The 72,089-nt window shown below is 35.2% G+C and overlaps 2 protein-coding genes across 2 annotated transcripts in view; both read left to right on the forward strand.

Moving 5' to 3' along the window:
* Positions 1 to 1,410: 1,410 nt before the first annotated feature.
* Positions 1,411 to 56,197, forward strand: LOC131163606 (nuclear pore complex protein NUP107). Its single transcript, XM_058120207.1, has 24 exons — positions 1,411 to 1,786; positions 2,509 to 2,873; positions 8,030 to 8,099; positions 11,380 to 11,493; positions 13,448 to 13,481; positions 13,622 to 13,747; positions 25,311 to 25,469; positions 26,387 to 26,479; positions 26,568 to 26,735; positions 27,153 to 27,251; positions 36,964 to 37,202; positions 37,288 to 37,345; positions 44,235 to 44,323; positions 44,921 to 45,052; positions 47,599 to 47,721; positions 49,809 to 49,907; positions 50,149 to 50,337; positions 51,016 to 51,190; positions 51,310 to 51,466; positions 51,663 to 51,865; positions 53,073 to 53,214; positions 54,717 to 54,877; positions 55,074 to 55,190; positions 55,982 to 56,197. The coding sequence occupies exons 1-24, from the start codon at positions 1,707 to 1,709 to the stop codon at positions 56,048 to 56,050; spliced, it is 3,261 nt and encodes a 1,086-aa protein (XP_057976190.1). The 5' UTR covers positions 1,411 to 1,706; the 3' UTR covers positions 56,051 to 56,197.
* A 10,720-nt stretch (positions 56,198 to 66,917) lies between these two features.
* Positions 66,918 to 72,089, forward strand: part of LOC131163608 (disease resistance protein RGA2-like) — a 14,024-nt gene continuing 8,852 nt past the window's right edge. The window contains exons 1-2 of the mRNA XM_058120212.1: positions 66,918 to 67,053; positions 71,629 to 72,089. The exon at positions 71,629 to 72,089 is cut by the window's right edge and continues 2,156 nt beyond it. Of these exons, the coding sequence (XP_057976195.1) occupies positions 71,699 to 72,089 (391 nt within the window). The 5' untranslated portion in view covers positions 66,918 to 67,053; positions 71,629 to 71,698. The remainder of the gene's footprint in view (positions 67,054 to 71,628) is intronic.

Consider the following 72,089-nt stretch of genomic DNA (forward strand, 5'->3'; position numbering starts at 1 on the left):
AACTAGCCAGCCTTTTGTTTACCAACATTCATCCACGAAGCACTTTCATTAACATTCAATCAGATAGCAGCGGAAATTATAATCAATTCATGAAAGCCGTGGCAACCAAGCAGTAAATATTGAAGCAAACGTAATTCATTAACAAATCCTCCGTTGACATGTTGTACTTAGCGAGGGAGGCAAGTAGGCTAAGCACGTTGACAATTGCTAGTGAGTTTTACAATGATTGATGAACACTCACCCTCCCCCTAAAGAGCTTTCTAGGCCATTCTCACTCTAGCACTAGGAAACATCAAAGTGACCGAGGAGTCATACTGCCTTATTTGGCTTACAATGAAAGAAATACTAGAAAATAACCCTACACTAGTATTTACATGATGGAAACCCATCCCAAACACACGAGATAAGCGGTCATAGGCAAGCATAATGCCCTGAACAAGCTTAGCCCGTGACACCATGGCTAGTATATATAAAGCAAAAGCTAAATTGAAATCTTTGTAGAGACTCAATTTTACATATTGGTTAAGTTTGAGTTTGAGTATTATGTAAGTCAAGTATTAAATATTAGAATAAGTATCATCTAGATATACTTAATCATTAGTTATGGTAAATATTATAATTAATAACATTGAGTGCATACACTACATTGGTGTATGCTGTGCTGTATAAACATACAAACACAATAAGGTCTACAATTCTAAAAGAATGATAAAATAAATGAAAATTGCACATAATGCAAAGTACAGATAAGATAAATTTTACTATGACCATCAAGTATGTTGTTATGACTTAAAAATATATCAACTTTTGATTCGTATGTATATAAATTTCTCTTTAAATGTACATAGAGATAATTAGACGAAAGATTGAATAAATTCGAGTCTCACATTCACCAGTCATGAATTTAATCAATACATTTATAACATGACTCAATTTCCAAATAAAAACTATTAAGAGATAATTAACTCTTCCCAACTTAATACGGCTCTCATTGTATTATCAAAATCGTAACCATTGATGTGATACTAACAATGTTTGATTTAACAAGACTTAACAATACACATCAAAATAGTGTCACAAACCAATTGGTAGGATCTTATTAGGTGAATTAGGTGATATTGATGTACGGGTTTATGTCTAGCCAATAGGATTTTGTTGGGTAATATAACATAAGACATGAGCCATTGTATAGTACACTTATATTTAATTTGATTACCTAAAACAATATTGTACATTGCATCATTCATTAAGACTCTGCTAGTTGGATCAGTGTCATAGTGGGTCGTGTTATATATCACTATGTGTATTTGTATTTAATTTAGTTGCCTAATAAAAATGAAACAATATTCAATTTGAGGATTAGTTGTGTAGTCTAGGTTTAACGAGAGAGAGAGAGAGAGAGTGTTGTGTCTGTTTGTGAGAGAGTGAGAGAGGACAGGGGAACACAGCCTTTTATGAGACTGCCTTTTGGTCACACAGTTTTGGACCCAATCGGACGGCCGAAATCTAAACCCCTAAACCAGTCATTGGCTTTAAACCTTGGCCAGCAGTTCCCGCGCTTGATCGTTAGGGTTTAAGCCTCTCGACGTGGACGTTGAAATGGAGACTTCGCCCAGCTACTTCGACCCTGAGGATCTCACCGTCAGAGAACAGTATCGTCGATACGGGTTCTGATCTATCTTCGCATTCACTTTTATCCTCTCGACATGGACGTTGAAATGGAGACTTCGCCCAGCTACTTCGACCCTGAGGATCTCACCGTCAGAGAACAGTATCGTCGATACGGGTTCTGATCTATCTTCGCATTCACTTTTATTACTTTTCGTCCTTCAATTTTGGTTCAGCCTTCACAATGTCTGGTGCTTGCGCTCAGAATTGCAAACTTGTCAGTTTCATGGGACAATTAAGATCAATACGTTACTTGTTCGTTGGAGAATATCGATAATTGGGTTATTTGTTGCATATATTTTGCTACTGTTCGAATTCTTTGAATTGCAATATGTGTGTGTGTGTGTACATATTTATACGTTTATATATGAAGTAGTAATAAAAATTGTAAAAGTAGTTGTATTACTCTCAGCACAGCCCTCTTGTATTTATGGAGTAGGAGGTCTTCATACCTTTGGTTTGGTGTTCTGTCGATTGCTTTTCAAGAGGAGTTTCTCTGGATCTGGGTTCTGGTTTTTCCTTATTTATTCATTGTTTTTCTTTTATTTTTTTGCTTACTGGAGGACACCTGAGCTGCCTTGTTTGTACCGTTCTTATATTTCTTTTTCTAAGATAATTCTTTGTTTACCCAAAAATAGTTGTCCGAAGTTAGGGGGAATCTATTTAAATCTGGATACAGGAAACATTTCTTATTTACGCTTGGTTTGTATATAGGAAAGTTTATCTTACAAATACTTCCAGTTGCTATTGGTGGCAGTCCGGGATAATTTTTTCTTCTGTTACTTAAATGTTGCTACTTTGTTCCGCGCATGCTGACACTTAAACATGTGAAATGTGCAGGAAAAGGCATTCAGCTTCAAGCATATCCCCTCAGCAGGAAGGTTCAATATTTTCAAAGTTGAGTGATGGGCAGAATATCCAAAAGCGACTTAATGCTGCACTTTTTTTTGAAGACATTAAACAAGAGGTGGAGAGTTTGGATGCTGATCACTCAGAAGGGACACCGGCAAAGATGCATTCTGCTTCTAAAAGGAGATCATCTATTGACAGTCATGGAGTCTTAGATGCTGATGTTGGTTTTGATTCAATTCGTCGAGCTGGAAGTTATTCACTAAAATCTTGCAAGCTTGAGGATGATGCAATGGGAGATGGCGGAGAGACAACGTTTGGTTTATTTGCATCTTTACTTGATTCTGCCCTCCAAGGTGCTTGAAGTAATCTTCCCTTTACTGTTGCATGCTTTTGAGAATTTTAAATAATTTAACTCTTGCATTTTAAATGGTTTTATTGTTTCATAACTACATGTCTTTTTGAGCTGTATACATCATTTGGCTAAGTCATTAGCAGAGAGAATATGACACTCATGCATTTGATAAGTGTTGTTTGTGTAGCATTAACTTGTATAACCACTATCATTTTCACTGTGAACAAACCAGGAGGTATTTTATCAAAACCAATCATGTTTCATTGACGAATTATCTTATTTGTTTTTCACTTAACTTTGATTTCTGATGGTATGGATGGAGGCGTCTAATATTGTTGGAACTATTGCACAGATGTTGCGGATTCTCTGTAGTACTTTGATCATCTTCACTTAGGTATCAACATATGGTGTCTGAAACCTTTTCATAGCCTTGTCTACAGCTAGCTTTTTTCTGTGCAATCTCTGCAGTTATGATTGCGCCTTTTTTTTTTGGCAGGCAGAATTTCTTAGTCTTTCCATTTATGGTTTTTTAGATGTTGAATGTGATTGTAATCCTATATATGGTATAATTTTTTTGTTTCCACATGTCATGGTAATTTATTGATCTCTTTATCCTTGCATAGTATGTATGCTCTCTTTGATATTCTTGATATGTTTGTGTTTTTCATTCACTAATAATTTTGGATGAATCCTATTATTATAAAAAATATTGGGTGAGAAGATTAAAAAACTTAGTGTTGAGGGGATTCCATTCAGTGTACAATAACTACAATGACATCAAAGCCTTAAGGCCTAGTGGGGTGGGCGACATGAATTCTTTTCTGTAAATTTACATGGCCTTGGGCAGTATCCTTTGGCTGAAAAATCCTTACTATCTCATTTCATGTTATTTTAGATGTACCCTTAACTAGTTCATTTGCCCTCACAGTCACATATGCATTATATGGCCTATGTTATAGGTGCCCAAACCATCTCAGCCACCTTTCCTTTCTTATCTTCTATTTGTGCTATGCCCAACTTACCATGGATGTGTCCATTTCTCTATCTTTTAATGTCATGCTACTTATCCTCTTTAGAAGTCTTTTTTTGACAACATTTATTTTGTGGATATGTTGTATTAGTTGTCGAACATTCTGATATAACGTAGCTGGTCTTAAAGCCGTCATGTAGAACTTTCATTTTAATTTTAAGGGTGTTCTACGATTGCTCAACACTCTTGAAGCACTTCTTCATTTTACCAACTTTAATTCTATGCATTACATTTACACCTTCCACAATTTTTCCTTCACCTTGCATAATAGATCGAAGGTTTTGAAATCTACTAGTGCTATTAGTTTCTTTAAGTTTATTCTTCTCTCCTATATTCCTCCTACAATGACAGAAATTAAATTTCATATAGTCCATATTTTATTTGGACTAATCTTAAAACCTCTATATGCTAAAGTTTCTCTTCATAATTTTCACTTATATTTCACTCCACACTTAGTTTCATCAATCAAGACGATATTATCTAAAAAAAAAAATTCCATGTGCTGCAGAACCTCATTTTGAGTACTCCTAATAAGTTCATCCATCATTGATGTAAAAAGATAAGGACTCAAAGCAGACCCTAAAATGTACACCTATTATGATTGGAAAATCCCCTCTCCACTTGCAGTCCGTACACTAGTAATTACTCTACATAGTTTAATGGCATTGGTGTACCAGCATACTACTCTTTTTCCTGGAACCCACCATAGAATTTCCCTACCCTGTTGTTTCAGTGAATGAAAACCATGTGCAAGTCCATCTTCATTTCCCAAAACTTTTTCATTGATATAATTATATAAAGCTTTTATAGTTGGTCTCACAGGCATAAAACCAAATTAAATTTTTGAAACACTTGTCTCTAATTGTGATATTTTTTCTATCATTCTTTCCCAAAGTTTCATTGCATGATTCATAAGTTTAATTCCCCGAGTTATTACAATTTTGAATTTCTCCTTTATTTTTATAAAGGTATTGAAGTGTTTCTCCTATATATTCTAGCATTTTTTTTTTAATTATGTTAAATAAATTAGTTTAACCAAAAAATTTTGTTATCACCTACGCATTGACGAACTTCGATTGGCTTTTCCATATTTCATTTTTTATGCAATCTGAAGTTCATTAATTCAAATTTTGCAAATAGATCTCAAAATTTCAACCTTTTCCTCATTTGTCAATTTTAAGTTTAGGCCTTCCTCTTAGTTTTCATCAAATAGCATATTAAAGCATCTTCCCCATCTTTCTTTTATGTCTTCTTCTTTAATCAAGAAACTATCATCTTCATTTATCATACATTTCATATTATTTAAGTTCTTGCTCTTTCCTTCTCTAGCTCTAGCTAGTTTAGATATGTCTCTTTCCCCTTCTTTTGGATCTAGTCTAGTATATATTATTACATGCTCTATGTTTAGCTTCATTGGCAGCCTTTATTTTTGCCTCTTTATATTTTTCCAAGTTTTCTGTGTTATTTTTGCTATGTCTTGAACCACATTCTTCTTGTCTTTAGGACTTTTGAACATCTTGATCCCACACCCAACTATTTTTACTAGCTGAAAAAAATCTTCCTCTACATTCACCTCAAGCCTCCTCTAAATTTACCTAAAAACCTATGTTGCTATCTCCTTTTAAATAGAACTAGTTATCCCACTCCAAATAGTGTCTATGTCTATAGTTTTCCTATTTTATATTAATCTTTGATTATTTTATCTTTAAATTTGATCATATTTTCTCCCTTTAGGTTCCACCACCTAATTATCCTACATTGATTTATGTTAACATTTCGCTTCCATTTTTTTTATATGTATATCTTACACTAAAACTCTATGTTTTGTAGTTAAACTTTCGCCTTGGATAGCTTTACGATCATGTATGATTAATGATCTGCTCTTTTTATTAAGAAAAAATCTGTTGATTTTTTATTTTGTCGATTTCTGAAAGTTATTAAGTGTCCTTTCTCTTTTTAAAGCATGTATTCATTGTAGTAAGTTCATATGACATGGCGAAGCCAAAAGATACCTTCTCTAGACTCCTTTTTATCTCCATATCCATGTCCTCCGTGTATCCTATCGTAGCCTTTATTGTCCTTCTTGATGTGTCCATTCAGATATGCTCCCATGAAATAATCTCTCAGCCCTTGATATCCTTTTTTTATTATTGTCCATATCTTGCCAAAATTGTCTTTTAATGTTTTTTGCCAAGCTTATTTGAGGACCATAAGCACTAATGACATTTATTATTTTTTGTCCTAAGGCCATCTTGGATTTTATGATTCTTACTCTTTTAAAATCTAGAACACTATCTTTTATGTCTTGGTCTTCAATGATTCCTACCCCTTTTTTATGCTTTTCTAGTTTACCAAAGTTTAAATCCTGATTTTTCAATTTGTATAGCTTTTTCCCCCATCCACTTCGTTTCTTAAAGTTTATGTTAATTTTTCTTCTAGTCATTGTGTCAACAATCTGTAAGCTTTTATCAGTAAGGTCCCATGTTTCAAGTTGCTAATCTAACCTAGTCTATTAAACCAACTTCTTTACTCGACCATGTCCAGAATTTTGCGGAACCTCATGATGCAGGACAACATCAAGGAATTGCTACAAGGGAGAAATTAAAAGAGAAATAGAGGAGAGGAGAGATGAGTAGAGCGGGGGAGAAATAGAGAAGATGGAAGGTGAAGAAAAGAAGAAAGAAGAGATGAGCAGAAAGAGGTTCAAATGGGGGGAACCTCATGCTCACTTTTTAATTCAAATTTATCAAAACACTAAATCTTGCATGGATTTGACACCCTATTTATAAGAAAGCCTAAATTACATGAAATTGCACATAAACCCTTGAAGATATGTAAAACTACAATCAAACCCGAAAATACACTTGTCCCTATGACAAGCAACTAAACTCATAATGAACTACTAAATAACTAATGGATTTAGGGCCCAACGAATCAACGATCCCTTACCCTATTCTTTGAAATTGGTCTCCAAATTGGGTCAAAATGATCCATCCAAATACCCGTTTCCCATCCTATATCACCTCGCCTATTTGACACATGCTGGCATGGCACGTTGTCTTGAGGTGACAACCTAGCCCTCCATTGCCCATTTTTTCACTGCACCCAGGTGGTGTAAATGCAGCACATTGCTCTTAGGGGATTTCCAAGTTTAATTGGTAAGTACTCATATCGTAGAAAGCTAACAAATTTTATGCTGGCTTCAGCTACCTAACACAACCATCCTCCTTTACCCGGGCTTGGGACCAGCTGTTTGTGGAAAGAATTAGGACATTAAGGGCATCACCGGTTCACAGGTGGAGTTGGGAGTGCTTTTACAGTGAACGGTAAATTTCATAAGCCTTTTTTGAGTCAACTTCCCTTTGCTTGAGTTTGCCTCAGTAAACGGATTCATTTTTCAAGTCCCATAGGTTGATTTCTATTCTTCAAATCTGTTCTCAGTTTCTATATCTTGTTTACAAGCATATTGGCACAAATCTAATTATTGTTCCGGCAAGTCGCCTGGTGAAAATTTTCTAGATTCTGATATCACAGATTTTATATTTTAAATGTGCAGTTCTTGAGATAGTTCTAGAGAGGAAATTTTTGTATTTATTGATTCATTTTGTTCGTAGTTTCACTAGTGGGCTAGTTTTGTGGATTAACTGTCTGTTGTAGGGATTTTGGTTATGAAATAATGGACTGCACATTTCTTCTGGAAAATTTTATAGGGAATTAACTAGGCATCTGGTTCAAGGAATCTCATGCCTGGGAATTCTATACCTGGGATGTTGTTCCCACGTGAATCCAAGATTACCAAAAATAAAATGAATAGGCAGGTCACACATATTCCTGATTTTGCTGGTGTTAGACACTTCACCTAAAAGCTTCGTGTATATCAAGATTTAACAGCGGGAACATAGGATTAATAATGGGTGTTGACTATGTGGGCTTCCTAGAATGAACCCAATATAGACCTCTGGTATTCCCAAATCACATTCTTTGAATCCTCAAGATTCTCTGAACCAAAAACTGCTTACGTTATTTTTTTTGGCAGTTTGCAAATTCATTTCATTGTTAAGGATTTATTACCTTCTTGGTTACGATCTGCATTGTCAATCTTAATGTTGGCTATTTGTATATTGCAGGGTTGATGCCCATTCCCGATCTGATACTACGATTTGAGGAATCTTGCCGTAATGTGTCGGAATCAATTAGGTGTGTGTAATAATTGAAGATATTTGTTCAGTGCCATTTGTAATTTAGAAACGGATGCTGCTATGGTATTTGATATGTTTTAAAATTTATCTGTTTTTCAACCTCCTCTTTGTTTTATATTGGTATTGCTTGTTACAATGGAAACTTATGAGCATGCATGCATGCATAAACTAATTAATTTTTTATCTGATGTTTGCCCGACTCTTTAGCTGGACTAAATTAAATGATCTAAGAGCGATCAATTCTCTGAAGCTCTAGCTGGACTATATTTCTTGGTGCTTCTTTTTTGACTGGTAAGATTTGACCCTGGATCTCCCTCACCTGATCCTAACCCTTCAACATTGAAGCAGGCCGTACAGACTTTTTTTTGGTGCATTAGGATTGATCAATATTGTCTTGGTGAGCTAGGATACTTTCAAATACAGGAAGAAAGTTGTTTCATTCTTTTTAGTCACTTATTTTCCCATTGTTTTAAATGACCAAGGAAGCAAAAATTTCTCATTATTAGGTGTACAAAATGTTGATTTTATACTAATGCATGAAATACACCTCTACAAAGAATACTAGGAATAAGTGCTGCTGTTAATATCAGGAACTCCATGTATCATATACTCCTGTAGAAATATTGTTGGCTAAAGGAAGACCATCTATCAGAGTTTCTCTATTTTTAATCCCTCAAATATATTGTCTGGGTTGAGCCTTCATAGGATTTTAGCCATTAGTAGGAGAGAGCTGCTGTTGTGATGAGAACAGTGAGGTTCCTTTGGCAAAATGTGTGTTATTTTCATTGGACTCCTGGCATAACCCACATATTAGGAATGAGGGCCTTATAGGGTCTTTTAACCTGAAACAAACCATGTGCATTAATCCTGTTGAGAGTCATGGTCCATTAAGTCTGAATCATAATGGGAACAATTGCCTTCCAAATGGCTCAAGGAAAATGATTGGGGAAAGGAGTTTTTAGGTGAAGGAAGAAAGATTTAGTAGAAAAAGAACTTGAAGATTCTTCCATCCAAACTCTCTCATCACCCCTATTGAAGGGAACAAAATGATCCAGAACATTAAGCAAGGTAGTGAGGTCGCCAACATCTCTTACATTGAGATTCCTGAAAAATGGATATCTCAAGAAAGAGAATCCCCTCAGAAGAAAAAATAGAGTTGATAGGTTCACTGTGAAAAAAAGTAAGCCTAAAAAACATGGCACCATCGTCTCCAGCAAGACTTTGCCTACCTAGAAATCCTCTCAAAAACTGAATCGTGTGGGAAACAAACTTGCATGGGCTCGCACTAGAAACAATGTCACTTTCTCTAATATCCCACCCATTTCAATAAAACCTCATGCTTCTAATCTTTTTGTGCCATATTGAATTAACATCTGAAGGGAATCTCCACTACCATTTTCCAATTCAAGAGAGGTTCTTAGATACCACATTGCCAAGCCCCAGTACCCCTTCAGATTTAGGTCCTTTAACCTATTGCCATCTTTTTGTTTTCTTGTAAAGAAAAAAATGAGAGCTTTCATAGATACAGTCACTCCGCTTCAAATTTGCAGAGAGCAATAAATTGCTGTTGTTTCCAGCTGGAATTGTGGGCAAACTGTGAATGATCATTATGTAATTCATGTTTTGGACACTCTATGGATCGCTTAACTTTCTGTACCACAGGGTGGCATCCCTTTGATGCGCAGCTAATGGAAGTTTCTCTTTACCGATAAAAATGAAAAAGAAACCTCCACCCAGCTAACAAGATGGTCAATGTTATTCTTGTAAAGCCAGACCAAAGAAAATCATGCATCAACCTCTGTAGAACCCTAGCATACACTCATGGGAACTCAAAAGAGATATAAGAAATAAATGGGCATGTTGGAGAGGGAAGGGCTAGCTAATGAGTGTAATGCTTCCCTCAACTCCCCCTAGAGATTAGCACTCCCTCTTCCCTCCCTCCAACCTCCTGCCTTCCCTCTCTGTCACAGGTTCCGAAGAAGCCATGGCGGTAGGATTGCCTCCAAGAGGGAGATCTAGATGGGAAAAAGTGGCCTATCTAGAGAAACACAGCCCGCCAAAGCAGTAAACCCCTCTAACTCACTACCTTTGCAGAAAACTTATTGAATCTTGATTTCCTATTGCACCCTCCTAAAATTTTAAAATTTGGCTGAAATTTTGGCGAATTTCTGAAATTTTGGCTAATTTCTGAAATTTAAGATCATGCTTGTAACTTCTTTGAGAAGGAACTTGGGTGAGAGAGAAACAATAGGTCTTGTTTAGTTGTTTGAGGTGCATGATTCTTTTCATCATCCTTCCAAACATGATCATAGGATTTGGACTTTGGATGTTTGAGTATAAATCTTTCATTAATCATCTTACCTGGGAATATAATACTACTCATTTGCCTTTGAAAAATCTTATTTGGAAAGCTAAGGCTCTTTCAACAGTCGGGGCCTTCATTAGGTGTGTTGTTCTCAGTGTATCAATACAAATGACATGCTTAAGGCGAGAAAACTAGCTGTATTCAAATGCTAAGTGCCTGTGTTTTTTTTTTCCCAAAGTGGTGAGTGGAATGTATGTTTACTTTTGCAATGTCCCTTTTCTTAGTTCATTTGAAATAGGCTTTTTGGTTGTTTTGGGGAGCATTGAGTGTGCTTTTCTTTGGAAAGTTTTTCTTTTTCCTTTTTACCCCTGTAGAAATTTGAGGGATTTGGTGGTAGGGGAACTTCCTTGTATACATGCTACTTTTGCTAACTGTTGTGTATTTGATTGGAAACTTTAGAACCTTTAATTGGAGGGGTGATGTCTTCCGATTTCATTTGGTGTATTCTTTTTTTGACATCGCCCTGGTGCTCTGGTTGTGGATTGTTAAGAGGAGCTGGCTTGTTGATATGTAACGAGATTAAAGGTCATTTATTTATTTTAAGAGAACTCTTTTTCTTTCATTTCTTGAAGGGGGATACCTTGTCCTTCCAGTATTATACTCTTTTCTCTGTTTAAATACATTTTCTTCTTTTATAGTTTAGGCTTCATTTAAGCTAAACCATTATGTTTGCAGTCTTTATGCAAATAAAATTGCGATTTTCTAATGTAATGGTTTTTTTTTTTTTAATAATTGTATTTGAATATGAAGTAGGAATGTGGTGACAGATATATTATTTAGCTTGTATGATGGCTAATTCCAATAACAAATCTTGAATATTAGAATCTATACTCGTGCACTTCTTTTTTTTTGATAACCAGCAACATTGATGCCTGTGGCCATTTCACTGTTTCCTATGCATTTGTTTCTGAAGGTATGGGTCCAGCGGGAGACATCGGATTGCCGAGGACAAGCTGATGAGGCAAAAAGCTCGATTGCTGCTTGACGAAGCTGCTTCATGGTCCCTTCTGTGGTATCTTTATGGAAAAGGAAAGGCTCCTGGACCTATGTTTTTAACTCAGAAATGATATTCTGCAATGTATAATGGGATTTTGAGTGATGTTGTTATTTCATTACAAATTTTGCATATCATACTTATTGAATTTTTGTTGACTTGATCACGATGTACATACTTGAAAAACAAGTGACTCGAATTCTAACATGCCTAACATTTTTTCTACAATATTGTTAGGAAGACATTGGTGATATATATTTGAAAAGTAAAAATATTACATTTTGGAAATCATGAACATTATTACTTCTTGGTTGAATACAGAAAGCTCATATATTATTGGACTCGCATTGACAATGGCCCCTTTGATTCTCACCCATTCGTGCAATGTTTAATCATTCCAATACAACGAAATCTCTGGGAGTTCAATATTTTGTCGATGTGCACTTTCTTAACTAAAACAATAGTTTATTCATGATGAGATATGAGGAATTCAGTTGATATTAGCCATAAATCTAGATTGCAGGAAGAGGCTACCATGTTCAATTGAATGATAAGCAAAGTTAAAAGACAAAAGTTTGCTATTGCATTTTTATGTTTCAATGATATCTCTCTGCTATAGTCTCGAATGGTGAAACTGCATGCCTCTCTTCTATTGTGTTTTTTTCATGTCCCATATTTTTCAGACATAATTTCTATGGATTATTTAGAGGATGAGGAAATTGGCTTTAAACTTGTCAATGTTCTTGCCACTCAACGCTCTAAAAAAGTAGTTGTTGTTGTTGTTTTTTTTTTTTTTTTTAAATTTATTTTTAATTTTTTTTCCAGCCTTGCAACTCAAAGTAAGTTAGCATAAAGTCTGTTGGGTTTATTTATGTTAGGGGACTGGTGCATTCAATAGTTTGTTTGAAAATTGAGCTATACAGATTCTTCAAATAAATACAACACAACAACAAAACCAAGCCTTAGTCCCACTAGGTGGGGTCGGCTATATGAATCATTTTCCGTCAATTTATGCAATCATGGACCATTTCTTTTGAGATTCAAGGATATTAAATCCTTACTATCTCTTCCCAAGTTATTTTAGGTCTACCCCTACCCCTTCTACTGCCCCCCACAGTAACTAAGTCACTCTTCCTCACAGGTGCACTATGTGACCTGTGTTACAAGTGTCCATACCATCTGAGTCGTTCCTCCCTTATCTTTTATAGGAGCTACACCTAACTTACCACAAACATGTTCATTCCTTAATTTATCTTTTAATGTTACCCCTATCCCTGCTACTGCCCCCCACAGTAATTAAGTCACTTTTCTTCACAGGTGCACTATGTGGCCTACGTTGCAAGTGTCCATACCATCTTAGTCGTCCCCTCCCTTATCTTATCTTATCTTTTATGGGAGCTACACTTAACTTATCACGAATATGTTCATTCCTTAATTTATCTCTTAATGTTATACCACTCATCCATCTTAGCATTCTCATCTCGGTTTACTTTTTGGATATTATGTTTCTTCGTTGCCCAACATTCCGAACCATATAGCACAGCTGGTCTTATAGCTGTCCTATAAAATTTCCCTTTCAATTTTAAGGGTATTCTATGATCACAGAGCACACTTGAGATTCTTCAAATAAGTGATTGCAAAATTTGGGATGTACACAGCTAATGGTGAATTCAAATGTTTGGAAGCTGCATGGTTGGCGAGTGGACCCCAGGCAAATTACCTGGATTGGGGGCTGCTGGTAAGATGCATTACTGTGCAGCTGCTTCCTGCTCGTCCAAGCCTCCATACATTTTGAATGAAACTTATTTTCTGGGAATTTTTTTTTTCTCTTATAAATTTCAGTTTCAAGGATATCATTTTCCTGTTGTTTTTCTCCTAATCAGATTGAAGACAGGAAGATACAAGATAAATTTTTGTTGAACTTTGTGGTTAGTTACTATTCAGTTTGAGTTTTGAATTATATATGAAGTAGTTTTGTTCTTTTTACAGGGAATGAAGAACTCCCTGAAGATTTGGTCATGGTAACTTATTATTATTTTTTAAAATTAACTCAGAATGTTTCTGTTTATTATTGTGGAGAATATCTTATCTTTGATTTTTATTAATTCTATTTTATCTTTATTTTGAATTTCACTATTGGTTATGCCCATTCTTTTTGAAGTCACCCACAACTTCACATTTGGAGGCTTGCCAGTTTGTTGCGAATGACCATACAGCACAATTATGCCTTCGGATTGTTCAGTGGCTAGAAGGATTGGCCTCCAATGCCCTTGATTTAGATAAGAAGGTGATGAGTTCTGTTGCTTTCTCTGGTTTTGGATGTGTTGGTCAGACAACAAAAGCTAAAGTTACTGCTTTTTAGTAATATTTTGTGCTATTGAGTATTTATGAGAAACTCTTTGCAAACACTTGAAAATGCAGCTCATATTTGAAAAATTCAATATTCCTTTGGAACCCCAGGGACACAGCATGACTGATTTTCACATTTATATGATTTTTTATAGTTTGAAAAAAAAAAAAATCTAGGTATAGTCACTAAGGAGAGATGGGCAAAATTTAAATACTGATCAAGTAATTACAGTTAGATGATCAAAATCATGGAATTTTAAGTTGCAATTAAGGTTGTTATACACTAACCACACCCCCCCCCTCCCCCCCCAGTGCGCGGAAAAAAAAGAACGTACATGATGGAATCTATCATTACTGAAGTTTTTAATAAAGTTTGGCTTCAGTATTCTTATTTTTTGCATTGATTTTAAAGAAACTAGCTGCTTATTTTTGGAAAGTGGTACCATGGTTTATGTTGGTCTGAATCTGTAGTAGGACAGAAGATATGTTCAGAATCTAGGTTGTCTTTGGATAGGCAAGACTACGGTAGAATACGTAACTATTTTGGGCATTTTAATGGGAAAATAGCAAGGATTGTGGTCATTTGCCGATTTGCCCAAAACTAAGCAGTTTTGATGTTAAATAATTCATTGAAGAATGGGAGATTGGAAGGGTGGTGTTGTCCATAGAGTAAGCACATGGTAAGTGAAGTCGAAGAGCGTATGTGTTGTGTTGTGTGATTGAGATGCCTATTAGATCAAAGGGAAAAAATTATCCAACTTCTATGATACTAGGCCTGCTTTATCTATTGTTTAGAATTATTGGTAATAAAAATATGAGTTTACTGAAACAAGCAAGTTGGAATGAATGTGTAAAAAATTAGAAGAATGAGATTGGAATTGAATGCATTTTTGAGATGTTAAAGTTACCACCACTAGACAATTGTATTAGGAAAAGTTGATCTTGTTTGGTCAATCAGTGCATGCAAAAAGAATAATTTCAAAGATGATAACCCATTTTTGCTGTTTAAGTAGTTTTTATTCAAAGTGAACAATTTGGAATCTGATAAAAAACTCATTCCTCATAAGTCTTGGCTGATTTAATCAGCATCCCTCTTGCTTTCTGTTTATGATTTGGGATCTAACTTGGCTCTGGTAGTTTTGCTGCCATGAGAAGTTTAGATATGAGAACATTATATGAAAGTTAATTATCAAACTCCATTTAATCCACATCCATCCACCCTGTAAAACAGTAATCATTATTCAATTTTAAACAAATTCATATTATCCTTGACCTAATCTCATGTTAATTGTTATGGGTTTGGAGTTCACCTATATAAAACATATACTTAAAACTCTATTCACCTCATTTACTGTTTAATTTCTTATGTATTAAAATTTTCATGTGTAACATACGTGCATCTTGAAGAGTTGCTTGTCCTGGCATATTCTCCTGAAGCGATGCACCTCTCCTTTTCCTCTTTTGAGGTTCCCTTCCTTTCTTACTGTCCCTGCCACATTGATGACTGACAGTCACCATGATGGAGCATGATATTGGGCACATAGTCCAGATTGAAGGGATAAAATGGGGATAGGAGTATTTATGGTTTTGTTTGAGAAGGATGCTGTGAGGAGTTGCTAATGTTGAAGTCTGTGCCGGGGGTATAATGGATTTTGCAGTGCTTGAATTTGATTTGAGCTCAAATGAGAAGTTTCATTTGCAAGAGAAAATGTGGGTGGTTTGAATAAATGAACTTGATCAGACCAATGCTATAGTAGATTTCTTGAAGTGGAGCTGAGGTTGAATGTGGGGATTATTCAATCCTAGTACTTAAAGAGTCTTCAGAAGAGATAACTGCAGAATTCTTGTGGAAGTTTTACTGGGTCTTGTAGGGTTGAAGGATTCAAACATTTCTGAGGCTAGGTGTGAGAAAAATTGAAAGAATTACAAGGTTAAGTGGCAACGGAATGAGGCTGTGAAAGTGGGGAATGCTTTGGAATCACTTAAAAGTGGGTGGCCATGTGCAAATTTTGTCTGATGTGAGGTTTTCCATTACAGAGTTAGTTGAGATGGTGCAGTGGAAGGCTATGGTTTATAGATGATGGTGCAGTAAGGTTGGAGGACCGACTGTGGGCTGGAATGGGCCTGAGCTTATTTAAATTTATTGGAGTGCAAATTGTGTCTGATCTGAGGTTTTTTAGTACAGAGGTAGTTGAGATGGTGCAGTGGAAGGCTATGGCTTTTAGATGGTGGTGCAGTAAGGTTGGAGAACTGACTCTGGGCTGGAATGGGCCTGAGCTTATTTGAAATTTTTTGGGTTCAGGTCATTTATTAAGTTAGGATCAGAGAAGTCTACCTCTGTTCTGGTTCGACACAAATTAAGGAAAGGGAATGCTCAATTAATTAATTCTAGTAGTCGGGCCATACATAATGAGGTCTGGTTTTTACTTACATATCCTCAGAGAAATCCAGGAAAGTAACTTTGATTGCCGGCCAGCTTATGGGTGTCGAGAATGTTGCCTAGCTTGCAACTATGGTGGCCCATTCCTCCATTGAACAGAGACAGGGAGATGCAAGTAAGAATGGGAAAAACTGATGACGTCATCAAGGGGCTGGAGAGTTTAGCAGTCAACTGCTTAAGAAATTTCTTCTTCAGTAATGATGAGGAAGACTGTTGATGCTGGTATGCTAAAGGTTGAGGCAAGAAGCTGCTGGTGGAGTGTGTGTGTGTTGGGGGATGGGAGTTTCATTATGAGAGCCATGGGCAGAGATTGGCTGATCTTTATTCAGCAAAAAATGGTGATCATCATGAGAGCCATGGGCAATGCTTGGCTGTTCTTTGTACCTTGAGAGATGGTGATCACCATGACAGTCGTGGGTAGAGATAATTTATTCAGGTCATTCCCTCGGCTGCAACAACTGAGACAGCCAAGAAGATAGATAAACAGAAGCTACGGAAGTCGGAAACAGTGCGGAAGCTCAGATTGATCAGAGGGGATGGATTGATGCTCAATTAGGCACTCATAGATCTTTAGGAGGCTTTGATAGTCAGCTGCTTGAATGAGGGCCATGCAATTAGTTTTTGAGCTGCTTAATATTTTTGAAGGGCAAGACTTTATCCAGACTTGTGCATGAAAAAATGTCAAAGAGAAACAACAATGGGAATTTTACCCTTGTGGATGAAGTGGTTTGTGGGGTGAGGGTCGTGACTGTATCATATGTGGTTGCAGCTCAGACTCTTCAAATAATGACTCCATGTGTCAATGGACCCTGACAGTTGATTTGGAAGGGGTTCTATCTTTTGAGGAAGAGAACTCTTCAAAACCAGGTACTGATCAGGCTAAGAAAGAGCAAGAGCGCACTTTCAAAGGGGGATGGAATCTGATAATTTCCTGAGTAATCTAATGATTAGGGCAGTGAAGCTCAAACTGTGCTGGATGACTTGAGTCTTTGTTTGACAGATCTTACTGGGCAAGAAATTACGTTGGATTGTAAGAAATCTAAAATGAGAAATGGTCAAAGAGAATTAGATAACTTTAAGCTATTTATACAAATATTCGTTACTGGACGTATGTGAAGTACACACTATTTTATTTGAAAAAAATATCCTTATCCTTATTTTTGAAATTTGTTTTTACTAAAATATCCTTACATGGTTTGCCTCAAGTATAATACTATTTTTGACAGACACAGTAGACACTCCATTGGGTGGTAATCCAAAATCTGTAGGCTTTTGGGCTCATGTGGCAGAGAAGGTGTCTAACCGTCTCGATGGATGGAAAGGTGCTCTTTTTTCTTTAGGTTGTAGGGTAACTCTTATTTAGTCTTGTCTTCATAGTATTCTTATTTACTTTTGTCTGTTTTTAAAGTTCCTGATGAGGTGGCTAGGACCATAGAGAATCATGTGGGACTTTCAAAGTCTTGGGTAGGGGAGAAGAAAGATAATTTGGTTGGATGGGAGGTGGTGTGTAGGTCTGAAAAAGGGCGGTTTAGGTCTTGGGAACCTAAGAACAAGCTTTAATGAGTAAGTGATTATGGAAGTTTCTTTTAAAGGACAACTCACTTTGGCATAAAGCAATTAAAAATTAGTTCACATAGAAGGAACTGGATGGGATACTATTGTAGGCTTTAGATCTTCTTGTGAGAGTCCTGATGGATTTATATCTCAGCTTTATCCACATTTTATTCCCAATGCAAAATTTGAGGTGGCCAATTGGATGAGTATTCGTTTTGGAAAGACCCTTGGGTGGAGAATTCAGCCCTTTTCATGTCATTTCTTCGTTTGTATCGTCTTTCTTCATTACATAATGGTCCTACTTCTCCTTTTTGCTTTTAAATGGGGAGAATTTTCTCTGGATTTTCATTTCCATAGATCTTTGAATGATAGAGATGTGGAGGAGCTTGTGTCTTTGTTGTGTTTATTTGAGGGTTGATGTCCTTCCAATAGGGTGGATGTGAGGAAGTGGTTGCTGGAGTCTTCAGGAGAATTTTATTACAATTCTTTCTTTGAGCTCTTGGCCCGAGAGAATATGTCCTTTTTTTTTTTTCATATGATTTGGAAGGCCAAATTTCCCACTAAAATTGAGGAATTGTATGATAGAGCAATGACTGGTATTAGGACTGCAAGTGGATAGTCCAAAGGTATTCCAACTATTGTAGTTGTATATCAAGGATTTGTTTTAAACCCTTATTTTTTCGTTTTACCGATTGATAAACTCACTAGGAATATCCAAAACAAGATACCATGGTGTGTTTTGTTTCTAGATGATATTGGTTTTATTGATGAAAGTACGAATGGAGTAGAAACTTAGTTAGAATTATGGAGAGAGCCTTTGAAGTTTAGATTTTTGAGGATAAATAGAATAAGACAAAATATATGAAATATAATTTCAGCTACGGTAGCAGGAATACTAGAGAAAAGATTAAACTTGATGGTCAAGAAATTAATAGCACTAGTAGATTTTGATACCTTGGATACATTATGCAAGTGGAAGGATTAATTGAAGAGGATGCAATGCATAGAGTTAAGACAAGTTGGCTAAAATGGAGGAGAGCTGCAGGAGTGTTATGTGATCGTATAATCCCCTTAGAATTAAAAGGAAATTTCTATAAAACGGCTATAAGACTAGCCATGCTTTATGGACCAAAATGTTGGGCAACTAAGAGACAACATTTCCAAAAAGTAAAAGTTTCTGAAATGCAAAAGCAAAGGTGGGTAAGTCATATAATGTTAAAGGATAAATTAAGGAACAAACATATATGTGATAAGTTGGGCATAGCACTGGTTGAAGAAAAGATAAGGAGGGGCAGCTTGGATGGTTTGGGCATATGAAACATAGACTAAATATTGTATCAATGAGGAGGAGTGAGCTACTGTTATTGGTAGTAGAAGGGGTAGGGATAGACCTAAAATAACATGGAACGAGATAGTGAGGAAGGATGTAATAGACTCTTAAATTGGATGAGGAAAATACCCTTGATCGTGTCAATTGGTGGAACAAGACTCATGTAACAGGCCCCACCTAGTGGGACATAAGGCTTGGTTTGTTGTTGTACTCCTATATGACCGTAGTGTACCTAATGATATTTTGGTTGTTTACTATCATTAAACATTTTGATTTTCTCTTAGTAAAATAAACTTGCAACCTGCATAAAACAATATTTTCCTTGAAGTCTTGATAAAATTATGTGAGGGTAAAATGCATTGAAAATATTTGTCCGAAGGTTCAATTACTAAAAGTTCTACAATTCAAAACCATCAAAAATTAAAACTAACAAATTGAAAATTGCTAATTTAACTCCTACAATTATGACTGAATGTCACTTAACCAATATATATATATATACATATACATATCTTTAAAGAATTAGAAATTTGTAATGCAAGCCTAGTAGAGCACCTGTGAGGACGAGTGAGTTAGTTATTGTTTCTGCCATGAAAAGGGTAGGGGTAGACTTAAAATAACTTGGAATGAGGTAGTGAGGAAGGATTTAATAGCCCTTAATATAATAGAAGAGAATGCTCTCGATCAGGTGAATTAGTGCAAAAGGATTCTTGTAACCGACCCTACCTAGTGCGACTAAAGGCTTGTTGTTGTTGTTGTTGTTGTATCTTTAAAGAATTCAATATCACCATCCAAAGATATATATGTCACAGAACAACCTATTATATCTACAATCATCTTTTCAAAATGTCAAATATACAAATTTACAATTACCATTAATAGTGTACTGTATCTCACATAGCATCTATGCATAAGTTGAACTTGCTAATAATGTAGATGCTATTGTCACCAACGTACTCTGTTATAGAATGAAATTTCCTCGGGATTACGCAGTGAGTTTCTCACTTAGTTTGTCTTTATTTTTACTAATACAAAGATTTTTTTTAAAAAATTAAATGAAAAATATAGATATTTGAAACAACATTTTATTTAAAATTTCTATTTCTAATTTTTCTTTATTTGTATAATGAATATTATTTCATTAATTTATGAATTTAATACACATGATATTACAACTATTGCACCTCATACAAAACATGTGATTGATGTGTTTAATTTTTAATATATTAATTTTAACGCTTGCATATTATATCTATTGATCACTTCTATAGTTTCATAAGAGAATTCCATACTTTACTACTAATTTCCATCATTTTCTAAAATTGAAATTGAAATTGACATAAAAATTGAAATTTTTCTCTAAATTTTTGTACTTTTTAAGCCTCAAAATTTTACTTTAACATCAAAATTTGAGACCTTGGTTGCAAATTAAGAGGCTTTTAAGGCACTATATCAGGATGTATGTTCTCTATGTTTTGTAAGCTCAGAATCTACTTATCACCAATTCCATCATTGTTAATTTTCTTGGAGGGTTTGGATTAAACTATTTGGAGTATTGAAGAGAATTGGGTTGGTCCAGAGCTGGTGGAGGATTTGTTATCTATCTCATTTAAAGGTTTTGGATGGAGCAGAGATGGATGCTTTGTGGAGGTGCAGGTCTTTTGCTGTCTTGTGGGCTATTTAGTTGGAGAAGAATGCTCCTACTCTATGCTCAGGGATACAGTACATGGCATTGTTTGGGCTTTCACAGCTGGTTGTTTTGATGGGTTGTTTTATTCCGAGCTTTAGCTAATTGGATGTCAGTATAGTTTTAATGCTTTTTCTTTTTGGTTTTTTATCTCTTTTAAGGATGATATCTTGTGCTCCTTTATATTTTCTCTCTTCAATAAAATTTCTTCTTTTTCCATAAAAGAAATGGGCTTGTGGCTGTCTGATTTTGTAGGATATGGATTGAATCTTGATGGTGGCAAAATTAAGGTTAAGAATAACCAGACAGATCTAGCAAATTTGTAGTGCTTGATTAATTATGTCAGCAAGGAAATAGGGATTTTCTTGTTTATTTTGTGTGTGTGTGTGTTTGTTTATTTTTTTTTGGTGGGTAGGGTTGTTGTTGTTCTCATTGAAGATTTCTTGTCCTCTCTTATGTTGCAACCTCTTTCTTTTCTTTTTGAATACATTTTCTTTTGATTAAAAAATTATTTTATTTGTAAAATTAAATAATTTTAATATATTTATTCAATATTATTCGCGTGCAATTACACGCAACAAATATGACAGATGTGTCTAAGTACATTTGAGTTTAAAATATCATGTTAAGACTTAGATGATGATAATTAGGCTTTTTTAAAGCATCAATCCTTAATTACATGTCTTATACACATGCCTTTCAAGATACACTATTTATGGACCTATTAGTATGAGTATATTATATGTATGCATCTTTATATTAGATAACCTGAATTTCACTTGATATTTTTTCTCATGGAGGATTGATTTTAGGGGTGTACAAAAATAACCAAAAAACCAAGAACCGGACTGAAACCAAACCGTTTCACATTTTGTTCGGTATTTCAGTTTTGGTATTTAATTTTTTAAATTTCTGTTTTTGGTTTCAGTTTCTGTTTTAGAAATAAACTGAGCCAAAAAAATCAAAAACCTAAACACATATGTATCATTTAAATTTTATATATTAAATATTTTATTTTATCTTATTTTTACCATTTATTTTTCAGTTCCGTAAATATTTATATTTATTAATTAAAAATTATTACATTCTAATTTTATATATTAAGTAAACCTTCTGCTTTGAAATTACTATATTTCCGAATAGTGGTTTTAAATGCACTGTAGTGGAAACATTTCAATGGGTAAGGGGGTTTATGCAGTTGCAGGGGAGACCCAGGAAGATTTTCATCTTCCGATGTGGGAATGGGAGTTGGGGAGAGAGGAGAGTGCTACTGCACGCTGCATGCTTGGAGTTGGGACTAGGGAGGTGTTTGTCCACATCGGAAGCTCCAGAAAATATCAGCCCTTGGATTTCCTTTAAAACCCACTGCCTGGGAAGGGCTTCAATACTCCTCCATGCCTTGCTTGTGGGCTGGGCTTGCAACATGTGGGAAGTTTTCACACTGGGCTTGGGTGGTATATATGAGTAAAAATTTTGTGCCTTTGTTTTCGTTTGCCATCGAGGCTGTTAATTAAACACCAAATCGAACCAAACCAGATAACCCCATTAATCATTTTGGAAAAAACCGACAGTGTCAGTTTGTTGTTGGTTTGCAATTTTGATAAATCAATTTTTTTGGTTCGGTTTTTGGTTTAGCCTAAAACCAAACCGAAGGGGACCGGTTACAATCCTAATTGATTGATATGATTTTTTGGTTTATGCTATTTATTTTTCCTCTTAAAATTTAATTTAATGAAAAAATATAGGATAAAAATACTGACCTTCCTAAGGTTTGGCAAAAACCTCCCCCAAGGTTTCAAGAATTCTAGAGACCTCCCTCGAGGTTTTTAAAAAAAAAAAACACAAACCTCCCCTTGCATTTTGCAAAAAGATAAGTTTAATTTTTCAAAAATACATGGACTACACTAGATAATTGTAGATTATATTCAAAGTTCAAGTAATATAAGATATAAATGATATGATGAAATTAAAAAATATTCTTCTAGAAATGGGCTCATGTTAGACCTTGCGAGTGGTGACATATGCTAGGCGTGGCTTTCTTGGCAAATTGAGAAATTGAAAGAGGAATGTTGGAAGAGATGAACATCAAGGGAGGGTTGCTAGGAGTTGTTGCACTATGCACTCTCCTTGTGACTGGGCCACTTAGTCATTCTCTTGAAACATATTACAGTGTAACAACATCAAATAGTTTTAGATTCTTAATGCTACCTATATTTTTTATCTTTTTTTTTCTCATAAATTTTGGTTAAGAGTAAAATAGGTAGATTTTTTTTATATATTATTATTTCAAAATGTCAAGTGGGCCAATCACATGAATAGCATAGGATGGGAGTGCATGGAGCAGCTACTCCTAGCATTCTTCATATCAAGAAGTAAAAATGAAGAGAATTGAGGGAACAAAAATAGAGATTGAGCTTCCATCTAACTTTAAGCCATGTGTATTATGTCATTATCTTATGTTTTTGTATCCAAGACAATTGCAAGAGCGTATGGGCAGTCTTGGATAGGATGATGTTCACGTTGGATGTGACTTAGAAGGAACTAATGTGAGTATAGATTCAATTATGGAGATGTCTTGGGATGTACTTTTGAGTGTTTGCTTTGATGTGGCGATGGATTGAGTAAGATGGTGGCATTCTCGATTAAGGGAAGTGTGGTTCTTGAAACCCACAGATAGTTCCTCATGCTAGAATGGGAATAATATTGAAAGATGATATTTTTTAGGGAACAAAAGTGTCCTACCAACCTTGATGTCCCTTCAAGCACTAAGTGAGCAACTCAGGGAGCGCTTGTAGGCAGGCTTTTGACATCTAGGGGGTGTCTTGAGCTTCTTTGCGAGGCCACAAACCCCATGGTTGTACGTTACTCTGGATGCATAGGTTGGAGCATGCATTTGTGTTGGCCCTCAGGTTTACCCAGGTGATGCCATCATATACCCCATTGGACTGGGGAGGAATATTGAACCTCCGTGTGTCTGTCTTGAGTAGAGTATGAGGTCACTTCCCCTGGATTCAGTCTATCGGTGTTTAGTTGCTAGTACATTTACATAAGGATTGTGTTGCAGGGATGACTAACCCTCGATGCTTGTGGAATGTGGATACAACACCCTTCCTGTTCGAGTCATGGTTTATCTACAATCATCTTAGTTGAGTCAAGGGCTGTCATGTCATGAGACTTGACTGCTGAACAGATCCAGGAGCATTTTATGTATCTGTATAAGTACGACTAGATGGGACTTGGTGTGGCATAACTTGGTTGCTTTTAGGTAGGTCGAGGCAAAGGTGATTCTTTTGGGCCTTGGGATTCTACTGCTTGCTGACAATTGGTATCAGAGTGGTTCTTTCCTTTGAGAGTTGAAATCAGAGTAATATTGTTGCCTTCAACTCTCTGATTGGAATTCAACCTGCAAGGGTGGGCTCAGTGTTAAGGGATGACAAAGGATGAAAGAGGTTTTGAGTTTGATTTCCCTCTAGGTCTCCCTTACTTGCTTGAAGGCTGGCCTTTGCTGGTGAGGTTAGTTCCCTCTTAGGTTTTGGCATGGAGGTATGGGTCCAAGGGGCTCCGGCCACCCCAAGTTTCCAAGGGTATAAAAAAAAAAAAAAAAAAACTGTTTGATTGGAATTCAAGATGTGATATTGAGTGGGTGAAGATCAATCTAGCCTTGGGTATCTAGTCACTCTCACCCCTCTTGTTATTGTATGCGTTGCATGGATTGGCTAAGGTTGGCCTTTGGTATTTGAATATGATACTATTTGATACTTAAATAATTTAAATATATTTACTGAAAATTTTTTTCTTGAAGTAGCACAAAAAAAATTACTTATAGTTATTTATGTATATAAAATGATTAATTTAAATAATTAATACTATATGTAATCGTATTATACAACATTGTAGTTGGAATAACTGATCTTATACAAGATGGATTAAGAAAATTTTTGTGTATTAGGTGATTGAGCGGAAACAAACTAGCCATATGCTTTCTTTTTTGCCCATTTTTGTACGAGTCACTACTCTGAGGACCTTCGATCACCCTCATCGAGGGCAGGATGGAAATCATTGAGTTGAGCTATGGTCTTATCATCAAGGTGGTTTAAGATTACCACTGTATAGGATAATTGTGGTGGAACCAAATAGAATAATTCTAATAACCTCACCTACATTACCCTTAATCTTATCTTAGATCATTATCCTATGCCTAACATACCCTAAGGCGGGGTTGATTTCTATTGACAATTCCTAAAACACATCGGGGGAAGTTTGACGTTTCGAATAAATGCGTTTACTCCTGTATTGTTTGAGGAGGAGATTCAGCTGTGAAAATGAAATTGGTTTTCGTTTTGTCTTGTATTGAGCTTTCCTCTTTACCAATAGTTTGCACATAAGCTTCAGTACCATTATTTTATTTATGGTTAGAATCATTGTTTAATTAATGGTTAGAGTTAATTGGTTTTGTTTGATATGGCAATTTAGTAAATATTTGTTTCCAGGTCCGAGGATCTCATGTTGGAACGTATCTCCCCAGCTCTGGAGTTTGGCATCATACTCAGCGGTTTCTTAAGAAAGGTGGCTCAAATCCAAACACTGTTCATCACTTGGATTTTGATGCTCCAACACGAGAACATGCTCAACTACTTCCCGATGACAAGGTGATGTTGTACATCACTGTTCATAAATTCCATTTTCTTGTGTGAATTTTGTGTCGCAATATTCATGTGTGAACTCAGATATGATTTATTTGGAATAGTTAGTTTCTGAAATTAATATGGTTGATGCATTTCCCATCGAGGAATTTGAATATGAGTTATTGGTTGGTTCCCTGAAATCCAAATGTTATAGATCTGCATTTTGTGCTTTTGACTAATCAAGAATCACTCTAAAAGTTCCAATTTATCAGCAGACAAACTGGTTTGGTTTCTTATTTTCTTATTGCTACCCTAGTTCTGTGACTCATGCATGTTTTACCTTTATCACTTCGGGTTCCAAAATTTCAGGGAAAAAAGTCTAGAGGCGCTAATAGACTTTCTTTGGTCCAATGGTTGGTGCAGGCTATCTTATGTTTCACTCTCAATTTGGGCAATGTCATTTTTGCTGCAAATCATTATAATTATAGTTGGGTACAGTTTTTCAGCTTAACTATAACAGAAAAGGGTTAAAATTATCAGGAAAATAGAACTCTTTAATGTCATGATGAAACTGAAATATGTCTAGCCAATATCTTGGAAAATAACACCCCATCTTTAAGAAAAAGGATGTTACTATTCGTCATTTTGAAGAAGTTTTGAGTCGATGTTCAAGCTTCTGATGCCTTTTCACCAAATTTGGGTTACTGAATAAGTTCATTTGCTGGATATTCTTCACTGCAACACCAAATGCAGTCAGAGTGGGATGTGTAATTTATCAAATCTTTAATCAGATTTACATACTGATCATTGAATAGATGAACATGTTTTGATATTGTGCATGTTGGACTTTGTGGCAGAATATTGTATTTCTGACACCTGTGTTTCTTAGAAAATATTTATATTTTAATGTAAAAGTTGCTGTTACTTTTTCACCTCGACAGAAACAAGATGAATCTCTTCTGGAAGATGTGTGGACTTTATTAAGGGCTGGAAGGTTGGATGAGGCATGTGACCTCTGCCGATCTGCTGGTCAGGTATGCCATAATTTTTGTGTTTCTTGTGTGCCTCTCTATATAATTTGTGTGCTTATACATCATTTTGGTATAAATCTCTGTCTGGAAGCCATGGAGAGCTGCAACGTTATGTCCATTTGGAGGATTGGATCACTTACCATCCATAGAAGCCCTGGTGAAAAATGGAAAGAATAGAACTCTGCGAGCCATTGAACTGGAAAGTGGTATTGGCCACCAATATCGTCTTTGGAAATGGGCTTCCTACTGTGCATCTGAGGTAGATGTGATCAAATTGAGAACTTTTGTGCTTGTTGTACTCAATTTCATGTGCATCATACTTTTTCCCACTTTCATCATCTTTCTATTTTTTTTTCTTTTTAATTGGGAATTTTTTTGGTGGCCTTGGCTTCTTTAATAATGCTACATTCCAAAGTTTTTTCTTTTTATTAGTTTTTATAAATTGAACTTCATGTTTTCTTTTTTGTTCATGTTATGGATAAATTTCCTTTATTTCTTATAAAGAGGCTTCTAGTGTGTAGGGGTTCCAAATACTCATAGCTCATATCTTAACAAATTCATGTGTTTCAACTCTCCAATCCATCTTTTCAGTACGCCAGAGTGTGATAGGCTGATAGAATTAATGGGTATTATTGGTTCTGTGAACTAATAAAGTTTCTCTATTCTTGTTTTGAAGAAAATTGCAGAGCAGGATGGGGGGAAGTATGAAACAGCGGTCTATGCTGCCCAATGCAGTAATTTAAGACGCATGCTTCCAATTTGTACGGACTGGGAGGTATGTTTTGCCCCTTGCTAATGTACAAACCTAAAGATTACCTTCTAACTTTTCATTAGGTATCATAGAGAACAGAAATAATGAGTGGCCAAACCATTGTGGCTGATTTGTTCCATCGACAAAATGGTCTGTCTGTGGTCGGTGCTGGATTTTTAGTAGTTTCTTAACAGCTGCCAGTGATGGTGCCCAAAATGATGTGGGTCATTAATCATGTGAAGTTTTGAACCATTGAATCATTGAATTGTTTCTGGTTAATATTGCATGGCATGCAACACCATCATGAACCAAGTTTCACTCCATGGCATGCCAAATTCAGATGATCATTCTTTCCTTTGGGTTTACTTTAATTCAGATATGCCTACCGAAATGTTTGTGAGGTATGATGGCCTGAATGTTCAATCAATAGCTGGCTAGGTATTTATTTTAGCCTTGGCCTTGTATGTTTGTTGCACTGTCAAGATAATGCAGCCATAGGTTCTGGGAAACCAAATTGGTGAACATTAACAATGAATTTTGGAACTAACATTCAGTTGAGGTACTTTGCAAATTGCATAGGTGCACCGCGCAGGTAAGTAGTGAACAGAAATTGCATCCTTAGTTAACTAACATAGAATGTTTGGCTGATAAGCACCCAACATATAAGGATTTTATTAACAGCCAAAATTGAAAAAAAATGAAAATGCTAATGATAAGCAGTCTCTTAAGGTATGATTCCAGCAACAAAAAAAATTGTAAAACCACTGCAAGCTAAAAAGAATCAGTGGAGTTGAAATGTTGAATGATGAGCTTGGGATGGACCTGGGAACTCAAAATGGAGGTTGATGTTTGGAACATGGTTTTAAATCGCGGTAGCGGGTAGCGTAACGTAATTGTAACGGGAAGCGGGAGTAGCGGATGTTACATAACCGGAAGCGGGTGTAACGACTGTGAATTTTTTTGAAGCACACACAACCTTGTGCATATTAGCGTACTTGCATGTTTTAAGCTTTTAGCCCTTCTTAGAAAGAGTTTTAGTCTATTTTGGATCCTTTAGTTCGAGTAACTAAGTTATTTGGTGAGGGCAACAAGTTTACATTTGTTTTAAACCACCATTGATAGAAAAATTACATGTGTGTGCGTATTTATACTTCTCATTGTTCTTATGTGTGCTAAATTAATTGAAAAAACAAAATACATTATACACTCCATAAATCTGTTAGACACAAAGCATACAAATAATACAAATATAAAATAGCTAGAAAAGAAAGAAGGTTGAAGCTGAAAAATATAGAAAATAAATATCACATTACTAATATTATCAAAATAAAATATTTTCCTGACAAATTAGTATTTTCAAATTGTTAATTAATGCATCTATTGTGAATATTTAAAGAAATAGTAAATTTTGTATCATTGTCATCCTCTTTGTAATCTTTTCCCCCTCTTTCCACTTGGTATATTGAAAATGATATATGAAAGAGAGGGAAAAAGTGAGAAGAAAAAGTAAAAAATAAAATAATTTTTTGGTGTAACAGTCCTGTAGCGATTACATAACGGCTGTAGCGGCCTTTACATGACGGTCGCGGTTCGTAATGGATGCTACGACCGTGATTTTTCTTCCCACCGATTTCGTGGTGTGTAAACGGTATCGGTAACCCAAAAAACTGTTGCGTAACGGCGTTACGTAACGGTCGCGACCTTTATTTAAAACCATGGTTTGGAAGATTATCATTCTAAGATCAAGCTATGCATCTAGATTAATTGAAGGATGCTCAGAAATACTCCACTAGCTATAGAAACCTGGGACAGCCTTAGCCAGCAGTAGAAATAAGAGCTAAGATTTAAAGGAGGATGGTGAAAAATAGTAGAAAGGTTTGTGGTGGGCAATATTTCATAATTGAAGATAGAATCAAGTGGGAACTGAGAAGTTGAAGATCGGAAAAGAGAACGGAGACAGAATAGAATGAGAGGAGGAAGGAGTATAATAGAACTGTAGCTAACTCCCAGCTCAGTTCTGGCTCACAAGTTACCTGCTAAGTGACTTGGATATCCCACATATCATAGGCTATGAACCTGGACAAACTCTTCATAAAATGACTTTATAAAGGAATAACAGATGCTGTAATCAAGTGGTCCTAATTTAAGACAAATAAATAAACTTAAGCTGCATCATTATTATTATTATTATTATTATTTTTTGGTAAGAACAATTTGAAAGAGGCTACAATTAGTAAGGCCTTAAAAGGACCAATCTGGTATTAGAACCTTGAATACCAACTCCCCCATATACAACTAATCTAGTTTATCAAGTTGTTTACATTAAGCGTTTACCTTGATCAATGTACTGGATTCTTTTGTTCCTTCAAATTTGGTGATGAGAGAGTTTGGGATGGGGATTCTTTAGGTCTCTGTGCTACTAAATCCTTTTTCTTTCATATCATAAACTTCGTCCACCAATAACTTTTCCAATCATTTTCCTTTCAATCACATCATTTGGAAGGCTAAGGTACCTTATGGGTTTCAGATGTTCATGTGGACTGTCTAATGATAGGCTTAAAACAAATGACTTGTTACAACACAGAAGACCTGACAAGGCCCTTAGCCCTGGTATGTGCTCCATGTGCCGTAAATCCAATGAAACAAAAAACACTCTTCCTTCATTGTTAGGTGGAAAGCTTTCTTTGGAATGCTCTCTTCTCGTCTCAGTGAAGCTTGGGTGGCTCCTCTAGGTCATAGGGGATTTCTTTTGACAGATATTGGGGTTTTGGCAAAGGCCTTATGAAAATGTACTGTTTTTTCTACCTTGTGGACCCTTTTGATCAAGAGGAATTCATGAATTTTGAAAGATCACACAACTTACCTTGGTTGGTGTGGGATAGAATTGTGTTTCTTGCCTCTTTTTGGGCTCATTCGTTTGGATTTTTCTATGGGTTGCCACACTTCCAAAGAGTTTGGAGGGCTGCTCTTTTTTAATTGATTACGCATCTTTTGTTCTTTTTTTTTGGACAGCATCTTATTCTCCTTAGTACATTGTTTTTCTGTTAATATGTTTTTTGTTGGAAATGAGGGTCTTAGAAATCAATTTGGTTCTATGCTTGAGAGATCGACTATAGAAGCTCTGTATCTTTTGAGAAGATCAATGGAGAAGAGGGATTTGCATATGGTTTTTAACTTTTTATTGACTTAGAGAATGCCTATGATAGAGTACCTAAGGAAGTTCTCTAATGGGTTTTAAGAAAAAAGGGAGTATTTAGTAGGTGTATTAATGTCATTAAGGATATATACAATAGAGTAATGACTACGAGTAGGATCATAGGTCTTTGGGTGGAGAATCTAGGGAGTTTTCAACCACAATCGGTGTACATAAAGCATCTGCTTTGAGCTGTTATTTTTTTGCCCTAGTGGTGGATGGAATATCCAATTTAAGGTTCCATGGTGTATGTTGTTTGTAGATGATATTGTCTTGATTGGTGAAATTGGGGGTGGGGTATGATCTAAGTTAAAATTTTGGAGAGAAGCTTTGGAGTTTAGATGCTTTAGAATAAGTGGTAATAAGATATAACGTATTAAATGTAATTTCAATCATGGTAAGGGGAATATTGGAGAACAAATTAAACTTGATGGTCAAGAGAGTAATAGTGCTAGTTTTTGGATAGCTTGGATATATTATACAAGTTGAAGGAGAAATTGAAGAAGATGTAATGCATAAAGTTAAAAAAGGTTGGGTAAAACATAGAAGTGCTTTGAACGTGTTGTGTGATAGAATAACCTTAAAATTAAAAGAAAAGTTTTATTGGACGACTATAGGACTAACTATGCTCTGTTGATCAAATGTTGGCAACTAAGAAATGAAATATTCGAAAAGTAAAAGCTGCCAAAATGACAATTTTTAGGTGGATGAATGGTACAGCGTTACAAGATAAATATGGGATGAATATACTTGTGGTTAGGCATAGCACCTAAAAGATAAGATAGGGGAGATATGCGAGGGGTGGCTTATATGGTTTGTGCATTTGTGATATTGGCCAAATAGCACGCTAGTGAGGAGCGAGCGTATTAATTAGTAGAGAAGGGGTAAGGGTAGACCTAGAATAACTTGGAATGAGATAGTAAAGATTTAATAGCCCTTAAATTGTCGCTTGTTGGAGGAAATTGCCCACAATCATGTAATAGTAAGTATTCATGTACTCGAGTCCACCTAGTGGGACTTAAAACTCGGTTTATTGTTTGTTTGTTTGTTGTTGTTAGGCACTCTCTTAAATCACAAGTTATCATGCTTTTTTTTTCTTCAAGTGGAAAAATTCATTTAAAGGCATAGTGGTGTGAGAACAAGTAAAATGAAGAAAACATCATGTATTTGATAGAATGTCCAAAAATCTAAGGTATTGTGTGTGCCTAAAAAATATTGTCCATTAAATCAAATGGATATTACTTGTCAAAAGAGATTATTTAATTTCTTTAGAAGTTCTTTTTCCCTCCTTCATCAAATAGCCCACCCAAAAAATGATGAGGGGGATCAAGGCTACGATTTTTTTTACCCTTTGTAGTTTTTTTGTGTATTTGTAGGTAAATAGTGATGTTTGAATCTTACTCAAATGCAAGGTGGAATGAGCCCTTGCTACTGGGCCATCACTTATGAATTATCCTCCTGTATGGCTATCTATGCCTCTCCAAGCCCAAAATTCTTCCTCAACAGATCTATCTGGCATCTGCTACTCAAGGGAAGCCGTCCAGATGTGAGTCCAAATACCCCAAACTTCTAGACCAAGAACAATTCAGTAAAATGTTGTTCACTGATCCAGCTGCATTTTTTGAGAAGAAACATGTTCTCAATAAAATTTCACCCCATTTTTGGAGGTTGTCATTTGTCAAGACCCTGCTCCATGTTCCTTCCCAAGGAAAGAAAGCCACTTTATTTGGGGGCTTGGAGGCTGGAGCACTGTCTTCCAAATAGCTTTCCAGGGAAAATTAGCCCATTCCTTGGCAAGGTTCCATCTGTTAAGGTCTTTGTAATTGGAATTTACCAATAAAGCAATCATTGTTACTGAACTTCCACTTGGATAATTGTTTGCTTTCAAAGTCAACAATCCTTAGATAGAAATTGGGTTTTCCATCAAGAGAACAAATAGAGAACTGGAAATTAGGTTTTCAAATATTCATCCCCATATAATGGTCGTGCCAAAAGAGAATATTGCTAGCATTTGCCACCTAGAAACAAATCAAATCAAAGAAGCCAGCCAAATCCCAACTCTTTATGGTTCACTTCTTTCCTTATATATCAATGTATTGTGTTCGTAGTTGTATTTAGCAACAATATTTCTCTATAATTGTTCATTTTCAGTCATGGACCTCCATAGCATTTGCAAAGGAGGGTTGTATTAAACAAGGCAAGAGATTGGGGATGGTGCTTTTTAATCAAATGATGTTTAGTACCACATCCCTACTGCCCCATAGGGACATGTAATAAACTGAGAGAATGGGCAGGGTAGTTTTTATAGGAGTAACTCTTCTTCCCTTAGAAACATAGTCTTTTTTCCAGCCAGAAAATCAAATTGCACCACGATTAGAGCTCAGATACTACACTTGTCCTTTCTGCTCAAAATGGGAGTTCAAAGTAATTGAGGGAATAGCCCCCACTTTGTCCATAGAAGGCCATAAATTATGCCCTGTTAATAGCTGTTAATCTAGGCTGTATATACTTTCATAAATAGGAGAGGAGATTTAGCTTACCATGTATAGCTTCCTAAAATACTCTGTAAATTATCTGGCTTACCATATATAGCTTCCTAAGATCACTCTGTGTAATTAGCATGTACAAATTTAAGTTTCCTTGTATAACTGGCAGTCTTGCCTATATAACTCGAAAGAGAGGACAATTTGAACCATTCTGTTATGGTATCAGAGCTATTCTCTGAGAAATCTCAGTCCTAGTTTTCTCTGTCATAGCCTCAATACTTACGGAGAAGTCAGATAATGTTTGTGTCAGTTTCACTGGCAAAAATTATGCTGCTTGGGAGTTTCAATTGGAGACCTTTCTCAAGGGTAAAGAGCTGTGGGGACATATAGATGGCAGCAGCAAAGGGGAATCTACTGCGGAAATGTCTGTGGCCAACAAGGCAGCTTGGGATGCCAAAGATAATCAAATCATGTCCTGGATTCTTGGTTCTATGGAGCCACATCTGATTCTTTCTTTGCGTCCTCATAGGTCTGCAAAGGCTATGTGGAATTATCTCAAGCAAGTCTATTACCAAGACAACAATGCTAGGCGCTTCCAGCTTGAGTTGGCCATTGCTTACTATACTCAAGGGGATCTATCAGTTTAAGACTACTACTCTGGTTTTCTGATTTTGTGGACTGATTATTCCGACCTTGTTACAGCTACGGTCTCTGCAAAAGGATTGGAGGCAGGATTGGCGACAGTACAACACGTACACAAAATCAGCCAAAGAGACCAATTTCTAATGAAATTGAGGCCTGGCTTTGAATCTATTCGTGCCTCTCTGGTAATTAGAGATCCTGTTCCGACTTTGGAGGCCTGTTTTGGAGAACTCTTGCGTGAGGAACAACACCTCAGTACTCAGAATATTATGGAGCAGTCTCGTGTTGCTTCTAATACTGTCTCAGTTGCCTATGCTGCTCATGGCAAGGGGAAGGGTCGTGACATGAGCACCACTCAGTGCTATAGTTGCAGGAAATATGGCCATATTGCCCCTAACTGTCCTAGGAAATTTTTTAATTACTGCTAACAGCCAGGGCACATTATTAAGGACTGTACTGTTTGTCCTTCACGCTCCAACAAGGCCTATCATGTTGTTGTTACTGGTGACTTACAGACAGCTATAAGATGCCCTGCAACCCCATCTCTTGGTTGGATTAGTTTGCTTTTCCCCAACTTAACTTCCAGTCCCAGAAACTTCATAAAAAAGTAGAATGCTTCCAGGTTAAGAATCTGATTAACCATTTCATAAAAAAAGATAATTGTGGTTATCCACAAATAGTGGATGATAAACCACGTTTTCTCTACAGTTTTTTATTTACCTGGAGCCCATTGAGAAGTCCTCTCTCTTAAAAAGCACTATGCTGAGAACTTCCATTACCTAAATAAATATTGGTGGGGTCAAAAGGTTCTCTATCAAGTGCCTCTAGGGGGTCAGAAGTAACTGTAAGGGAAATCACTTATGAAAGTGAAGAAAGTTGGAGTAGAATTGCAAAATCTAACTAGCCCTCATTTAATAATGGTGTTTTATACCACATTCCTACTACCTCAAAGGGACATGTAATGAACGGAGAGAGAGAGGGGAGGGCACCTTTTATAGGAGTGACTCTTCTTCCCTTAGAAACATAGGCTTTTTCCAAGCCAGCAAATGAAATTCCACCATGGTTAGAGCGCAGGTACATTGTTCTTTTTGCTCAAAAGGGGAGTTCTAAGTAATTGAGGGAATAGCCCCCACTTTGCATCCAAAATCCCAGCTATAAGATGCCCTTTGACCCCATCTCTTAGCAGAATTGGCTCACTTTCCCCAAATAAACTTCCAGCCCTGGAAAATTCATAACAAAGAAGAATGCTTCCAGGTTAAGAATCTGATTAACCATTTCACAATAGAAGATAATTGTATTATCCACAAACAGTGGATGGGAAACCACATTTTCTCAACTGTTTTCTACCTATATTGAGCCTATTGAGATGTCCTCTCTCTAAAAAAGCACTATGCTGAGAACTTCCATTACCTAAAATAAATATTAGTGGGGTCAAAAGGTTCCCTGTCAAATGCCTCTAGGGGAATGGAAGTAACTGGAATGGCAATCACTAGTAAGAATGGAGAAAGTTGGAGAAGAATTGCAAAATCTAATCCATTTATTGCCCACATCACTAAAACCCATCCTTTCCTGTGTACAGATGAGGATTTCCCACCCAGCATGTTTAAAAGTTTCTTCATATCAAGCTTGCACACAACTCCCTTTCTCCCTTCTTTAAGCTAAGCATCTACTATCTTAGAGGTAACCAGAGTTGCATCCATGATTTATCATTTGTGAACAAAAGCTTCTTGAGATGGTCCAAAAATTTGCTGAACCACATTTTTAGATCTTGCAGCAAATCTTGGAGCCTGGTGGTTAGCTTGTAGTACTTCCCCCAAGATTAATAGGCTGAAGGTTCTTGAAATTAGTAGCTTGCCCGCCTTTTTTTCTTGAATCAAGAATTCAAAGGTGTTCAATCATTCCATCTGGAAATAACTTCCAGTTTGCACATTTTCTATAAGGCCTTCTGGAAACGGGATTGTAAACTGCTTATATTCAATGTTGCCAATCACAAAAAAGGGTCGCTTTAGAACTTTGAATGAATTGTGCAGTAATCCATAATGGCATCCCATAAGAATAAAAATTTTGAATTTGGCATCATGGATGGATGTGTGTAAATGAAAGTGCCAACATTGGTATTGTCTTTATTTTAGCATTATGTGGGCAAGGATTTGACAGAGTGAACATTTCAACATTGAAAACTTCAGGCAAAACAATACATGGGCAATGCCAGGACATTTACCAGTATGCATTTGACACCTTATCCTCTTCTTCCTATATACACACACATAAGGGAGGGGTTCATGTGCACTGTATGTATAAAAAGTAAAAGAACCTGAGTACATGTTTTACATTGACCATTGTATGTATCATAAAATAAAACTGTGTGGCCAACCGTCTGAGAGAAGTAACTTGTGTACTGGATGCATAAAATTCAAAAAACTGGACTACACATTCTATATTGACTATTATATGTGTATTATAATTAAAACTGTGCGGCCAGCCAGTGGTCTCCAAATGTGTTCTATGACGACTGTGTGATAATTGTGTGGCTAGAATAATTACTTATATTGTTGTTTAATACTCTAGACATGCAGGTTTCAGAGTTCTTTTTGACCTGGAAGTCATTCCAGTCTCTACATGGGGTGATGTTTGCAATTGTTTAACTAATTTCTTCTCCTAATCATGAAGGATTCCCTGTGCTTGTTGGGAAGACACCTTCAAAATTTGCATACAAAAAACAAGGACTTGAGTTCTATTGTCACTGAAAAGAAAAAAAAAGTATGGAGAGTTTATGCATCTTCATACATTGTAGTCCTTCCGTGTGACTGGATCCCCTGATCCCTTAGCTTTTTTTTTTTTTTTGTGGGGGAGTGTCACTTTTTGCCAGAGGCTAATTTGTCCATATAAATCCCCTTGGCAATTTGCCTAGCAGAGTTGTATTGAATTCCACGAGTCATGAACCCTCAATCCCCAACTTTAATACGGGGAAAATTTATTCGACCCCGTCAATCTGTATTGGAACTCATTCTTTCTCACGTCCACTCATCAACACATCCCTCTTCCCCACCTCCCCCTCCCCCACCCCCAACCACTACCACCAATAAAATAAGATAAACAAACAGAAAAAGGAAAATACAAAAAAATTTCAAGCTTATTGTTACTGCCATCTATGAAATGCTAAGGCTGAAAATTTCTTGATTGGGATTTTCTGAGCATTTGATCCCATACTTTTTGATCCTTTAATTGAGGCCTAGCTGGATCAAATCTTGAGGCTTTCTAGTGGCATGATTTCAGTTTTCAACTATTTTTCGGATTTAGTATTTTAGCACTTTCCCCCCCTACTTTTTCTTGCTATTAAAATGATGAAGCTTATCTTTTATACTTGATGCCAGTTCCTCTCCACTCCCCTCCTTATTTCTTCTCTTTTGTGCAGTCGGCATGTTGGGCAATGGCCAAGTCATGGCTTGATGTTCAGGTGGATTTGGAATTAGCTCGGCTTCAACCGGGGAGATTGGATCAGTTTAAAAGTTATGAAGATGATATTGATAGAAGCCCTGGACAAGGAGATCATGCTGCTTTACAGCCTACAGTCGGACCAGAAAATTGGCCTCTCCAAGTTCTAAACCAACAACCACGTAATCTTGCTGCTCTACTTCAGAAACTGCACTCTGGGTAGATTCATTGCTGGTTTCACAAACTCTGTTTTCATTTCTGTGTGGTTTTCAATGCATAATATCTTCTTATCCTGCATGTTCAGTGACACGGTACATGAAGCTGTTACTCGAGGATGCAAGGAGCAGCAACGGCAAATTGAGGCAAGTTATCTTGGGAAAACTATTTAGTTATGTAGGTATGTACTTTTGCTCAATGCTGAATGTCTCCCTCTGAAAAGCTGTTTTATGAATGCCTTGGACTTCTGTCAAGGACTACCCACAATCTGTACAACCCTCATGTTTTATTGGGGTTTGAAATAATGGTATGTGTTTTCTTTTACTTATGTTCGGTATACTAAATTTGTTGTTTTGAATCTCCCTCAGAGTTGGTCTGTTCTTCCTGGGTCCTGTTCAGATTTCCCATTTCATGGGAATTAAAACAAAGAAAATGAAACAGGACAGTTGTGTTATTTTACAATAATTCAAAATGATTTGGATGCCCTTCGTTTTGTGTTGCATGAAAAAGAAAATAATAATTACGAGATGATCTTTCGCAATAAATCAAAATAACAATTGAACAGTAGGCTTTTCATTTTATGCTACAGAAAATATTATGGCTCATATATCCCTTCCAGTATTTGAGATGACTTCATGGCCCTTATTTATGAATTGTGATCATATAACAAAATCATAAATGGTGGGCATGACTTGAGAAATCATTCCAGCTCTTAGTTTGCTTTAATTTGGAGTGGGAGTTTTGTTGGATGTCTTATACATTGGGATGCGATTCTCTGAAACTCATTTTTTATCATTTGCCCGTAAACCAAAGATACTGTAAATGAATTGTGCCTGTCATTTATTATGTTAGGCTATGAGGATGTTAAGGTGGATAAGTGGTATAACATTAAAAGATAAACTAATGAATGAGCATATACACAATAATTTAGGCATAGCAGCAGTCGAAGACAAGATAAGGGAGGGGTGACTTTAATGGTTTGGGCATTTGAAATGCAGGCCTAGCACAACACATGTGATGAGTGAGTTTGTTATTGTTTCTGGCATGAAAAATGGTAGGAGTAGGCCTAAAATAACTTGGAATGAGATAGTGAAGAAGGATTTAATAGCACATAATCTGATAGAGGAAAATGCTCTTGATCGGGTGAATTGGAGAAAACAAATTCATGTAGCCGACCCACCTAGTGGGACTTAAGGCTTGTTGTTGTTGTTGTTGTTATTGCTGTAGGTTATGAGGGTGTTCTTTATAAAATAATTTTTGCAATGACAGAAAAGAAGAGATTTTGCTCACCTCCCCAATATAGATGTGTTCTCATGTCCTAGCCCTGGTTATGAAAATTAGAATTGGGAACTGACATTATCCTTACCAGGCACTCTTCCAAATTTGGGGTTTTCGTAAAAAAAAAAAAAACAGTTAATTCATTACAGCTTTTTGCACACACTGCAGTTGTTTCCAGTTTAGCAGTCTCAAGGCATTCTTCTGTCTTTATGATATTTGTGCTGGTAATGCATGCAAGATGTTATGGTTAAATTCTGATTTTTTTTTTTTTTACTTCTGTCCAATTATATTAGTTTTTGGCAATGATTTCTATGTTAGGTATCCGCATTTTATATTGTTTCATTTATGCATGCTAAATTTTATCTGTGACAACTGCATGTATGTGTAACTCAAGTATATGTATTGTTATAAACCTAAAAGATCTAATTTATTTGTCAAGATAATATGGGAATAGTATTAGGGTTAACTTAGAAGCCTTAGTTATTTGCTTCTTTGTTTCTTTCCTCCAAGGATTGTATTACGTTCTCAGCTTTAATAATATTTCTTCTTTTAATCTAAGAAGAAAGGCAGAAGATGAGGGGAGAAGGGTTCATCATGATTCATGAGTATACACCAACCAGCTCAATCATCCAGTCACACCCTCAGGTTGCTGCCACTCAACACTTACCCTCAAGCTTTGGGGTACATAAATGTCAGCCAACCATAGTTACCTGGAAGGTGGTGCGTTTGGGTCTTGGTATGGCCATACGGATAATGGAACAACTATGTGGTTCATGGGGGTAGGCTTAGTCAGTACACCATTTTGGGTTGTGGTCATTTGAACATCTTACTTGGGTCTTTTGGCTGGTACAATATGCTGGAATGTGGTAAGTGTTGAATTATTTTCTAGGATGGAATATAGAATATAAAACATCCCTATTAGGGGGTAAATTCCTCGGACACTCAAACATCTCTCTCTCTCTCTCTCTCTCTCTCTCTGTTTGGAACCATCCACTGCTGCAGATTTGCTGCAACAGGAAGCCTGAGTCTCATCCAGCAGCAGGAAGCCCTCTTCTCTCATTGTTGCGGGCTTCGCAGCCCTCTTCTCTAACCGTCATGGACTTTACAGCATCCGTTTTATGGCAGTGATTTCATTTCTACCATCTCTCAGACTGTTCTTCTATTCAATGTTCAAGCACAGCTCAAACTCAAAAAACTTCAACTAATATATGCAATTTTTATTCCTATTTTTTTTTTTTTCAAATTTTTGAATATTTTCAAATGATTTTTTTTTTAATTTGAAAATGGTTACCAAATTTGGGTCATATCTCTTAGGTGATTTGAATCTCGACTCACATTGATCTGGGGATACAATTGACCCTCAAATTTGGTACGTGTGAGCCGGATTGTGGTCATGGTTGTAAATAGTGGCCGCTGCCATTGCCTAATGGTTTTTGGTTTCCATATACTGTTCACACTGCTAAACTGATGGGAAGAATAATCAGCAGCTGTAGCAGTCATTATGGATCACTATCATTACATAACAGCTGCTACATAAGTGCTAGTGGACTGTTGCAGAATTTTTTTTATCTTTTTCTTCTCACATTTCTTTTTTCCCTGTTCGTAAATCATTCTTAATAGGCTGTGTGAAGAGAGGGGGGAGAAGATTATAATGCGAATGACAATTACACGAAATTATTTAAAATTTAAAATCTCACAAGAGATACATTAATTAATAATTTGGTATGAAAATTATCTTTTTTTTTTTTTTTTTTTAAGAAGTGTTTATTTTGATAATATTAGTAATTTAATATTCTTTTCCGTATTTTTCAACTTCAACCTTCTATTCTTTTGTAATTTTTGTTGTGTTTAAGTTGTTACTTATTTATTTAATGATAAATTTTAAATTTATGATTTATGTTATAATTTTAAAGCTTAGGTTTATATACACAATATAACTTGTTGATCTAAATTCATTAGATTTTTATTACTTTAACAAACAAGATAATAGAATGTGTTTAATTTATTGGATTTTTAGTATGTCTTATGTGCCTAATAGATTAATGGAGTGTAAATGTATAATGTATTCTATTTTATTAATTAATTTTTAGCACATATGATTATGAAAAATTGGTGTATGTGTGTGTGTGTATATATAAAACATCTTTCTATCAATAGCTGTTTGAATTTTGAATTAAATGTAAAATTTGTAGCCCTTACTGAACAACATTAGTAAGTTCTAAAGGATCCAAAATACACTCAAACTCCTTTTAAGAAGGGTTAATAGCTTGAAACATGCAAATATACCAATATACATGAGGCTGTGCAAAAATTTTCATAGTTGTTACACCCGCTTCCTATTATGTAATACCGTTTCTCCACGTTGCCCGCTACTTCTATTTAAAACCATGATCACAGTTCTGCTTGAGCGCGACCCACATAACTATGTGCCCAACTCCAAGATCGATCTTTACAATTTATCACCAAGCTGATTGCAGACGTCACAAACACAATTCTGACAAAATGATAGTCAACATCAGTGTGCTTTGTCTTCTCATGGAATGCAGGCATGCTTGCAATGTAGATATCTGCATGTGTGATTACCACAGAAGATAGTCATAAGTTTCGTCACAAATAGAAAGAAAAAAAAATCGTAACTAACATAAGAGACCTCAGTGAAACTATATTCATTCCTCCGTACTTTGCTTCAGAACTGTATCTCGCAACAGTAGTTTGTTTCATGCTTCTAGTGACAGAATCTCCTAGTTGAACTCCTAACTTCAAACTAACCCAGCTCAATCAGCATCTCCACAGTATCAAAACTCATACTATACTTGTACACCGACCTTTTACCTGGAGAACTTTTGAGGGTGAGCATCCACTGTGCCTTTGTGGAGTTCTCCATAAATAGATGAACAATTTGTTAGGCAGTAATGGTCATGGAACACGGGTACAATTTGACATGGATATAGGACTTGAAAAAAATCTAAACATATATAGGCACGACACTGGAAGGATGGTAATTAATAATTTTAGAATATTACATTTAAATAGATTATGCATCACCAACACTTCTTTTATTGCAAATGTTGACAATTTTATTTTAATTTTTTTCAAAAACCCAACACTTTGGCTGTTTTCATCTTTATGATTATGATTTTTATTAATAAAATAAAAGGTCATATTACAATGTCTTTATACTGTAAAGAAAAATTTTAAAAGTATGAGGAGCATCGAAAGAATGTTTGAGGAGTGTCAAAAAAATTACTTGACATTAAAAATACACTTCAAAATTATCAGCATGTTTTTAAAGCATAAGACATGCGTTGGTGTCCAACATGGACAAGGCATCCTTATAGAAGAGTGAATGCTATGTATGAGCAGCTGTGCTGGCAACAAGAGATATGTCAGGATTGATGCTAGCCAGGTTTGTTAGCTTTCGGACGAACTTCAAATATTGATCCTTGGCCTCAAAGTCTGCTCTGTAGTCTTTGGAAAATTTACATTGGGATCCATGGGAGTATCTGCATGTTTAGCTCCCAACATATCTATTTAAGCCAGTAAGCCCAAAGTAGACTTTATTCTTCTGCTGCAATAGATTTAAGCCATTGCTGCTCCAAACAACCTTAACACGGAGGAAATGGCAAAGGGTCACCATATTCTTGATTTTGTATAATCTCAAACTCAAAGACCGTCTTTATTGAACATGTCAAACCAGGCTCTCTGCCAAAGAACATCGGGGTGTGTTTGATTCTATGGCTTGACTAGGATGGGCATGGCTTGGCTACTCTCAGCATCCCTTGCCCTTGTTTGGTGCAACATAGGTATGTGATAGGACTGGCGAAGTGGGGGGGCTTTAGGCCCTTAGCCCAGTTGCATGGTATGACTGACCCATCCTCCTATTAGTCAGATGTGGCTAAGCTAAAAATGATTGGAGTGCCCTTTTTTGGTTGTATTGTTCTTTTCATTTATGGTGTTTTGGTATTTTAAATGGTTATCTTTGTCCTTTATATAGATAGCAATCCAAATATGGGACAGGTAACAATCGTAGCCAATTCAGTTACATAAACCCTAGCCAGTGAAACAAATGCACCCTAAAAGGGCTTATGCAGCTAGCAAACCTTGCCACTATCTCCCTGAGCAAGATACCTTGGAGTTTGCTCCATGTACACATCTTTCACTAGGTTCCATGAAGGACTGCACTTTTGACATCTGACCAAACAAGGACTACTAAATTAACTGTCCAGGCAGATCAAAATCAGGTGAATCCAGCCAAGTGACATGAGAGAATGTCTCTGAGTAATCAACAATTTTAGTCCGAGTATACCCTTTGCCCACCAACTAGGCTTTTAGCATTTCAATGGTGCCATCAGGATGATAATTAATAGTATATACCCCATGACACATTGACACCTAATAAATTCCCTACATAAAGGAAGATTCACCAATTTCCATGTCCCTTGAGAGTCGAGAATGAACATGAGCTGAAGCTGTATATCCATAGCATGCTTCTGCATAAGGGATAGACGACAACATGAGGAGATGAGACAGAAATAGCAGGAGGAGGAGAAGTGAAGGAAACATTATAAACAACAGGGTTAAGTAACCAAAGATCCTTCAAGTGTTTCTCTGGAGCATAGATGTCTCATCTAGAATTATAGCAGAAGTGTCTGGCAAAGGAATGAGAGCAGGAATAGCGGGATTTGGGCAAGAAGGAGAATCCCTGGCAACAAATTTACCAAGAATGGGATCATCAAAAGAGTATCCAGCACTTGAAAAATAAGGTGTTCCCTCAAGAACAAAGGTCACACCTGCACGAACATTGTGCTTCTGGGTCTGTATGGATCAAAACACTGATAGCTTTTCCAACTCTCATAACATCTGAAAAAGATACAATTTGTAACACACACACATAACTTTTTGACTAGTGCGTTAAACAAGAACAAAACATTGCACCCATAAATGAGGCACAGCAGGAAACACAGGAGCCTCGAGTCATATGATGGGGTAGAGAAATTTTCACCCCAGGATGCATGTGTTCTAAGTGTTGAACAGAGAGAGATAAGAAACACTAGACAAGTTTCAGACTAAAAAAAGAACATGTATTAAAGAGTCAACCAGCGAAAGGAGGAAAAAGTATTAAAAAAAAAAGAAAGAAAAAAGTCACATCAATGAACAGTAGTAATACAGTATGATGAATAGTCACTGAACAATAAATATGATTATAAACCTTAATGATTGAAAACAATGATGAACGGTAATCATGGATAGAGAGAAAACAGCTGAAAAATCGGAAAATGGCTATTAGGATTAGGCTTAGAAAGATGAAGGGGAAAGGAGGGAAGAGAATGATTTGGTCAGTTGAGAGAATTACACCAGCAGACCAGCTGACCTTTTTATGTATATAAGCATGGCAAAAATACACTTAAACAAGAAAACAAAATACCCATGCTGCTGCCACTCCTAACTTAAACATGTCTGCATCTTGTATGTCTGAAAAACAAATGTTGGTTATTTTTTTCTTCTTCATTCAGATTATGTAAATGTCTGTACACTGCTCATTTCACTCAGAAACAAATGCCAGGCACATTCCCCCCCTCCACTGGTGAAAATTTCTTTTCATTTTTATTGCGTGTGTTAGTGTTTAAATGTGCGTACATGTGCATCTGTATATTACTTGGGAATCATACTAGTTGAAGACATGAAAATTCTTGTTTTATTTTGTTTTCATTTTCTTATTTTTATTTTGATTCTCTCTAACCAGAAGTTGTTGGACAGATGAACCTTATGGTTGGGGATATACCACATCTGCTGGACCTTATATGGTCTTGGACATCACCTTCAGAAGATGATCAAAATGTCTTCAGGTAAAGCTGACTGACCTGTCTCCACTGGAGGGCTAATATTGAGTGTCTGGAGAGGAAATGGGCTATTTGTATTTAATAGATACTATGGGTCTATGCTAATTAATTTATGGCGATCTTCCAATTACTGACCACTTTTGTATGTATATTCCTTACAAAATCTATAGGCAAACATCTTTGCCAATCCATATGAAAGCTGGATTTGCAGAGTTGCCTCTTTAAAAAATCAGCTATTGATTTAAAGTTAATGATTCTGAAGAAATTATATCAGGGTTATGAATGTGTGTTGGGATACCTCTTTCAAGGCTACGTTGTTTTGACTTTTTATTGGCAGTGTTGGCTGCTGTTTCTATTGTATCATATGAAGCAAAAATGTAAGGTATCATTTGATTTGACTTTTCAAAATACTTTTTTCTTTTGAAAGTCTAAACTAATATTTTTTATTCTTAGAAGGGAAAAAATAGTAATTTGAAAAGTCAAAGCTAACAATGATGAGATACTGTGAAGGCATCTGTTTTCAGAGTGTGTGGTTGTGCGTTTGATCCATGCGTGCACATGCAAGCATTGTCCTTGAAATGAATATGTTGTGCTTTCTGCCAGGCCTCATGGTGATCCTCAGATGATTCGTTTTGGTGCCCACTTAGTTCTTGTGCTTAGATATTTACTCGCAGACCAATTGAAGGATTCATTCAAACAGAAGATTATGACAGTCGGCGATCTCATTCTTCACATGTAAGTTGTTTTACATTATATGACATGGTGTAGAAGCACGACAGAGACTAAAACTTGAGTGAGATTAGATATGGAACTGGACACAAGGTTTAGAGTTGAGTAATATGGTTCATTACAATCTGTCCCAAAAGGTATTTATACTAGGTTATAGCAGCTCACTTGATCCTAGCCCTTGACCAATAAACCCCATGGTCCCCATCTATTATCATTAAAAAATTACATGACTACTAAAATTTACTGAAAACATGACTACTAATTGGAGATCATAATAAAGAAATATTACTTGAAATTGATTTTTTGTTTCAAAATTCCTTTCATTTTGTTCTTTAGTATCAAAGTTCCACCATCAAAACCATTTCTAATTTTCTTGCTTGCTTCACAAATTGCTCACCGTTTATTGAATTTTCTGTAAAATGAACTACAAGAGGTTCTTGGTAACCATTTTTCTTTTGGTCCAAGAGGGTTAGCCCTTGAGTGTTAAACTTCTTTCATGATTGCAATTATTTTTGTTTTATGAGTAGAGATGTGATATTTCAATTTCTTTTAACAAACAAAGATTTGGAAAAATGGCCACTTTTATTGCAACAATGACATGTAACAAAAGAAATATTACCTGAAATTGTTCTAGTTCTTTTTCTTTTTGCATGGATCAAGACCAATTTCACCTTTTTTCAAAAAGTGAAAAAACTAGTGATGAGAGAAAAACAACTGACCCAGAGGTCCCAAACTCAGCCCCTACATCCATTCATGAGGTACCTAATTCAAGACTTTGATGGCAAATATCAAACCTACTACAATGGCATCTACCATGAACCAACGAGGAACACTTGTTCACAAGAAGCCTATCATTGCCACACCATGAGCTGCTTAATCTCACTTGGTCACTTACTCAAGTATATAGATTCAAGGACACGTCCAGCTTACAAGGAAACAATTCAGTGCATACAAGTAAAAACTTGCCCAAAGGTTGAATCATGATTGAAGATTCGAATGAGAAACAAGTAAAGCTCAAACTGTTGTGTACTGTATTTGCTTGAGGCTGTTTCTCAATGTAGCATGCAATATTTCTCTCATTTATAGTCCTAAAAGATAGCTGTCTGGAGGTCCAGTAATTTGAATTTCATGGCTATTACATTCGTAGCCTTTTGGTTACTAATCTTCAAATCGAAGTCTTCCCATCAGGTTTCCAATGTAAGCATCATGTAGTGTTCCAGAAAAGTGCATTATTTCCATCTTCTGCATGATAAAATTTCTTGTTAGGACTACCTTTCACATCTCTGGGAGATTGTGGTCATTTTCTGTATTCACTGTACAGGCTTGCACTGGTTCCTTCCCCGTAGCGTCTGAAGAACATCTGGCAAATCTTCAACTGTATTCTGCCTCTCGGTCAATTCTGTTTGCTGATCTTGATTTCCTCTTCCATAAGCCACCAACATTTCCAACTCTTGTTTATAAATTTAAACCCTATCTTAGGATCTCTTTGTGTTGATTCCAATTTGACATAATGTAGGCAACAAAAGTCGGCAAAGAGAAGACAGGCTTGAGGAAGGTTAAATCTGGAGCTGGAAATAGGATTTAGAGTTGAAAAACCTCATGACTTCCATTGTTATTATTATGAATACTGCAGCTCACTACAATGGATGACATAATGTAGGCAACAAAAGTCGGCAAAGAGGAGACAGGCTTGAGGAAGGTTAAATCTGGAGCTGGAAATAGGATTTAGAGTTTAAAAACCTCATGACTTCCATTGTTATTATTATGAATACTGCAGCTCACTATGAATACTGCAGCTCACTACAATGGATCTGAAAATGCTATTTGGACTAAGGTTACAGCATTTTTGTTATTATTATGAATACTGTAGCTCACTACAATTGATCTGAAAGTGATATTTGGACTAAGATTACAGAGACACCTCATGGTCCCCATCTAATCTTAGTCATATAATATCATGAAAGATCACATGCTACTCATGATTACTAAAGAACACTTGAAACACAAGTAATAGCTGGACGATATTAAAATAGAAGAAAACAAGAGGATGATTTCAAACTAATTAAAACAGAGGATTGCTATATTAACCATGCTAGGAACAGCGCTTGTGCTACTGTAACCATGCTTCTGCTCTCACTGTCTGATGATGCTCTGGTGGATCTGAATAGCAGATTGACAGATCCATAATGAACTCATCATTAAGCTTTTTTACCTTTATTTGATTAAAATTTTTGGCTGAGCCATAACTATGTGTGACCTTTTGGAGAAACTGATGCAAAAACTCAATCATTTGATTGAGTTTCATTGATACGAGAATCTCAGTTGAGATGTGACTTTCAACATATGATGCTTGCAGTGTGTTGTAAAATGATGACTTTTTCATTGACCAATTTTGTGTTTTCATAATCTTTTCTGATGTCCTGTTAAACTACAGCATATTCTTTTGCTATCCAAACAAAAAAATTTATATTCTTGAGTACATGTTTTATTATTTTCTGTGTCAGGGTATATTTAATATGCTAGTTTTTTATAATTTGGAAATGCAATTCCAGGTATGCGATGTTTTTATTTTCAAAGCAGCACGAGGAGTTGGTTGGGATTTATGCCTCTCAGCTTGCACGTCATCGTTGCATTGATCTCTTTGTGCACATGATGGAATTAAGGCTGAATAGCAGGTGCTTTTTTTATTGAATACATGGGCCATGATTTGTCTCTTTAATCTCTTTCTTCACTATTTTTTTCAGATTGCAACATATTTATTTGAAGTGAATGTAGTAGCAGGTAATTATTATATAGCAGGCTATTAAATAAGTTTCCCTATTTTTTCTTCCTTTTAAAGCCAGGTTGGGACTTGGGATTTTGGGTAGGTCAATGGGTTGTGTGTTCTTTTTTCTTTTTTGTGTTGGCCATCGTAAGGAAACCATCAATGTAAGTAGCAGCAGTCAACTGGAAGATTAGACTCATTTTGTGAGATTGATTCTTGTGTGGAATATCTCCCATATGAGTGTATACAAGGGTAACTTTACTTTTGTTTTTTGTTTTCAAATTGAGGTCTTTCTGTGTGGTACTGAAATTGCCATATATTTTGTACTGCGAGCTATCATCTGATACAATTTTTATTATTATTTATCCTACTCTTTTGAATCGAACTTGTTGGGCTTTCTTATTCTAATTTATAATTTTTTTGGGGTGATTCAGATGATTGATCTGTCACACATAATAATGCAAGAGAGCAAAAGCAGAGAAACTGTGCTCATTTGGTTCTTTCCAATGCATTTTCTATTGGAAAGTTTATCCATCATGCTGCTTGAGGTCATGCATATTTTTTCTTAATTGAAAAATGTTGGAAAATCAAAAACTAGAAAAGGACCAAGGGGGCATTGGGCCCATAGTGTCCCTGCTTTTTTGGAAGTTTGGTTGCATATGGGATCTGAGAGCCTCAGTAGGGCTATAATAGGAAATTGAGCAAAACAAGACCCAAACCCAGCCGAGCAATTTTTTTGGTTTTTTGAATGTTTGGGTAGGTTCCAGTTACAGATATTTAAGAACTGTACAATTTAGTTTGTTTCTTGGTTCTACCAATTAATGGAACCAAACTGAAACATAAATCAATCTGAATCGAACTGCCTAGAGAACCAAATTGAACTAAACTGATTGGAATTGAACTGTCTAGAGAACCAAACGGAATTAGACCCAAACCTATCCAAGAAAAATCGACCAGAAGAAACCATATCAAAATTTTGAAATAACTTTGCATTTTGAAGAAGTGCTGAAGTTGAAATTTGATTGCTTGACTCAAGTGTTTAAGTTTCAGTGCCTATCCACTAAACCCAAATGTGTTATGTGCAATTTGCATAATATACATAATGAATTACATAAATTTAATGAAAAAACCAAAAGGAAAGGCTACATTGTCACTAAACTCTCTTAACTTAAGACTCAAAGTTGCATGTTTTTGCGTTGCCTTTTCTTTTACTTTTCAGTTGTGATCATATGAAATAAAATTTGAGTTTAGAATTTGGAACGATGAGTTTGGGTTAGATTATGTTGTGGTTAAATTTTGTTGTATTATTGTTTTTTCAATTTATCCTTTTAATAGGTTGAAAATGGGACTTTTTTTTTAGTACCTTTGGATCCTTGGACTGAAAAATTTGAACTTGGAATGTTTTAAATTTTGTTCAATCTTGACTAGCAGGTGAATGCAGTAACCAGCAGGTGAATAAACTAAGCACATGCATTTGAAAAAATAAGCAATTAAGCATCTTTTTTGTTATTTTTAGTTGACAATAGAATGTTTTGAGTTTGCAATCCATGACTTTTATAAGAGATGAACTATTTTTAAAGTTAAAAGGCTCATATAATGTCTTAAATGATGTTTTTTTCTTTGGGCTATTTGTTGAGCGTAAAAATTTTTATATAATAAATAGTGGTCCACCTATCGAAGTTTGGGTGGGTTCCTTTTCCAACTTTGTGAAACCAAATTTGTTTGGTTCAATTGGAACCAAATCAAACCAAGTCATTTACACTTCTAGGGCCAAGGCTTCATACAATTGCCCAAAAAAATTAGCGACAAATTTGCTTTTGATGGACTCAATAAAATGCATCTCAAATTGACAATATCTAGCTACCAAATTTTCATGGATATCACTTGATGGCTGTAAAATTTTAAATTAGCAACTTGTGAGAACGTTGGCTTGTGCTCCAATTTGCTCTTTGATTTGTCTCTAACGTTTTTTCGTGACGCATGTTTGCATGTCAACAGTGTTCATGTGAAGTATAAAATCTTCCTTTCTGCCATTGAATACTTGCCATTTTCTCCCTTGGATGATTCAAAAGGAAGTTTTGAAGAAATTATTGAGAGGTATTTATGTAATTTTACCATATCATTTATACAATAAAATTCTAAAAAAGAGCTGCTTGGTGCACAAAGCTGGGTCAGGGGAAGGGGCAGACCAAGCCTTACCTTGCATTTTTGCAAGCGGCTATTTCCAAGCCTCAAACCTGTGACCTCTAGGTCACACAGCAACAACTTTGCTGTTGGATAAAATTCTGAAGGAGTAAAATTTGTGGTTTGGATATTGAGTTATAATATTTTTGAACAGGGTTCTTTCAAGATCTCGGGAGATCAAACTTGGAAAATATGATAAGTCATCTGATGTTGTGGAGCAGCATCGGTTGCAGAGTCTTCAAAAATCTATGGTTATTCAGTGGCTGTGCTTTACTCCGCCATCTTCTATTAATGATGTCCAAGTTGTTAGTGCCAAACTTCTTCTGCAAGCACTGAGACACAGGTAACTTATGTTTCTGTGTCTTGTAGATTAGAAGTAGAATTTAGTTCATGTATGATTTTCTTCATCTCCCCTTCCTTTGCCATGGAACAACTAGATTCCACCCCTCCCCTCCCCTCCCCCTCCCCCTCCCCCTCCCCCTCCTCTGTTGTCTTGGATGAACTTAGCTCCTGGAAGCTATTGCAATTACATACTCGTTTGATTGAATATGAAGTGACAGTTTTATATCATAAAACTGTTTCTTTTAGTGCCTATTAAATAATAGATGGATTGTGTTATTATTGCTCTAAACCATTTTATTAACATGCTTTGAATTCTGCCTATTAAACCTTTGAGATAATGGACCTTGCTCGCACCTCATTGTTTTCATGGCTGGACTTGATTTCTTCTGGCTTTAAGCAATGTTTGTTATTTATTTGTGGTGTCATGATTTCAGTTCAAATGCCACTTCTATATGCATTGTGCGTTTGCTCCAATCCAGGAGCTTCCCATGAAAGCAGGAAATAAGAAGAGGGGGGGGGGGGGGGGAACTCATGCTTGATTTTCCCTATGATTGTGGCACCATGATATATGCTTGTTTGAATTGCTCAAAATAATAATTCTTATTTTTCTGTTCCTTTCTAACTCCTTTCTTACCTCTCTTCTTGGATGGATGAAAACTAACCTTTTGTCTTCCAACAGCAATATACTTTTCAGAGAATTTGCTCTAATGTCTATGTGGAGGGTACCAACAATGCCCATAGGTGCGCACACTTTACTTAGTTTCCTGGCTGAGCCTCTTAAGCAACCTGGAGAAATTCTTCTTACATCTGACGAGCACGATGTTTCTGAGAATTTGAAGGAGTTTCATGATTGGGTATGCTTCATTTTAGTCAGTGTATTCTGTAAAGTGTTGTTTTTGCTTTATTTTGGGCCTTGATGAATTGTTACTACTAAGACAGTAATTCTGTACTGGTGATTGATTATATTAAATAGAGTGAGTACTACTCCTGTGATGCAACATATCGCAACTGGCTTAAATTTGAGTTGGAGAATGCAGAGGTTTCTCTCCTTGAATTGTCAGTGGAGGAAAAACAAAGAGCCATTACTGCAGCCAAAGAAACACTAAATTCTTCGCTGTCACTCCTACTGAGTGAGTAATTCAACCTTCATGTGTGTATCTCAGTGCAAACATATTTCACATTGAAGTAGAAATCAGAATTAATGATCATGCGCTTCTGAATGAGGTTCCTGCAGTTAGTCAATGATATACATTATCTCCCATTGATGAGCTCTGTGTATTTGTAATATTATGCATTTCTATATAATGATTTCAATGGTTTATACAGGAAAAGAAAGTCCTTGGCTGGTGCCCACTGAAGACCATATTTATGAATCAGTGGAGCCTGTATTCCTTGAATTGCATGCGACTGCAATGCTATGCGTGCCTTCTGGTGAATGTGTGTGTCCTGATGCCACTCTCTGTGCTACACTGATGAGTGCCCTTTACTCTTCCGTGAGCGACGAAGTTGTGCTGAATCGCCAGTTAATGGTATGCCTTTGTTTTATTTGCCTTATTTGCCAAGTTTGAGATGCAGATGAAAAGAAGTGAATAATAGTGGTGTTAGTGTTCATTGATCAATAACAGTGGCTATTTGATGTGCTTCTCTTTATCTCTGATACTTCACATGCTGATCTTGACTGGAGAAAAAAGCTGCATTCCCTTTCTAGATCTAGAAACCTGATGAAGTGATGAAATTATTTGTTAATGCTCTTTCTAGAAGTGTTCTTTGTTTGGATAGTTGGATTTTATAGCTCTTGAGTGGTTTGTTCCCTAGTCTAAGATAAACATAAGTGATGGAGAAATATGGACAAATCCAATTTAACAACCTACATGCCGAAGGGAGACAATGTCGTGGGAGCAGTCATTCTCAAATGTGATTTTATATGTATTGTGATACATCAGTATCTTGTCTAATACAAAACTAATTCTAAATATTGGAGGAAATTGGACAGTTCCAATTAAACAACTGACATGCTGAAGGGAGATAATTTGTGTGGGCAATCATCCTGAATTGTGACTTAATGATATGCATTGTGATATCTTGTCCAGTACTTTAAATGAATTTCTGATGAATTGCTTCAGTAGTGCCCTAATTTTAATCTTGGTAGTTATTGCTTATTTTCCAAACTTGTGATGAATCATCTGATGAACTGCTTCTATGATTCCCTAAACTTTTAGTAGAACCTATCAGTGCCAATTCATATCATCTGATTTGGCTTGTTAATTGGCATAGGCCATTTCCTCTTGTCAATGGCGGGGAGAGACCAATTGTACACTCTTTTAAGTATTTCCCTACGCCAACCCATCTTTTGATGCATATGTCAGCTTGCATTTTTTCTGTGCCAACTCCTCTAGGATGCAAAGGACCTAAAATTCTTAATTATCGCTCTTTAGTTAATTATGAGAAAAATATGTGATGCAGGAAGCAAAGCACATGCGGAACTTCACTAATGTCTTTTCGTTGAGTTGTTTAGGATTCCTGCAACACCTAGGAATTTTGGATAATTTATTTAATTTTTTTTTCAGAAATTTATTTTATTGGAAGGTTGTATTTTGGTTCAATTAGGGTTTGCTGAAATTTAATTCTTTTTGCTTGGTTCCTGAGGTTGTCAGCAAGTTCAATGGATTTTTTTTTTCTTTTTTTGGAATCTTTGGAATTGAATTCAGTTTGAGAATGATATCTGTTAACTGTCAGGTTAATGTTGCTATTTCACCAAAGGATAATTACTGCATTGAGGTTGTACTTCGCTGCCTGGCAGCAGAGGGTGATGGACTTGGACCTCATGAAGGGAATGATGGCGGCGTTCTAGCAACAGTGATTGCAGCTGGCTTCAAAGGTAAAAGAACTTGTCTCCGGATTATCTTTAATGTGTTTAAAATAACTCATTTTATTGTTCCTTTTGAGCATAATTTACAAATGTTGACTTCTTTGCATTGAGTATGGCTTGAATTAGTATGCCTCAAGCCTGCTAATATGGGGCTTTTTTCCTGAGTACCAGAGCTAACAGAATCTGATGACCTGTGTTTTATTCGTGTGCATGCGTATGCGCGTGTGTATATATATTCATAGGATTTTGACAGTTTTCTTTCTCCGCATGAGGCTGGGTATATTTGGGGATAGAGCTTGAGAATTTGTGGAGTTCTGTTCTTTACTCTGTCACTGTTTGATTCATAGTGAAAATTCTATCGTCCCTCACTTGTACATGTAGACTTCTACAGCTAAACCACATAAATCTTAGTGTTCGTGCTGTTAGAGCTAAAACAACTTGATTACCTATTTTTTATTTGCATCCGGCGTGTGTGTGCGTGTGTGCGTATTCATAGGATTTTGACAGTTTTCTTTTTCTGTAGGAGGCTGGGTGTATTTAGAGATGGAGTTCGAGCATTTGTGTTCTTATATTTACTCTGTCACTGTTTGCTTCATAGTGATAATTTCTCCTCCCTCACCTGTACATGTAGACAACACAGCTACATCACATAACTCTTGGTGCTCATACTGTCTTCTTTGTTTCGTTTATCTGCTTTAGTGTGCATTGGTTTGTGATTTGTTGTTAACAATTTAAGCACTTGATATTTCTGCAAGAAAAAAAAAAAAAAAACACGCTTAAGGTTTGTTTAGTTTTGGAAATTGTTATCTTCCATTAGATGTTTTCCAGATTTCCTATATATCTCATAAAACTGGAGAACAAGATGCTTGTGAGGAAATCTGGAAATGGAAAATAAACTCTTTTTTTCCAAAAAAAAACAGGGACTTGATGTTTCTGGAGAAATCGTACCTTAAAATATGAAGTATAACCTGTTTTTAGAATTTTTCCTGCTTCCTCATATTATATACCTGTTAAAACTTTTAGTTCTTTCTGTTTTATACAAATGTGGCATCATAACTAGTTCAAATAATCCACATGTGCATGTATCCTTGTTACACATGAGAGAAGAACCTTAGACAACCTCTGCTCATCTTAGCCTTTATTAGTGACTCTGTATTGTTATTGATGCATCAATTTCGTAAGTTATTACATTTAGAGTTAGAAATAAGATGAAAAAAGTTGAGCTGTGAAAGTAGGTTATAGAACAAAGGTTTTGCATTTCCTTAACAAGATGGCAGATGGTGTGTGATGAATGGGAAAAAATCCATTGGAAGCAATAAATTAAAATTATGGAACAGAAATGGAATTACAAATTGAATTATTTTTATACTCTATTATGACAAAGCATGCAGGATTGTGAATGCTTACGAAATTAAATTATTAGAATAAGGGAAAAGTTTATCGTTACACGTGCTGGTTTGTTTTGAGGTATTATTTATTGTTATTTGTTTATAATGAAACATGTAATGCAGGTGAGCTTGTTCGATTTCAAGATGGAGTTACAATGGATATTTCCCGACTAGATGCATGGTATTCAAGCATGGATGGTTCTCTGGAATGCCCTGCAACGTATATTGTATGGGGCCTTTGTCGTAGATGTTGTCTTCCGGAAGTCATTCTCCGATGTATGCAGGTAAGTTGATTTTCATAACCAGAAATTTACGCTTTTATGCTCGTAGATGTTCATTTATGATACAAAATTTAGCTCAATTTCTCATTGAATTGAGGGCGACATTTAGATGCTTGTATTATTTTGGTGAGGATTAGTTCATCTAAGATATCTACAAAAATGGCTGCTTTTATAGGTTGGTTTATCATTGGTTCTGCAGGTTTCTGTTTCACTCATGGAGGCAGGTATCCTGCCTGAGAGCCACGAGGAGTTGATTGAATTAGTTGCATCCCCAGAAACAGGGTTTCTACATTTGTTTAGTCAGCACCAATTGCAGGTGAGCTAATTATTTGGTTCTTGGTGGAGTGTTTGACTTCAGTTCTTACCATGCGCTGTCTGTTTCATTTGCAATGGTGAATGCTTATAAGTGAAATACCTCTTTTTAGCTCTTTTCTTTTTCCTTTTTTCTCTGTGGGAGGGGTGGGAGGGGGGAGGCGGGAGGGAATGAAGTGTTTCTTTTTAAGGATGATTGTATTACCAATGAGAATTTTTATTTGAAATAAAATAATCTTGCATGTTGTGTCTTCTAAAGCAACCATTTCCTACCATGAAAATTGGACTATATAAATGCAGTCGCTATATTCATGTCATTGCTTCAATTGCCAACTTCATGTCGTCCAATAGAAGTACAATTCTTAGATAATGTCACTGGAAAGACTACTGACTGCTATAATTACCTTGAATCGTGCATGTTATTGGTTGCTCAATAATGATAGGTTGTATATTTCTTGAGAGTAATACTTCCTGATAAATTTGAGAAATATTAATTTCCTTGGTAGAGTGGACCTTGGATCAATGGTAAGATTCGAGTACAAGAAAACAGTCTCTCTACATGGATGGTTCCTTTGGTCATGGGTTCGAGTCCAAGAAAACAGTCTCTCTACATAAAAGTAGGGAGCAGAACGACCTTTTTATTCACAAAGTGGGGAGTCTTGTAGTCCAATGACATCCTTTAAAGAAAAAAAAATAATAATAATCTCCCTGTTGGACATTCAATGTGCTGCTTTTTTCTAACTGATAAAATAATCTGATCACGATGACGGTGTTGGATCATTTGTTCTTGTGCAGGAATTCCTATTATTTGAGAGGGAATACTCGATATGCAAAATGGAGGTTCAGGAGGAGCTTGGTTCTTGATTCCTTCAGCTTGAAATAGCACTCCCCTTTTTCCCTTTCATTTACCTTTTTTTTGAGGTAAAAATTGTAATTTCAATATATTTGTAAAAACTGTGAAATTAGATAACAGCTTCATCAATGTGTTTATTCTTTTATTGTGTTTGAGAACTTGGAATCCTAACCTTCAGTTTGGATGTGTAGAGTAGGATAAAACGCACCATAAAATTATCTTGATTCACAAATTCACACGAGTTTAACTCGAACGAACGAATCAGGAAGGAGCGTGGGATGAAAGATGAATTGTTTATTGTTATATAGTTCAGGCTAGTTTAGACTATTAACAATTAAAATAAAAGCTTGCAATAAACTAGTTAAAAATTGCATTCGTATGTTAACGAGTTAAAAATAAAACCTTCTTATTTTTTTCAGGTGTGGGGTTGTTTGCTGGTTTGTCAAATTTTGACATAAAAGATTTCATGATATAGCATTCAAATTTGTTGATTTAAATATATAATCAGATTTGAGGAAAAAAAAAATGTAAAGATTAGAGGTTATAAGACTGCTATGAAAATATTTGTGATGCAAATTTTCCAATTGTTGCAAGCATGATAATTTTGAGTTTGTTAAGTAATTATTGTTCTAAATTAAAGTAGAAATTGTATATATGTACATGCTGATACATATATCTTTTTATAAATTGTATTAGCAACAATTGTTCCAATTGTTGCAAGCATGATAATTGTTTATTTAAGTATTTAGAATTGAGAATTATTGTTAGAATGAGTAATGTATCTTTTTCACATGCATTTACATTATTTTATTTACTTACAAATATGTTAATTTATTAAAGTTGGGTTGAAACTTGTTTATACAATTTTAATAAAGTTCAAGCTCGAGCTAAGTTCAGACCAGATTCGAATATGTTTATTGAAGCTTCTTCATTAAAGCAATAACCAATTAAGCATGAATTGAGTCAAGTTGACCTTTAGTATACTAATATTTATAAATTCAGATTTTTATAAAAAATTAGTGGTCAAGTTGAGTTTAAAACTGACTTTAAACGTACCATTTGCCTGAAGCTTGCTATAAGTATTAACTAATTTTAAGGTAAGCTTATTTGATAAATTTACAAAACACACATGCATAAAAGACATACATAGAATAGTGTGGATGTCGATGTCCTTCCATCCTAATAATGATAGATATTTTTGAGTGTTAATGAGTTTGCAACTCCTGTCTCTTTATAGTTGAATTAGTTAGGGTTACATTTTTCAAAAAAAAAATTTATGTTGTATTTGATTAAAGAATGGAATAGGATAAGAAAGGAATGAAATGAAAAATTTGAATGCGAAATGAAATGAGATATGAAATGAATGTGAATGAAAATTTGAATGGAGTGCATGTTGAAATCAAATGACAAATTCGATTCTATTGCCCTTATTACATTCCATTCCTATATACCAAATGCACCAATGGGAATTGAAACAAGCTGGAAAAAGGAAATATTAAAACAGAGCTAGATTGTGTGTTAAAAATTGATCTTATTGCTACTCATATTTTAGCCTTTTAAATGAGTTTACAATCAAACTTCTAAAAGGGGTATCCTATCAACAAACCTAAATGAGCTTATTGATGAATTGTTAACAAGCCTAAATAGTAAACTCATGAATCACTCATTTATACAAATGAACAAGCCAGACGAGCCCCTATTGAGCCAAGTTGTCAAGTGGCTCTAAAACAACTTGAATTGTGTCCCAGATTGTCTATTTTTTAGTAAATTTAACTGACATTTTAGAAGTGAAGGGTATAAGCTCTTTAAGAGTGCTTGGGAGTATGAACTCAAGTGTATTGCACGAGGGTGAATTGGTGATGAAAATTTTAATCAACTTTAAATATATTTTTAGGTGTAATGATACATATGATATATAGAAGTAAGTTCAAACTAATTGCTGTGTAAAATCGAACGCGCGGTTGAATAACAAAGATCTTACAAACATAGCAGTCAACGGTGAATAATACAGAAAATTGATCATAATCATGCAGATTATATGAAAGTAAATAACAAAAGAGACAAATAATTATGTGGTTTGGCAATGCCTAAATCTACGGGAGCTATCAATATTATTTCTTACTATTTTGTGTCAAAGACACCAACAACCATTACAAATGCAATAGAAACAATGTTTATATAAAGTTCCTAGAGGCTCTCCCTATTCAAAATTTGAAATCCGTGTTAGGTTCCCGAGCCAAACCGTCGACGGTTTGAGGACATACCATCGACGGTTTCAGATAGAGAGCAAATTTTCTTTGAAACTTGGCCAAACTGTCGACGGTTACAGGGCTACCGTCGACAGTTTCCCCTATTGCCATCAGCTTCTTAATTTCCTTTATATTTTCTTATTATGCTTGCCTTCCATGCACTTAGTATGTGAGCCACATATCACAACAATCTCCACCTTGGCGAATATATGCCCCTTAAGAGAAACATAAAAACATAAACCTGTTGTTCCACCTTAACCTTGGGATAATAGGTTGAGACCGTCTCCCTTCTAGCAACTGGAGACATTTAGTAAGTCCAAGCAATGCTTGAACTTTTATGTGGTAATCGATTTCGTCAAAATATCCGTTGTGTTCTCATAAGTGTGAACTTTCTCAAGTACAAATTCACTTAAAGAAAGCAACTCCCAGATCCCGTGGAACCTTACCTCTATATGTTTAGTTCTTGTATGATACACTTAATTCTTCACCAAATAGATGACACTCTGACTATCACAACACAGTCAACTCCACCTTGCTGTATGCCCAACTCCTTGACTAAACTAGTAAGCCATAATGATTCCTTAGCAGCTTTGGCGACTGTCATATACTTTGACTCAGTTGTTGATAATGTAACCAAAGATTGTACCATGGACCTCCAACAAATAGCTCCTCCTGTAAGGATAAACACATACCCTGTTGTAGACCTTCTGTCATCAAAATCCCCTGTATGATTTGCATCAATAAATCCCACAACTGACGGATCACTTTGTTGCTTGTCGAATATGATGTCATGATTAGAAGCACCCTTTAAGTATCTGAAAATCTATTTAATGACATCCCAATGCTATCTACTCGAATTAGAAAGAAACTTACTCACCACACTGACTGCATGTGCCAAGTCTAGTCTTGTACATACCATGACATGCATTAAACACTCCATAACACTAGCATAGGGGACCTTTGACATGTCACGGATATCATCATCCGTCCTTGGGCATTAAGTGATAGACAAGTTAAAATGAATCGCTAAAAGTGTACTTACCAGTTTTGCATCAATCATGCTAAAACTTTCCAATACCTTCTCCACAAAACTACCCTGAGAGAACCATAATCTCCCTACAATTCTATCCCGACGAATCTCCATCCCAAGTATCTTTTTGGCTACACTAAGATCTTTTATGTCAAACTATTTATTCAATAAAGTCTTTAATTGATTTACCTCAGTTACGTTCTTGGAAAAAATTAGCATGTCATTAACATATAGCAATAAGAAAATGAGAAAACCATCATCAAGATTCTTCACATACATGTAGCAATCATACTCACACCTCCTATAGCCTATCTAGATCATACAGGAATCAAAACGTTTATACCATTGCCTCGGAGATTGTTTTAGCCCGTAAAGAGACTTCTTCAGTTTGCAAACTAAAAACTCCTACCTGGGCTGACTAAATCCTTCAGGTTGTACCATATAGATCTGCTTCTCCAAATCACCATGGAGAAATGCTATCTTCACGTCCATTTGTTCCAAATGTATATCATAATGTGCTACTAATCCCAATACTACCCCAATGGAAGTGTGTCTAATCATAGGTGAGAAAATTTCATTATAATCTACTCATTTCTTTTGTGAGTACCCATTTGCTACTAACCGTACCTTGAACTTCTCTCATTCCTTTTCTAAAATTGCTTCCTTCTTCCTATATACCCACTTGCAACCTATCACCATCTTCTTATCTAGAAGCTCCACCAAATCCCAAGTCTGGTTCTTATGCAACAACTCCATTTTCTCCATCATAGCACCCATCCATCTACTTTTCTCCTGGCCGTATATTGCCTTTTGAAAAGTAGTTAGATCCTTGCAACTAGAAATGAAAGCACAAGATTCCAGATCATCAAATCCATACCTGGGCAGTGGTCTGATAGTGCGTTTGGATCTCCATATAGAAACATTGTTAATATGCTGGTTTCCTGAGCTAGATATCCTTGCAATCTGAGGACCATGATTATTGCCCTGGGACTCTAACTCTAATTGCACAACATGCTAATCTCTACTCAAGTTTTTTGGCTTCTATTTTTTTTCACCATATTCTTGAGTACGCTTCACCATAGCTTTCTCATAAAAAACTAAATTTTTACTGATCACCACCTTGTTTGCCATTGGATCCCATAACGAACCCCTTCGCACCTTTATGATACCTCAGAAAAATGCAGCGTCTAGACTTTGTATCAAACTTCGATCTCTCCTCACTAGAAATGTGCAAATTAGTTGGACAACCGAATACTCTCAAATCGGAGTAGTATACTGCATTACTTGTCCATACCTTCTCTGCAACTTTCCCCTCTAGTGATGCCTTGGGTGATTAGAGTACCAAGAAACATGTCATACTAAATGCCTCGGCCTAGAAGTTCTTTGTTAGCCCTGCATTTAACCTGAGACACCGAGCTCTCTTAGCCAGAGTTTAGTTCATCCTTTCAGCCACACCATTTTGTTGTGATTTCCCAAGAACTGTGAAATGTCTCCTAATGTCCTACTGCTCACAAAACTCCATGAACCTCGAATCAGTGTGCTCGGTCCCATTGTCTGACCTGAGACATTTAATTCTCTTCCCAGTTTGGTTTTTCACCTCAGCTTTACACAATTTAAACCTAGCAAAAGTATCTTACTTGTGCTGCATGAAGTACACCCAGACCTTTCTCAAATATTCATCAATAAAACTCACAAAATACATATGTCTAGCGCTTGATGCTACTCTCACTGCCCCCAAACATTAGGGTATATGTAGTTAAGAATTCCTTCCATCTTGTGAATTTCTGTTTTGAACTGCACCTTGTTCTGCTTTCCAAGAGCACAAAACTTGTAGAAATTTAGCTTACATGTTTTCATACCCTTCAAGAGTTTCCTTTTATAAAGTTTTTTCATGCCATGCTCACCCATATGCCCAAATCGTAAATGCCACAAAACGGTGTCATCAAACTCAGAATCTACGGCTGTAGCTCCATCTACAATTGTTGTAATGCTCCAACTTGGGTTTGCCATGGAGTACTACGTCTCTCCTTCTCCACCTAGACCAGACAACAGGGGGGGCGGACCTTATCAAACTAATGACTGGTCCTACAGACCAACATGTGTCATTTTCAGTGTGTTTTTTCCTCACTCACACACTTCCTAAGAAAACTTCTCAGAAGGTCACCTATCCTAAGATTACTCCAAGCCAAACACGCTTAATCGTGAAGTTTTTATGGGAAGGCTCCCGAAAAGAAAGGTGCACCTTATTTATATGGGTAGTAACATCAATCCTTTTTAAGTCTTTCTTCCACGGGGTATCACAACTGTAGTACCTAGAAGTGTATAGATTTTCCCTACTAACTGCTGCCCTTTCATCACCGTTAGAATGCTTTTACACACCTTCAAAACTCCACTTTTTAACTTATAACTAAATCCATTACAATCCAAAGTACCCCATGAAATTAAACTCTTCCGTAGATCTGATATGTGCCTTACATCACATAAAGTTCTCACAATACCAGCAAACATCTTAATTCTTACGTTCCCTATTCCAATGATTTTACATGAAACATCATTACCCATCAAAACGGAACCAGAATTAACCGAACTGTAGGTGTTGAACCATTTTTTGTTTGGTAACATGCCGAATCTAGGACCCAAGAGTCCGTGAATTGATTCGACCCCAATGAAATTGAAAGTATATCACCATCACTGCTTTCCGAGTTTCCTTCTTTAACTACATTTGTTGATTTTGAAGTACCTTCTTACTTTTCAGCATTCCCTTTCTTTTATTTCGGACACTCTGATTTTATGTGCCTTTTTTTATCGCACTTAAAACACCAGATATCCTTCTTTTTCTTGGACTGTGATCGAGACTTATTGTGATTCGATCAATTCTTGAATTTTCCTCTCCTACGTTCATCGTTACCCTTTACCACAAGCCCTTCACCATGCGAAATTTCATCGCTGACCTTCTTTCTTAGATGAAAGCCTAGTAATGTGCTTGTTACATTTTCCAAATTCAGGGTTCTTTATCCCATGTTAAGGTTGTAACCAAGTTTTTGATGGGCACCACTTGTAGGCGCGTGCATACATGCTCCAGCATGTGTTTTTGATTTTGTTGTTTTGTTTACTTTTTTATTGAAAAATTAATTTTTTTAAAAAAATATTTAATTTTCATTTTTAAAATTTGAATATTTTGTTGTTAAAATAATATCTGTTTAAATAATTTTTTTTGGAAAAAAATAATTTATTATATTAAATAAAAAAGTGTGTTGAGGTCCACAAAAAATGACTAAAAATTTTGAAAGTTTCTAAAAATGTTAGAAAATTATAGAAAAGTTAAATTTTCACCTTGATTTTCGTGTAAAAAAAATCAAAATAGTGATTTGTCACAATTTTGGACTGCTCTAGATCCCTTGATGCAATCAGATTTGACGATAAGTGAACCAAAAATCCAGAAATGATGGAGCTTCTGTCTCAATTTTTGTGTCAGATGACAAAATTATTGGAGGACACCACCTTATCATTTCGGATGGCTCCGAATCACCCAATGCAGTTAGATTTGGCAGAAAGAAATTAGAAAAGCCTAGAATGACAAGGGTTTTTGCCTCGATTTATGTGCCCAAAGTCAAAGTCACTATCATACCTCTCTTTATCATTTTGGACTAGTACCTAGTGTAGTCAAATTTGGTAGAAAAAGATTTTAAAAAGCCCGAAATGACAAGTATTGTTACCTCGATTTGCATGCCCAAGATCAAAATCTTTTCAGATATTTTATTATCATTTTGGATTGCTCTAGATTACCTAACACAGCCAAATTTGGTAGAAAGTGGATAGAAATGCCCATAATGATAGGAATTTTATCTTGATTTGTGTGTACAAGGCCAAAATCATTGTCGAATGCCACCTTAAATTTATAGACTTAAATCACTCAGGATGGTAAAAGATGGCAATAACACCACAAGAAAGGCAAAAAAAAAAAAAAAAGGTAAAAAAGGAACAAAGAAAGAAAAAGCTTGCCAACCTCTGTTTTGGGCATTCAACTAAAATGACCATCGATAGTGGGCCTAGGTCTACAGTATGGGTCAGTAGACCAAGGTCAAGGTTGACTTGGGTCGGGTAGTCGGGTCAGATCAGGATTTTTGGACCAGGTTTAGGTTGACTCAGATTCAGGCCAAGTTGAACCATGTCCTCAAGTCGGGTTTGGGCTATTTGGGTATGGTTTTTCGGATCTGAGTCTAGGTTTTGGATATGAGTTTTCAAATTTAGGTATTTGGGTATGACTTGGAATTAAACGGGGGGTTTGTGAGGTTTTTTTTTATTGAACTTGGAGCTCTAGATGAGGGAATCGAAAGGTGTTTCTGGGTTCTTTTTCTTTGAATTTGAACTTAGGTTCTTTTTTTTTTTTTTGTGGGAAAAAAAATTTAGTATCCTATTTGGGGATTTAAAGGCTTAACAAATTAAAGAAAACTAGGGCATCACATAAATCAATCTTATAAAAACAAGTACTCTAGGAAACTAGAGAATATAGAAGGAGGGGGCACTTACCTTCTTTTTTTTTCCCAATCTTCTTTTGCTTTATTACCTTAGCTTTACGATTTGTAGTAAGATGTTAGGAAACTACCTAGTGGTTATTCAAGGAAGACTGCTACCGGGGAACCTAGTAGTGTATAACATGTGCGGATCTGACGTCATACTAGGGATGGATTAACTATTCTCTAGTTATGCGGTAATTGATTGTCGTAGGAAGGTAGTAGTGTTCAGACCTTCTGGGAGCAAGAGTATGAGTTCGTGGGATCGTGTGTGCGTTTGGTGCCACAGATTTTGTTAGTTATACAGGCGAGAAGGTTACTCTTGGAGGGTTGTCAAGGGTACCTAGCTTGCATGAAGGAACCACCTCAGGATGATCTGAAACTTGAAGATATCCGAGTGGTTAACAAATTTTCGGATGTATTCCCGGAAGTCTTACTCGGTTTACCTCTTGATCGGGAGGTGGAGTTCGCTATTAATCTGCTGCCAGGCAAGACGCTGATTTCTAGAGCTCCATACCGGATGACTCCAGCTGAACTTAGAGAGTTGAAGGAGCAGTTGCAAGAACTACTAGATAAGAGTTTTATTAGACCTAGTGTTTCACCTCGTGGAGCTCCAGTATTATTCGTGAAGAAGAAAGATAGGTCGATGCGAATGTGCATTGATTACCGAGAAATCAACAAGGTAATAGTGAAGAACCGATATCTGTTGCTGCTAAAACAAACAAAAGTTAAATATGAATCATGCATTTTATAATGGCTTGTTTGGATGAAGGATTTTGTTTAGGAAAAGGAAAAAAAAAAAATAAGAAGGAAATTTTTTTCTACTATATTTTCTCTCTATGTCAAATTTTGCTTAAAATAAAAATTATTCTAATATGATTAAAAATTAAGAAAAACTAAATATCAAGGATGTGTACATTTTGTTCATTGATTTAATACATTTTTATTTTCTTTTTCACTTTTCCTGATAACCAAATATGAAAAAGTGGAATCCTTCTCATTATCCTTTTCTTTACTCAATATTTTCTAAGCTCCAGACGACTGTAAAAGTCCAAATTTTTTTTTTTAAATATCACCCTACACAAGTTTACGTAGTTTTACCTTATTGATGAGGACACACATTAATCGGACACTAAATTTTTTTCCATATCAAAGTCCATGTGATTTTACTCGAGATGAATAAATAATGTCTTTTCAGATTATGTTTAAATTTGATTGTCTATTCTGTTTATACTTTATAACAAATTTAATGTTCTTGGGTAACTTGTTGAGCTCTTCCTATTTCTACATTATACAATATTAACAAAATCACGAAAGTTTGAAACAATTGATCTGCAATAATAATACATAATGTAATAGTAAATAATCAAATAGTTTCAAAAAATAGAAAAAAAAGTTATAGAAGACCCTCCAAATAGTGGTTTTGAATTTATTATTGATAATTAGAAAACAAAATATATATATATATATATATATATATATATATATATATATATATTTAAAGACTTCATGTAATAAATCACAATTTTCAAATTGTGTTTAGAAGTTTATTAACATTTTTATTGAAAGAAGTCATAAATAGGGTTTTTTTATAATAAAAAAATAAAAAATAAATATATTTATTGAATTCTTATCGATAATGTTGTATAAATATTAAAATTTAAAAATATTTTACATAATTTTAATAACACACTATTTGGAGGCATAGATTTTGAAGTTTGAATTTTTATTTTGTGGATTTAAAAGAAACTCAAGACAATTTTATATTATATTTTATCCAAATATGTACAAATGCCAAAAATAATACAAGTATTTTACATCCAGTCACGTGAAATGTATGTGGCATATTTAGTATTTACAATAAAATAATAAAAATTAATCAACTCTTTTTTTTTTTTTTTGTAGAAAAAAATTTCTAAAATGTTTCTTGTTATTTTTCATACAAAAAATGTTAATAAATTAGATTAACATTTACATAAAATGGTACTCTAATGACAAATTAAATACGTTTATTTGATATTTTTAAAAGTTATATCTCCTATCATATATTTCTTTTCACTTTTCTTTTTAGGATTTAAATCAAGATTCTTAAACTTTAACTATTGAGCCTAAAAAAATAAATATTTTAATATGACAATATGGATAACTGTAACCCTACACTAAACTTCTTGCCATACTCTTTTCAATCATTCATCTCACAATAATTTGAACAGCAAATCTCCAAAATCAAAGTTTTAGTCTTTTTTCTTTATAGTTATTGTAATTCTATGACACATAAAAAAAAAAAAAAAAAAAAAAATCTCTTCTCTCTCTAGAATTCGAATTCGAGACTTAAAAATTCAGAATATAACTTAAGATGGAAATATTTGAATATGATACTAGATAACAAGTGTTGATAAATGATATCAATCTTTCTTTGTCTTTTCCATAACAAATGTATGAATAAGTATTTTTGAATAACTTGTAACGCTATTACAGTCTACGAATTTAAGCTACATTAAAAAAATTGCAAATGAACCACTTCCATCAAATTTCACGTTGTATTATGGAAGTTTGAGGAGTAAATAAATGTACAAATAATAATAATAATAATAATAATAATAATAATAATAATGACGTCAGGAAATTATAAGAATAATGATGTAAAATAATAATGATTTAAAATTTGAATAAAATGTCTATAATGGAATTAGATTGTGCAAAAGAAAAGAGATAATTCATCTTTATTCTTTATTTTTAAAACAAAATTTGAATTTATTAACAGGAAAGTATTAAAATTTAAGCGCATAAATCTTTGTAATGTTAGCATTAGGAAAATAATATTTTGACAGTTGTACTTAAAGTGATGTGGGGATTATTATTATTTACTGTTGAGGAAATCTTTTAAGCTTTTAAATAAAGATGCTAATTATAGCATTATTCCCTTTTTTCTTTATTGACAAAGTCTTCAATCCTTTCCCTTTTTCCTTATTGACAAATGAAAACGGTGACAAAGTCTTTCAATCCTTTCCCTTTCCTCGGTCTTTCAAAGGAAGCTTCCCCACCTGACCTGAAGACGAAAGGCAGCTTCCCCCACCTCACCCTTATCTTTGAATAACATTTGAAAGGAAGATGCAAGCCCTGGTTGGGCGATCCTGCTACTCTCTATTTCCTCATAAATCTTCTGCTCCATTTTAAGAAGTGTATCAAAACCTCCTCTGCAAAGCAACAACAGTTACCAGGTCAGTCTAATACCAACTCTGCATCCATCCAAATATATTTATAAAAATTCTGATTGCATCCAAATTGTCAGTGTTTTCTGTTTCATGGATTTTGTCTATTTGTTGATTATTTTGTGTTTTGTGTTGGTGTTCTTTCATTTTTTGGATTTGGATTAAGTGCACAATTTTTGCTCTTTCTCCCACGAATTATTTATCCTTGTGTAGTAAAAGTAAGAGAGTTTTGCAAAATTATCTGTTACAAATCTCTTTCTTTGGCTATTACAAATAATCTGTAATATTTGGGTGAGTTTTAATAAAATTTAATATAGTTTAATACTATATTTTGTGTAAATTTACACAAATCTAAACTTAAAAATCTGAAATCTAAGCTCGTGGTACTAACATTTTATATTAATAAGATAAAATTTTTAATGTTATGTATGAAACTAATCTCTTAAAGTAGTATTAATTAACACCCGAATGTAAAAATCGAACTTATAAAAAAAGAAAAGAAAACCTCATCTTTTTTCCTTAGTAAGGTTACACTTGAAGTAATATGCATGTGTTTATATATACTCACACACGCAAAGGTTATATAGCTTGTGCGAATGCATAGCACATGATTGTTAGAGAATTACATAGTGTTAATATTTAAATAATTCTTGATAATTATATATACATATATGTAATGATATATTGTTATAATTTAGTTTGCAAAATTAAAGTATGAATACTTAAAAGTTGTTTATAAAAATTAAATTTTTTTACAACTATAAAATACATAAACGTAGACATTAATGATCAATTAAAATTATGTAAATTATATAATTTTAATATTAACATAAAAATATAAATAATAATTTTAATAAATACATTTTTATTTTTTATTTTTCATTTTGCATAAAAACTAAATATGACTTCTTTCAATAAAAATATTAAAAATTTTGTTGTAATTCTAAATTGTCATCTTCTACTTAAAATATTTATAATTAACACTTTTTATTTACTATTTTTTTTTTTACTAAAAGAGGGCGGCACCTCCATTTATTTATTAATATATCCTCACTTTTGGCGAAAGTATACCGTGGTTACAAGTTAAAATAAACCAACCAGACTAAGACAAATAAAATTAAACATAACTAATAAAGGAGATAAAAACATAAAAACAACCAAAATCAAAATGAAATAAACCAAACGAAATTCTAGAGTTGAATTAACGACGAACGGAAACAAGACCCTACCTATCCATCCGAAAGATACCTTTCAAATAACGTGGTAGAAGGTGTTGTTCTTCGTTGATTACATTGTTTCTCATTTCTCCTTCTTTAGCAAGAAAATCAGTCGCACTATTGCCTTCCCTATATTGATGCATCATCATGACATTCACTCCTTCTAACTCTACCACGAGCTCCTCTCAAAATTCCCAAAGATAGCACAAAATACATCTACCTTTCTGAAGCCAATCAACTACAATTCGCGGGTCACTTTCAATAATCACATTAACATAATTCAAACGTTTACACAAACGAATTCCTTCCCTGATTGCTTTTAATTCTGCACTATTATTTGTACTATTGCCAAAATAACTTGAAAAATCCGTTTTTACCATGTCATGGCAATCCCGAATAATTCTTCCACCTCCTGAAGTACCCAGTTTGCCCTTAAAACTCTCATCACAATTAAGTTTTATCCACCCTACTAGAGGTTTAACCCACGAAATAATTTTTCCAGGTCTGTCGCAAACTCCCTGATGCTTAATTTAAAACTCATTCAAAATTTTAATATCTGATTTCTTCAATTTTTGAAAAGAATTAGTGCTCTCAGCAATAAAACTAACCTAGAATCGAATACTTCTCCACATCTGATCTGCATTTTAATAAATTCCTTCCATTCTCACTTTACATCTTCAATTCTAGAGGCACCATGTAAACAAACATGAAATTAGCCCGATTAAAATACCTTTAATAGACAATTTTTTAGCATAGTGGAACCAATTTGTCATTTTGTTTTTTCAGGGAAGAGATCGTTGGAAAGAAATTCCCAACGCCGCACTAGCCTGACGCCAAACCTCTGAAGCCACCTCACCTAAAGAAAGAATATGTTCAATGTTTTCCTAACTTCTCTAAACGCAGCAATCACAAGCCGAAACCATCGATATTGCTTTGGTCTGAATTCTATCATCTACAGCTAAGCATCTAAACCAGACTCTCCATACACACATTGAAATTCTTATGGGTAATAAATAATGTCAAAACCAATCATTCCACAAAAAATTATCACTTCTGCTCCTCACTGCCTCCAAAGCCATTTTTGTAGAAAAATTACCATCCGGGGCAGGCTTCTAGACAAAAATATCCTACCCACTTTTACCCGCCGGCATCTGATGCAAAATTTCCCTTGTTTTATCAACACCAACCAATTCCTATACTAAATTAGAGTTCCAATTATTATTTAATTAGCAATCCTTAATACACAGTTTCTTGTTCAAAATATCCTCAGTGCTCACAGATAACGGGTCTGAAGACAACTACCTATCGAACCAAAACGAAGAATTCCTACCTCTCACCAAAATTTTAACATTATCCATAACTTCTGGAATGGTGGTCATAATTGATTTCCAAAATCGATAGTCATTTGGTCTCCCTTTCCTTATTAATAAATGAACATTTCTACAATATTTAGCTCTGAAAAAACCTGCCCATAGATTGTTAGAAGTGAGCAATCTGAAAGCAAATTTCATGAGAAAAGATTTCTGAACTTAAAATCTCTCAAGCCCAGACCCCCTTTCGAGGTAGGTTTACAAATTTTTCCCCAAGAATGCCAATGAATCTTCCTGTTATCTTTCACCTCTCCCCATAAAAAAATTAGAAAGAAGATAGTTAATGCGAGAATATGTGACCTGCGAAACTTTAATAACAGACATTAAATGAATAAGCATGCTAGACAACACATGTCTTAATAGAATCAATCTTCCACCTCGCAAGAGCAATTTAGATTTCCAACCTACAATTTTTTTTCTAATCTTCTCTACAAGAGGTTCCAATGTCCTGGAAAACAATTTTTCAGACACCAAAGGCGCACCCAAATATGTAATAGGGAATTTACCTTCCATGAAACCCGTGATTCTCAATAAACCACGCTTCCAAGCGGGAGTGATGTATTTTGAAAGGAATAACGCTGACTTAGTCTTACTGATTTTTTTACCTGACCACTTCTCATACCTTTCTAGAGCGTAAACTAAATTTCTAATAGACATTTTCCTACCATTCGCAAAAATAAGAATATCATCCGCATATAACAAATGCGAAACCATTGGGGTCCTAATCGAATGATTAAATTTACCAATCCGACCAGTCTCATAGTTTTTCCTAAGCAATCTTGTCAAAACCTCCTCTATTATGATGAATAAATAAGGGGAGAGTGGATCCCCTTGCCGCAAGCCTCTTGTAGATTGAAAAAACCCTTTAAAGGATTTCTAAAATTCAAATAAATTAATAAGATATATAATAGTTTATCCAAGTGATACTAGACATGCACTTTATAAAAATTTTAAAATAATTAGAAGAATTATCTATTTTATTTTAAGATGCATAATTTAATTATATATCATTTATAAAACCATTATGTTTATTTTGTTATTTTTATGTTCAACTCTTAACATATTTTAAATAAATTTAAACAGTAAATTATCAATTTTTATTGGATGAAATATGCTTTAGATTATTAAAAGATAATAATATTTTTTTTATGAAATAATTCACGCTACTTGTATTTTTTATATGATATATATTTATAACCCATTTTACTTTGTTCTTTAACCAAGTGAATTTTTTTTCATATATATATATATATATATATATATAATATGTCACATGTGTTGCACGTGATTATCTATGAATAATTTTTTCAAAATTATTTTTATAAATTTTAATAAATTTATATAAATTTAAAAAATAAATTGATAATATATTGTCATAATTTAGTTTATAAATATTAAAATAAGAATATTTAAAGTTATTTACATCGTTACTTTGATTAAAACTACAAAATAAAAACTTCAACATGAATATTATTATGACACAAGTAAACATGGAGGCATAAAAAGTGTTTTAAACAATAACATATGAAATATTTTAATTAAAATTCTAAGAAATATTGAATTTTAATACTGACATAAAATTATAGATAAAATCATTAATAACCCATGGTGACATCTTCATCCACTATTCTTGTGGATTTTTGATTCTCCAAATTGAAAACTATAATATAAATATATACTTTTATATTTAACAAAAATTGAGTTACATCTCTAATAAAGAAAATTATAATTTAGAGATTATTTGTGATTTTTTTTGACAAAATTGTGATTTTTTTTTTTATAACACCATAGATTAAGTGTTTTGGCCATTTCAAAGTCACTTAAGCTTGTCTGCTTTCATAAACACTGAATTATTGGGGTCTTTTTAGTTTTACGTGTTTTGTAGATGAAGCCCAATGACACAACTTGATGTTAATTTGCATAAGATAATAGAGATGATAATGGTCACAATCTTTTTCAAATTGAAATTTATTAATTTATTGGTCTTCTCCTCTCAGCTTGGATTTCACTTTTATCACTTGGACTGCTGCTTCATCTCAAAGTAATCTTCACACAAAATCATCACCGATGGCTGAAGCAATTTTGTTCGGTTTGGCTGAGACCCTCCTTGAAAAGTTGGGCTCTCGGGCTTTTCAGGAGATTGGATTGGCATGGGCTGGCAAAGATGAAATCCAAAAACTCAAAACCAGAGTTTCCATAATCAAGGATGTGCTTTTGGATGCGGAGGAGCAAAGTAGCGATAACCACAAGATCACAACTTGGCTTCGAGAGCTTCAAGATGTAATTTATGATGCAGAAGATTTGCTCGACGATGTCTATACCACAACTTTGCAACAAAAGGTGATGACCCAAAAGAAACTCGCGAGAAACGTGTGCCTTTTCTTTTCAAGCTCCAATCAGATTGTGTTTGGTCTGAAGATGGGTCATAGGATAAAGGCTATCAGGAAGAGATTAGATG

Source organism: Malania oleifera, chromosome 9 (assembly GCF_029873635.1).
Source record: "Malania oleifera isolate guangnan ecotype guangnan chromosome 9, ASM2987363v1, whole genome shotgun sequence".
Taxonomy (NCBI): domain Eukaryota; kingdom Viridiplantae; phylum Streptophyta; class Magnoliopsida; order Santalales; family Ximeniaceae; genus Malania; species Malania oleifera.

Bases quoted from the DNA above. Each gene is read 5' to 3' on its own strand.
- LOC131163606 (XM_058120207.1), top strand. From the start codon at position 1,707: ATGGACGTTGAAATGGAGACTTCGCCCAGCTACTTCGACCCTGAGGAT. The intron at 8,100-11,379 runs GTGTGTGTAATA...TTGTTTCTGAAG, and splicing joins AATGTGTCGGAATCAATTAG to GTATGGGTCCAGCGGGAGAC. The intron at 37,203-37,287 runs GTAGATTCATTG...CTGCATGTTCAG, and splicing joins CTTCAGAAACTGCACTCTGG to TGACACGGTACATGAAGCTG.